This window comes from Homalodisca vitripennis, chromosome 1 (assembly GCF_021130785.1).
Source record: "Homalodisca vitripennis isolate AUS2020 chromosome 1, UT_GWSS_2.1, whole genome shotgun sequence".
Taxonomy (NCBI): Eukaryota; Metazoa; Arthropoda; class Insecta; order Hemiptera; family Cicadellidae; genus Homalodisca; species Homalodisca vitripennis.
Genome location: NC_060207.1, coordinates 14,607,346 through 14,679,434, shown reverse-complemented (window position 1 = coordinate 14,679,434; position 72,089 = coordinate 14,607,346). Strand labels below are relative to the sequence as shown.

The window sequence follows — 72,089 nt, the reverse complement described above, 5'->3', positions numbered from 1 at the left end:
CTCGTGTTTTGCGAACTTACCAAGAACTGGACTCACAAGTCGTACGTAGGTCAGCAGGTTTTACTGAATTTGGGACATTCCGTCGGAGCTGGTTCCGCTGTTTGAAAACACCCTCGTTATCAAACACAACATTGCACATGAGTGCACGGGGCAAAAACTAGATCTGGATTTATTCGCCTTAAAACAGGGTTTCACTCTTTTTCACGATTCGGGACACAATAACGAGGTTTCTGACCTGTCCCTATTCCAAACTGGAGAGCGATTCCAAGTTTTTGTGTGTTGAGCAACCGGTTGACTGGGTGACTTGCGGATGAGTCTGCCTCCTACGTCGCACATTACGGAGGAGTAAAACGAATCAGACCTGTAAAGGTCAGTTCCAATCAGCTCATATTTAGGATCAACGGCTATAATTTTGTTCTCTGTTCTCAATATTAGAGACCTTAGTAACTTGACCGTTCTACAAATGTTATATACTCCAATTACACGAAATGCCTACGCGGCACTGAACTACATACTCGCATACTAGACCACTAAAATAATTGTTATTGAAATATACTTGTTTTAGTAATGAAACACAAGTGCAAGGTGATAAATTAATATTTCTAAATGACTAGTTACTTATTATCCTTAAGCCTTCTATTCATATCTGAAAAAGGTAATTTATTAAGAAGATTAATGTTTTTCTCTTATAATCAATGACACCACTAGGGTCCTTTGTGGTACTTTCTCATTATGAAAAAATGTAAATACAAATTAAAACTTTCTGAGAGTTTCAGGCATTAGTTTTATTTATGCTAAGAATATAAGTTTCGTAATCTTTGTCATTTTTATTCAAACATCTCATAAATAGGATAGGAGCTGTAATCTTAACTTTAAAACTCACTTACCTTTATTCATTCCTACAACCTATACTGTATCATTTACATAAAGGAAGATGTTCTCACTAACCAATACACAGCTAGACCGACTAAAAGATAGATATGTGAAATTTGGTAGAGGCACACTAAGGAAGAATTAGGGCTTCGTCCAACTAGCCCTTAAGGATATAAACATTCATTGTAACAATGAATTGCTCCAAACACATGTTATTACTAGAAGATTTTGTAAGATGTGACCAGCTTTTCGATATAAATCGATTCCAATACACATTAAATGAGTAGCTTGATACACAGTGGTATCGTGGATCGGTAATTTTCGATACTGCGGCTCTTTTCATTCGATTCCAATAACAATATATTAAAAATATTGTTATACTAGCAGTTACCCGCGGCTTCGCACGCACTGTTTAATATTGACGGTCGTAGCCTGCACATTGAAAGCAATTATGATCTAATATGATGGAGCCATATAATATTTTTAAAGTACAAGTAAACATAATAAAAAAACATAAAGCCCCTTGTTTTCCTTAAGCTAAAATACCAGTTTCAAGTTCCGTATGTGGAAATATTAACCGCTTTCTTCATTAATGAAGGTTTTGTAACAACATTTAAATAGTATTTGTAATGCATTCAATCGTTTAAATACATTACCGGTTCAATATAGTAGTAAAAATTAGATATTAACTTAGTCTTTGAGATATGCATTACTCTAATGACCAAGCCCTGAATATTTAATACATTCTAAAATTTATATGTAAACTAGCTGTTTCCCGCGGCTTCGCACGCTTACGTAAGCCTTGGCCATGTATTGCACTTCTGGTTCAAGTGCATTATATTTCTAACACCGATGTAGAGTTTGCCTTGTTGTCACGATCAAGAAAATCTGTGTATGCTTATTATATAGCCATTACACGTACATGTATTTTATTATAAAGCGGTCTAACAGTCAAGCTTTAAGTTCAACCATAAATTTATCTTCAAGACAAACATATATTTCTAACTTAGTGCCTTCAAATAGTCTTTGGCAAATTATTATACGTAACTGTCTCGTAATTGCAGTTTATAATGTGCAGGCACTTTGAAAACGTTTATATTTTGCAGCGCCACCTCGTGGAGAGTTTTATAAATGAGTAGACTATAGCATATAAACCTTATCCGTCGAAAAGTACATATACATTCAAATTTTCATAATGATCGGTCAAATAGTGTACGATTCCATAAATGAATGTAAATATATATATATATTTGTTTTAAATATATATAGATAAATGTTTCTGCCTTTTTGGTTTACTTCAGCTGTTCAGTGCCAGAAGCTGTTTGTGTCCTTTTAACTTTAAATTACATTTCGTAAATATTATAATTATTTTCCCGAATAATTTTTTCTACTCTTTACGATTAAAATATTAATGTTTTATACCTAGGAACCTGCGCTAGTTCATAACGAAGCCGACAGTGTAAACAGTATCTAAATCCGTAAAGTAGTTTAGAAAATATCGATGCACAAACAGACCAACACAAAAAGCGACTTTAATTTATACTATGTGTCGATAGACTCCTAATTATTCCAAATTGTTTTATTGCCTGAGTTCTAGGAAAGACTATCACTCTTGGGGCTGATAAATTTAATTTCTCGAAAATTTACTGACCTATAGACTTGTATAAAATTTTGTATAAAGCTCTATTTAAATATGACGAATACTGCGATTGATGTTACTCCGTGGGGTTTGGCTGAGCGTTAGCGAATATGTTATACATTGGTTTTACCCATTATGACGGCAACAAGAATCGCAGAATAAATACATGTGTAAACAATTTGAGAACACGTGTAGCCTAATAAAATAAGGTAAAGACTTGATATTTTGCGTGCAAGTCAGCGAAGCCTGACGTGCCCCACGTCGTGTGAAGTATCCTATCTTGCATTAATTTAAATCTATTATGGAAACGAGATAATAGCTGAATAGAAATTTGTAAACAAAACTGTGTACAATCATATGATAATGAAATAGGTGGCATTCTATTTATAGAGTAAAAAGAAAATATAATAGACTGCAGAATATGATAAAGTTGGTTAAAGCATTTGATTCAGAGCAATATTTTTTACAGGAACCGTTATTTGAAAACTTCTATAAAAACTTACAGAACAAAAATTTTAATAAAGCATGTGGCAAGGTATCTCGAAAAATATTTTATATATGGACATTGAATTTTGCATACAAGTGCATTTCTACAAGGATGAATTCTATATCGGTTGGTGCATGTCCAACCATTAAATTTGAAATTTGATAAAGTCATATATGCCTATCATTCAGTAGGGTACACAGTTTCTCTTTTGTTTGGCGGGAGGATGTAAACGTTTCTATTCTGAATCCACAGGAAATTTAGATAATGAAATTAGCTACAGATTTGAATTTTTACGTGCGACCTAGCTAAGTCTGTTAAGGGACACGTGGTATAACGTAGTCATACCTTTGTTTTTTCGCATATTTTAGATGATTTATAATACAAACTTGGTTATGAGTTTGAATTATGAAAACATTTCAATAATTACTAAGTTTAACGTATTATTTTTTACTTATTTATTTATGTATTCGTTAATTAATTTATTTTTTTATTTATTTATTTTTTAACTTATTCCCTTTCCTGCCGAGAGGGGAGGAGGGTGTACACATTTCTTAGGATCATTCGCTTTTCAATTGTTAAGAAGAACATATTTATCACGTTTATTTTAGTAATTAATTGAATATTAGCTAAGCTTATCACTGTTGAAGCTGGAAAATTCCATTTATGTCTGCCTGTCTGTCAGTCCACACGATATCTCGAAAAACAGTTGACCAATTGATTTAAAATTGTGAATGAATCTTCATTTACATATTAGCAAAGTTGAGTTCAATTATGGTGCTTGTCACACCATGGAATTTGGCTGAGCGTTAGTGAATATTTTCACATTGAGCTCATGGGTAACTGAAACCCCAAACTGAACCCAATATTCTCAGATTTCAACATGTGAGTAAAAAGAAAAAGAGCCATTTTAAAATCTCGGTGACAAGATACTATTTTAGCGCACTCTTTATGTTGTAGTACCTTCCCTAGCTCAACGGAGGTTTATTGAAACCTAATTTAAAGGACCAAAATGGTAGTGCATTATGTGGCAAATCAGAAGGATGATTTTAAATTTTGCGTGAATTTTAAGTTCTATGACGGTGAATATCCAACCATGGAATTTGGCTGAGCGTCAGTGAAGGTTATGATTCTGTAGGCTGACACAGCTTCTCTTTCCTGCTGAGAGGGGGGGGGGAGGTGTACAAATGTCTTAAGATCATTCGCCTTTCAATTCGCAGGGCATCTCGATAATGAAATGAGCTAAAAATTTGGAAAACTCGTGAAAGGCGTTAAAAGATGTTTTTATACTACACTAAGAATTTCTGACACTTATTACCAGGATAATTGTAATATCAATTCCTTAAAGTAAGCAATTGCTATAATGATAACAAGAAATATTCTTGTTCATGAAAACGTCGAAGAATAAGTTATACTGTACTACATTGGGGTTTACATTAATAAATGAATTTAAATTTTTCAGGGCTGATAATACTATTTTATTATTATACTCTGATGTAAAATACTGACATCTTGCCTCAGACACACATCTCTGAGTCCTAGTGTCCTAAGCTCTGAACACGTCCCTTACATTATCATAAACTTTTCCTATAACTGTTAATATGAAAAATACTTCCCTTTAAATGGACATATAATAGAAGATCATTTATATGAACCCGCCTAAACATAGAAACTTAACATAGAATTACCTGTAAACCGAGACCTTAACTAATACAATAAAAACTGATTCACCAGAAGGTTCAGCACGTACAACTTCTTTACTGGTTTTAATCATTAAATAAAAAATGTAATAACTTATCTACTTTCCTTTGTTAAATTTTGTTATTGATGATGGAAGGTTTGACAGAATAATAGGATTTCGGGCGTTTGCCATCGTTATACACAACAAATAAAAAAGTGTTTTGCTTAAATGTGCTAGAATTATTAATATCCACAAATTTAATACTTACGGATAGAGCTCGCGGAATTTTGCATCGAGGCTGTGACATTCCAATTTAGTATAACTGATATCAACACACTTTACCGGAAGTGGGTGCTGAACTCAGCGTCGCAAAAAACTGGAAGCGTCCGTGGTGGTTCTGGATGTTTTATCGTACTATTAAATATTATTATTTATTATATACTGTATAAAGTCATCTTCATGTTATGTTTAAAAATAAAATGTACTATTACGTAACTGCAGAAAGATTAAGTGGGATAAAAAAATTGCTGTGCAAAGGTTATCTGATAAGTTACAAAATGAGTCACGGCCTGCATTAATAGAAACCATAACGGGATCGCTCAGGTGTTGTCGTGTGGTTTTAATGCTGGACATTACACAGGTCGTGCAGTTTTAAAACACCTGCAGTACGTAACATCTCACGATCTCTGTCTGTCTGTCTGTCTGTCGACAGGAGCTCGCGGCCCATCTGTAGGAATGGCGCAGTGCAAGTGCAGGAATGCATGTGCAGGCGGTGTCGTAGTCAACAACTTTCGCCCGTCGTGTGATGAGAGTAAAAGTGGTCGCTATCGCAGGATCTGGAGTAATTGGAGGCTAGCATATTGATAACTGAGTGAGGAGTTGATGTTACCGGGCATTGACGCCCTTTCCTGCCGGTTGGCAGCAGGACCTTCACAACTGCGTGAGGTCTCTTGAGGTCGTTGAGATCTCTCAGGCAGCTCAGACCACTCCTATTTATCGTATCTTCATGAGAAACGAAATACAGAACTTGTCAGTTTCTAACTAACCTAAGAACAAACCTAAGAAATCCTTCAGATTCTGTCGATTTGTTATGATTAAGCTACAACTATTTTGATTGAACGAAAACGTGTCCATTCCATTTATCTCTTTATATTTACATCCTTGCGTTATTAAGCTCCTATTTTTGTGGAGGTTTCCAATTCTTCATCAAGTCTTAAAATCGTCTAACACTCACAAAATTACAAAAAAAGATCTTTGCCGTTTCTTTACTGTATCCTCCTAGGACTGAGTAAAATATTTAATCAGATGAAATGCATTATATGGTAGTCACATTTATTTAGTTCATTAAATATTTCCTATTCAAACGTTCAATGTGATTTTCTGAATTTTAACTACAATGCAGTAGTATTTTGAAAATAAAGAGCCATTTCCATTTTATTATTAGAAGCCGCCTGTTATGAAACTACGTAGACCTTTACCCTACAAAAACATTTAACTTGAAAGACTTATAACGCCCTTATTTTCAGTCGTAGTACTATGGGAGCTGTGTTATTCAAAGGATATAATTAATACGTATCTAAAATCTTATTAGCTTTTTTTCTAAAGTGGATACTATAATGCTCTTACGATGGAGTAAAAAAAAGGTTTTAGATTATTTTCTAGATAGCAAATAAATATACCAAAACCACAAATAGGTTTTTGGATGCGTAATCATTATACAGGGAAAGTCAGAAATATGGTAAAATATTTTAAGACGCGATTGTAGAGCTAAAAATAAGAAAAAAATTTTATATAAAGGTAGGTCCGGAAACGCTCCATTAGTACGTAATGGCTGGCGAAAGATTTTGCTTTGTTTTCAGTTCACCTGGTGAAATTAAGTGATTCTGAAATGTTTTGTTCTTACTTTTTAACTCAAATAAGGTGGATTTATAAGGAAAATTGCCTGAAAAATCAAATAAAACCACTCTAGAGGTTTTAGTGTGAACAGTTTTTGAGGAAAAAGTATGAAATAAGCCAAAAATCTAATAACAAAAATATTGTCTTAAATGTTTTATGTCCGATAACATTGTTAAATTACCAATAAACAAATTGTTTTTCCTAATACAGATTGTAGAGAATTTAATTCTGAAAACAACCATAATAAGCAAAGTTAACTAAATGAGTAAAAAAGTAATGAAATTGACTCCTCACTTATTAGACTACACAGCAAACATTAGCTGTTTTATAATAAATCCGGACCTACCTTTATATAACATGTTTTTCTTATTTTAGCTCTAAAATCACGTCATAAAATATTTTACCATATTTCTGACTTACCCTGTATATTTAAAACGAGACATTTCCCATAACTACTTGATTGAAAGTAAGAATATGATAATCATCATAGGCTTTACATAAAAATGGCGGCCAGAACAAGAAGAAGATAACAAGCAGAATGAGTGTGAGACACAGTGCATCTAACACTAACCGTACTGAACGATAACATTTCAATTAATCTCAGTTTATCTCTAAACAGTCTTAACATCTAGGATCAAAACAGTAGATACCGTACCTGAGTTTAAAAACCAATTACAAACTAACCAGTAGATCTGCGATAACGGGAACTACTTTTAAATGTAGCTTATCTATCAATACAAAACAATTGTTTACAAAAATAACTTCCAGTATTTATGTTGATAACAGTGAAGAAGGTACCAAACTGCAAATTCGAAATTTCATAACTTGGAAATTTGTAATCGAATTAAGACCAAATTTTCATACAAGATAGGTAAGCCATATTTATACTGTTTTTTTTTTTCAATATAAAATGTACGAATTGTATTCTAATTCAACTTACCATATTAACTACTATTCTTGACCGAATGGTTTAAAACATTATGAATTGATCTCCGTAAATAATTGTGGCCACCAATATTCATTCATATGAATAATTGCACCATTTCGTTCTCTTCTTCATGTGGAATTTAGTGAGTTTTTATTTTTAAATTGATATAAAATTAGTAGGTTAGACATATTTACTTTGAAAATAAAAGTTGCCAAATATTTTACACACTTTAAAACCAATTCTATACACAAATGTATTAGATATAATTAAAAAATATCAGCTCTACCTTGGTTTCTACACTTCTTCATCATCATAATTACCTAGACTTTAAGTAGTAATACTGAAATAGCTTACTACTAACAAATGAGAAATAGGAAGCTCTTTGCGTAACATTTTAACACGGTAGGTGGTTATGGTGTGTTTACATTCACTTCGTTATTACAAACAAGGGGGCAATTAAAATACGGAAGAGCTCATTTGTGGAGTTGGTTTACAGCCAAACATAGAGTATCCTCTGATAATTGCATTGAAGATGTTGGTAGTTTAATCAACAATATCTGGATCTAAAAAAATATATTTATGATAAACAACATGTATTATTAAGAAATTATAAAATGTATTACACGTCATATTAAGCCAGGTGAAATTTCTTGGGGCAGTTATTAAAACATGACAACAGTTTAAGGTGAAAATAGTAAAAAGCAACCCGACAGATCCTACTGTATTAATTTGCCACTATTGTCGAAAAACATACCAATACAATGTTTGCCTATTGGTTGGTAGTTTTAAAGCCACATACTGACTTTGTTTGCCTACAGTCTAGTTGTATATGTATAAGGTTGCTCTGTATTTAAATAATACACAAAAACTAACTCTTATTTATATATTTTAGTTCTACTAGTACTTTGACATTCCTTCCGATCCACCCAAGTCATCATTGGATACATTTATCTTTTTGCAGTCTTTTACTCTGTTAGGGTTACAACCTAATTTAAACCCCTATGGATGGTTGATATTCAAGAAAACTCATTACTTTGTCTGTTGAAAGCATAGGCCATCCGTGTCAAACTTCATCTTTTTAGGACATCGGAAAGTTGAAAAACAAAAATATATTATTTCTAATGGTTGCAACCCTATTTCAATCCCTACGGGAGGATATATCTGAACTGATATTGTGATCAAAAACACTGAATATATAAATATGTGCAAGATCTTAATTTGAAAATTATCCTGATTAAGATCTTACAATAATTGTTTTCATTCCTTTGGATTAATTTCATTGGTCCGTGTTTCCGTAAACGTAAATTCCCAATGGGATGTGGAGAGAATCTGTCATCGAAAGCATGGCTAGATAGCAGGGAAAGGCTCTACCCGCGCTCTAGTTCGATATGGGGAAACTATTTCACGGTATAATAACTCATCTCGGCTGACCTTTGGGTTCTAGAGAGTTGTTTACGTCGTTCGCAACAAGATTGTGGATTGCTTTTCATACCTCGCGTTCTCCTGCTCCAACCCCTTGCCTTACTCGCACTTCCGTAACAGGTAATCGCTTCTCACCTGATCATGCAGTCCACTTCCTGTCCTACTCCTGTTCCGGTCCGCCCTGTCCAGGCGTTGCGCAAGCGCGTCATGGAGCTCAGGTTACAGCGCCCTTCACCTTGCCCAATGGCACCACAGAAGATAAGTTACACCTGTTGTGAAAGGGGAGGAGGGCTCCGACCCTGGCGCTTGTGGTAGTGACCACGAACTTTATGGCATAATGATGTTGTGTCAAAACCGCCAACCACAAACAAACATCTTGGCTCGGGACTGAACTTTTGCGATAAAGTTGAGATACATAAAACAGTTCTAAGTTAAAACATCCTCAGCTGAGTAATATATTCGACGATTAGATATGAATATCGGGACACATGTGTTCAAGACATATCTTAAAATGTAACATCACTGTGTTGATAGCAAGATGCTGGAAAATGTTTGTGTCGCCTTGAAGTAATCAATTGGAGTTGTAATATTGGGTTGTGAGGCAGGTGATATGGTGATATGACTAGTTCAGAGTATGGTACGACCTTAGTGTGTTTTTCAAATGTGTAGCAGGCACAGAAAAAGAATTATTGGAAAATGGTTGGACATTAGTAGGTAAGGGAAATGGGCCGTATGTCAAGCAAGGATTTGAGTTTGAGTTTAATTGAATCGAATCTTTATTCACAAAGTTGAACATTCAGTTGTTTGTGCAAGTCAATACATGTCAGTTTATAATAAGTTAACAATTAGCAATAACAAACTCATGAATATTAAACCTAAAATCCCTAAAACGTAAAATAACATAATCCTACATATAGCATAAATACAAAGAAAAAACAACAAAAATTAGCAATTCTAACTAATAAGCAACCTAAGAATGCGATTGAGCCTGCTGCATCACATTAGGATCTATCCGAGGGCCTCGTGTATACTATAGAAAGCTGTACCGGCGAAGTGGCTCTTTAAATGAATTTTAAATGATTATAAAGTATTTTTATTTCTAATGTACTAAGTAAGGAATAAAATTAAGTAATATTTTGAACCAAAGTAAAACAGAAAGTTTTTGAATAAGGATAGTCTGAATTTATTAATTACAAGGTTCTGTGTCTTGTATTGTCTTGTATATTTTAGTGATCTAAAACATCAAAATTACTTCTGTTTTCAAAAAAGTATATCATGGAAAGGTAAATTAAAAGGATTGCCAATGTTAGAGTACCACTTGATAGGATGAACTCCCTAAAACTTTCCCGTTGCTCCAATCCCCAAACTATTCTCAGAGTCCTCTTTTGGAGACAGAAGACTCTATTAAACAAATTGGCAATACAAAACCCCCTAAACATTATGCCGTATCTAATTTTGGACTCGAATAAGTCACCGTAACCCAGTTTAAGAATTTCCTGGGAGGCAAATGAAGATAAGCACATAAGAAGTTTAGCACGGTTCAATTCTGGAACAGACAAAGATAAGATGTTTTACTATAGCTGGACATGAAGTAGAAAAGGATGGATTGAATGGTAATTGGTTGTAAGACTAACAAGGGTAAAGAGATTGTACCAAGCTTTTAATATTGGATCAGACAAAGACAAGGTATTATATTTTGGTTCTATGGCTGGACTAAATAATGGATCAAAGGAAAGATTGTACTTGGATTGTAAACCTAGCAAGTATGAAGAGATTTTACCACGATTTAACCTTGGGACCGGTAAAGACAATAAATTTGTTCCACACAATATCCTGACACGCCGTTGTCAGAGAAAGTATCTTGTTTACATTCATTTACAGGATTATTGTTTAGGCAAAGATAAGTACATAAACAATATCTGTAGTCATCAAGGAATTACTATTCTTTTATATATCATCATTTTTTACAGCGTTCAACTTTAATTTTATTTATTTATTTTCCTTATTGTACGTAATTAAACTACACTTTCAACTAATTAATGGTATGTATCGACATTAGGTACAGCTTGTTAACCACTTAACTTTCATTTCGCTTGGCTAATTAATGTAATGTAAATAGCAAAGATGGAAATCATCTTTGATTCTTGCACAGGTATTAACTATTAGAGAGAGAAAGGACGAGGCAAGTTTTTCAGAGAGACTTGCAAGAGATATTGGCAGAGATAAGCAGGCCAATATTCCTACATATCCGGGTGAGTTTTTTTATTTTAAAGTATCCTGTTCAGGAAAAGTCATTGAAGTCTATCGTGAATAAGACAATCTTTTTCTGGAAGATATTCAAATGTAACAGACCAATATATTCTATTGTGGGTGGAGGAGGAGACACCAGGCAAACACACTGTGTTTGTAGAACACATAAACATAAAAAAACTTTAAAATTGTACTATTGAAAATTGATTTTAAAAATGTCCTAACCCTAATAATCTAATTTTCTTGTGTGCGTGTGTATGTCACTGAACTCCTCCTAAACGAATGGACCGATTTTGACGAAAATGTTTGTGTGTGTTGAAGGGGATTTGAGAATGGTTTAGATTCACAATTTGGTGCACTGGAATTTTTCTTTAATTACTTTTTAATTTTTAAGTAGTTGTTGATTTTTTAATGTTTTACATTGGATCCGGCAGATTGCGCTACAACACGTAATACAAAGGGAACTCATACTTAATAGCCTGCTGTTAATACTTTCAGCTGAATTTCGTCAAAGAGGCAGAAGCATTTAAATTCGAGACAATATTACATTATTGTAAAGTGCTTGATCAGTAGTGTAATGCAGATTGCAACGACGAAGTTATCGAATTTTAATTTAGATTGCACCAATGATCAATAGACCATCTAATGCACCGGGATTATTATTTAAACGCTGTTATAAAAACTACCTTATTGTAAAAAACCTATGTATGTTTACACATAAGGTAATTGAACCTGGTTACACTGAAAGTAATTAACAGCTGTTATTACTTTCAGCTGAATTTCGTCAAAGAGGCAGAAACATTTAAATTTGAGAAAATATTACATTATTGTAAAATGCTTGATCAGTTGTGTAATGCAGATTGCAACGACGAAGTTATTTAGATTGCACCAATGATCAATAACACAGCATAACAAATCATCTAATGCACTGGGAATACTATTTAAATGCTGTTATAAAAACTACCTTATTGTAAAAAGCTATGAATGTTTGCACATAAGGTAATCGAACCTGGTTAGATCGAAAGTAAATAAAACAGCCGAAAGAAAACGCTTTATGATCGAAGTCGGCAAGAGGTTTGCTAAATAAAAGTTCGCTGGTCTGTTATTTTGAAATAATGTACCAAAATAGCACTAATGTACCAGCTCTAAACGTACTAAAATATTTTTCAATTTATAAAGAAACAAACTTGTAGTGTCATTGTTAATCTAGTTTTAACTGTACATTTTTATCAAACATGAAGTATTAGATCTAAACGACAAAGTTACTATGTAACGTTTAGTATACATTTAAAGGCTGATATAAAACCTACCTTAGTTCACTTTTGACAGAAATAGACTGCACTGATTTGTGATATATATTGTCTTAATATAAAAACAAGGCAAAATCAAGTATAGAAAAAAACATACTACGAAAAAAGTAAATAATAATGGCCATAAATATAAACTTTTGGCGTTTTTTCTTAATTGTGGCAACAATGCAACTCAACATTAGCGGCTGAAATATAATTCACTCGATCCAGAAGTGGTCATATACGTGCAACGCCTACTAACTTGCGTGCAAAGCAGCGTGATAGCAGTGCTGATATAAGAGACAATGTAGTCTAACTTTTACATTTCAAGACTGTTCTGAAACCTATCTTAGTCGTCTTTTGACAAAAGTAGGCTTTTCAGAGCTGTATATATTTTCATGATCGGAGAAATGGCAAACGTCTCTCCGGGCTTCGCCCCACTGGTCTCTAAAGCAACAAAAAACCCCATCTTGTTCTATAAAGTTGTGCAATATTAATTGAAAGTGCTTGTTAAAGTGAATCAACTGTTCTGTGTAAACATCGTATTATGAAAGCACGACGATATTTTTAATTAATTTAACCACTATTTTCTTTCTATTTGTTTCATTTACAGAATGAAAGCATAACAAAAGTAACAAAACTTCTTATTTTAATATCGTAGAAACAAGGCAAAGCAATTAATTTATTCTGGATTTTACTAAATGAACTAAATTAAGAATGTGTACATACGAGGTATTGAATTTATATCTCACTGATATTGTGGTACGGCATATTTTATAGTAGTTTTGTAGCTTGCTATAAAGCAAGTGGAATCCAAAGCAATGCACGAGACGCAAAAAAGTAACTTTTATGACAGAAAAACGTAGAGGAGACGTTTTTATTTCTCACTGATGATGTATTCGATACTGATTAGTTGTATGAATACTGATACAATTCCTAGACTGGACCGAGGAAATAGTATGATGCGAACAAGGATTGGGAAGCAAGAGTATGCACTTTACTGTATCATGCATACTGTCGTCATCTTTACATATGGATGACAACTGTTATAATGTATTTAAATTTAAGTATTTAAATTTGTTAGTATAATAGATGTTGATTTTAGGCACATTGAGTTCTGCTCGGATTACGTTATGAGGATTTACATCCGACCAGTACACGCAGTTATGTCGATTACGCATCCTTTTAGTTTGAAACATGCCTCATCATACTACAAACTTAATCGCAAGAAATTTCGATCAGCCTCTGTGCAGATAATTATTGTCTCACAGAATTCCAATCGCCCATTGGAATAATCCTCGTGAAGCGTTTGGAGTAAAGATGGACGGTACGGCTTAAATTTATTTGCTTTAAAATTCTTTGCAAGCTTCTTCTTGATATTTCTAGTTCAGCAGATGCCTTACGAGTCGATTTACCGAGACTAGCTACAAAAACCTAAGCAACATTCTGCAGGTTTTATTCGACGCAAATTGATCGTGGACGACCACACTTCGGGACATTTAACGCTTCCTGAGTTCTCAAATTTCTTATTTAACTTCCGCGTAGACTGTCGAGTGGGTATCGCTACACCTGAATATTTATCACTAAATTTTTCAGTTATTATAGCTGTATTTTTATTATGCTTCCACCACAACTGAAGTATGTAAACTCATTGTTAGGTTGTGAACAGATTAACACGCACAAACAAATAACACATGCAAAGAGCGTCAATTTACACTAGGCACTGGAACAGGCAACAATGAACTTACTCCGTGTTTCTGCTAACTTAACATTGTTAGGTTGTGAACATATTAACACGCACAAACAAATAACACATGCAAAGAGCGTCAATTTACACTAGGCACTGGAACAGGCAACAATGAACTTACTCCGTGTTTCTGCCAACTTAACATTGTTAGGTTGTATCAAAATCGAAACAAAATATCCCAATCTATGGGGAACCTGATGTATGCGCCACCCTGTATAATCATCTGTTTTTTGTAAACATTGTTTTATTTCACAACCACATGTTTAAATTAATTAACCTCTATATTCAATTTGTTTACATTTCTAATGATTAAACACAATAGTAACAATAGTAAGCTTAATAGTAACAACATTTATTATTTCTGCTACCGTTGTTGAAAACAGAGTAAGAAAATATTCTGATGAGAAAATTATAAATTTTAGTAAAAATATTCTTTTAACAGTACATTTCATCACATATTAAGTATATAAGACGAAGTCACTATCTAACTTTTACTATAAATTGAAAGACTGTAATCAAATCCATCTTTTTTGTTTATTGACAGAAGTAGGCTTCTCATACCTGCGTATGTATTATATATGTTAACTCTGATACAAGTTAAATGATTTTGTAGGGCTTCCTTTTAACTACTTTTTAAATAAGGACACATGATATGAGAGCTAGTATCAGATTGTATTGCTGAAAAAGACGTAGATAGGCTTGATTAAACCTTTTACATTTTCCAATCAATAATTACAATAAATAAGCTAGAATAAATGATCTTTTGATTTTATCTCATGTTGAAGTTGGTGGGGCAGTCTAAGTGTTAACGGCTGTGGCTAGATATAAGGGCGTCTCATCCCTGCCTGCTTTGACAGGAGAAGCTGGTACAGAGCTAGCTTCCCCTTCTTCCGAGGAGACATGACTGAGAATAATGCCCAAAGTCCTTCCTCGTAGATCTTGACAGGAGGTGGCCTCACCCATCTAGAATATCTTGTCATTCCGGAAGCAGTGTAAAGGTCCTTTTAGGAATAAAAGCAATTTCTAAGCTTTTTGTCCTAAGAGCACAAAAAAACCTTAACTAACAGAACTCAAACTATTTATGAATTGTTTTATACATTACTTCAGGAGGAAAACTATGATGTCTGAATACAAAAAGTCTTTCGTGACTGTTACGCCAGTGACCGTTTGGTGGGTGGTGGTAGAAGCCAGACCGTAGCGATGTTACCGTACACGCGCGGGGTAATATCACGTTTTAATAATTAAATGTGTGTAATTTTGTGAGCTTTCCTACATGACAAAGCCAGACTTGGAGTTGTATACCGGATGTTCCACGAAGAGATTTTATATTACTTGCCCATTTATGCACCGAACATTTTCAAACTCTACACAATTCATTAAATTCCATAACTATTCGAACTGTAATCCATCCACAGCGACACACTAAATACCTGCGTTTAAAAAATGAATCAAAGAAATTCTGCGGTGTTCCGAGAAATTCTTCTTCAATTGATTGTTTTAATTCCACATCATTATTGAAGCTACTTATTCCTTTAAGTAACCCCATAGAAAGAAATCACACACAGTTTAATCTGGGGATCGGGGTGGCCAATCTAAAAAATCACTTCCACAACCAATCCAACGGCCATGAAGGTAGTCATTAAGTAATCGCTTACAGGAATTGCGAAATGAGGAGGAGTACAATCTTGTTAGAAGATTGCTGGATCCACTTCAGGAACCATAAAATGAGGCAAGACTTGTTCATTTAAAACCTCTTCATACCTATTCCCAGTCATAGTACTATGTCGTAAGATAGCACCTCATTACAACTGACATCTGCCCAAACAGTAATTCCCAAATGAGTAGAGTCTGTTCATGAATGTGTGGATTGCCGGTGTTGTAATAATAACAATTGCCTATTTACAGCACCATTGCGGTAGAAAGTGGACCCGTGTTTAAACAGCTGTTCTTTAAAACTGCAACGCAGTAATCAAATCAGGTAATTCAAGAAATGGTAAAGTTAATGGTAAAATTATCAGTACGTTACCATTATATTTCTACAATTATTGTTGGGGAGCTTTAATTTTCATCGAATATTTTTAAAACCTGCTTTATTAATTGTGTAGAGTTTGAAAATGTTCGGTGCAAAAATGGGCAAGTAATATAAAATCAAACGTTTAAACCTCTTCGTTGGACACTCTGTATAATGTTTTGCTACTAGCTTGTATTCCGTTAGGAATTACATTACATTGTAAGTCCATAATAGCGAATGCCGACCCTCGCTAAGGATCCCACGTTTGTGTACGATGCCGCTGCTCAGATTTACGTTTCAGTACTGACTGCAAGTCTTTAACTGTAGTTCACATTATCTGAAATTTTGATTGACCAGAATAGACTTTGTACCATGAACTTCAGATAATTGCATCTCTAGTATGTATATACATAACTAATATTTATACAAAGGTGTTAATAATCTAATTGCTGTATATAAGTGGCGTTATAGAAAACTATTTGGGGGGGGGGGAACCACTCACTGGTTTGTTTAGGAAGTATAAAATACCCTGAAAAATAGAGATAGGAAAGCTTATGAATCTACTCACTGGAAAACTTTGATATTTAAGTCACCATAAATATGTTATAGCTTAAAACAAACTAATGGGTGCAACTTTAATGTCTTTAAAAAATTCGGGGGGAGGGGATGGAGCTTGAGCCTCCAGAGAACCTTAGCGCTGTTTCTGGATTAACAGGATATTCAGGATGGGTAAGGTTAGGGGGTAGGGACTGCCTCCTATCGAGATCCATGAGGGAGAATTAGGGCACTAATCTCAAAGTCATGTCCCCCCGGAAGAAGGGGAGGCCAGCTCTAAAACAGCTCCTCCAATCAAAGCAGGCAGGGGGTAGGACACCCTTGTTGAGAATAGCAGGAACCCCTGATAGTTAAGGAACGAACCCCACCTACTCCAACAGTCATCTCCCGCAGTAGACTAGACCTATCGAATTACCCTTGCACCCCAGAATCTCGACATTTCCGGTTAGTGATGTGTCGCTCCTGGACATCCTTAAGGTTGCCCAGATTTAAGTGACAGCCAGAAGTGATCCTTGCTGTGTATTTATCCCCCTTATACGCCCATGTTTATATAATAAAATGTAAATGCAAGAATATTTAAAATATTTTTAATACAAAGTAAGGTTATTGAAAAGTCTTGTAAAAGATTACAATATACACAAATTTTTGTCAAAGGGACAGATTACAAGTACGCCTTCGGACCAGTTGTAAACGTATGCCTGCAAAAGTTTCGTACACATTCGTCGTTCCTCGCTCAAAGATCTCGATATAAAATAAAACATAATTATCGGAATGTATAATCTTAAAACAGAGGAGTACATCTCACCAAGGGTCTAGTAACAGGCTTCTGTAAGGTTGCTTACAAAATGTTAAATCTATAACTGATTTCACTCTAGAGATGTCCTGCAGACAGATAGGTAGACGGACAGTCATGCGGAAAGGTTTCTACATCCGTCTGGCAGACAGAATATAAATTATGTCATCCTATTGAGTGATGGTTCTTATATGCAATTTTCCATAAGACCTATACTGGTTGCTATCTAGTTTCAGCCCCATAAGAAGAATGTTAAACTTAAAATATTGTTATGTCCTTGTAATATTTTGTCGCAGAATCATGGGGGTAGTTTTATTATAAAAATATGATTAAACCGCATCAATATACGTTTTTTGTTGGTTATTCAGAAAACCTTCAACTTTTAAATATAGAAAATATACATTTTACAACAAAAAATTAAAAAGTTTTTATGTACATATTAATTATATCTGTACAATTTAACATCTCACAAATGTTCTATGACAAATAATAAGGAGGTTAACATTACTCTTATGTAGTGAAACCCAAGGTCATTTGTCTAAAGCTAGAAAATTAATATTTTTATAAACAAAAGCACTTCATTTCACTCAGTTATCTCTATCTTCAATAGTTATTTTGACCTGATTTCATACACGTAAATTCTGTTGCAAATGAATTATCAGGTTTTGTTGTAATTTATCTGTCAGCTGAAAAGATATCTAAAAGGCTAGGACCAAAAGTTTGTTGTAAAACAAAATTAATTCAAACTAAAAACAGAATGCAGCTCCTTAACATCAACAGACATTACGTTATAAGAATTGTATAACCTTCTCATTTTTCGTTACTGTGATAGTTGTCAAGTATCAATTAATCGAATCGTTAACTAACCCTAGTTTATAGACGTATTGCCGCACTAGCGTAAGGTAATTAAGGAAGTTGATAGGGAGAGCGCAGATTTTTAAGTTAAGACTGTGTGGGACATAGTGAACGAGCATAGAGGTAAGGCAAGAGTTTTGGCAGATATCCCTCGAACCATCAAGGATAGTAAAGGAGTCATTATTAGGGATCCGAAGGACGTTTCTAACTTGTTCAATGATTTCTTCATTAATGTGTCGAATGCAAGTTCATCTTCCATATCGTTGTCTCTTCTTCAACAACAATCATGTGCAGGGGTGTCTTCATTTTTCTTTTCACCTGTTTCTGAAGTGGAAGTATCTGACATCATCAGATCTATAAAAGCAAAGGCTTCTTCTGGCTTCGACAATATATCATCGAAGCTTCTTAAATCATGTACGGAGTATTTTGTTAGGCCACTTGCTCATTTGATAAATTTTTCGTTTGAAAATGGCCTGTTTCCTGACATTTTAAAGTTGTCTATAGTGAAGCCGTTACATAAAAGGGGACTGGTTGAGGAACTTGATAATTTCAGGCCTATTTCGATTGGATCGACATTTTCTAAGGTGTTTGAGAAGGCAGTTTTGATAAGGTTAACGGCTTTCCTGGAGAGTAATAAAGTTATGTTTGACAAACAGTTTGGCTTTGTCAAGGGAGGCTCAACTGTGAAGGCAATGTTTGCTCTCTTGGATAAAGTTGTTAAAGCTCTTGATGAAGGACAGTTTTCTACTGGTATCTTTTTTGATTTGAGAAAAGCATTTGACATGGTTTCGCATGAACTTCTTTTGCAAAAGCTTGACAGAGTGGGTGTGCGTGGCTTGGCAAATCAATGGCTGTCATCTTTCTTGAGTCAGCGTAGACAAGTTGTGAAAATTCCATACGTTGACGTAAATACTAGGAAAAGATGCTTTTCTGACGAGCAGATTGCCAAGACGGGTGTGCCACAGGGCTCCATACTTGGACCCTTCCTCTTTATTTTGTATGTGAATGACCTCAGCAGTTGTGTTTCGAGGGGCTTGTTGTGTTTGTTTGCTGACGACACATCACTTGTAATTGATGAGTCTTGTCGTTTCAATATGGAGATAAATACGTTTGTTCAGTGTAATTCAATAGTCCAGTGGTTTCAGAGTAATGGTTTGGCCGTGAATACTGATAAAACTACATTGCTAGATTTTTCAATTTCATCAAGACGCAATGACTCTTTGAGTGTTTGGGTTGGCGATACAGAGGTTTGTTCTGAGCAAATTGTCAAGTTTTTAGGCCTAATTGTCGATAGGAATCTTAGCTTCTCCTTTCATGTAAATCATGTCGCACGTAAAGTCTGTGCTGGTATTTTTGTTCTTCGTAGACTTTCATCTTTCACGGGCACCGATGTGCTTCTAACTTCATATTTTGCATTAGTTTATCCCTACCTTTCATACGCTGTTGAAATTTGGGGTTTTGAAAATTGCAGAACAAACCATGTCTTTCTTTTGCAGAAGAAAGCGGTGAGAGCTATTGCTGGCATCCGTCAATCAGAATCCTGCAAATCACACTTTAAGAACTTCAATCTGCTTACTTTTCCAAGTATATATATTTACCACACATTGGTCTTTTTTAAGCAAAACCAGGGCATTTTCGAGTCACTAATTCCGCAGTCCGGACACTGTCTCAGGAATAGCAACAAATTAAATATTCCCCCCATGCAACCTCTTTTTTCAAACATCACTGTTTTTATAATGCCGTAATTTTTTATAATTCTCTTCCTGTGGACCTAAAGAATGTAAATGATATAATGGTCTTTAAGAGAACACTGAAGGCTTTTTTAATAGAAAAATGTTTCTACACCCTCAGTGATTTTATTGGAAATAAATAGTCTGTATGATGTAAAATTAATTAGTTTTAATAATTGATTAATTATAATATATAAATATTAATAATTGATTAATAATAATTTTATAGATACAAAACTGTACATGTGTTTTTTTTTTTTTTTAATATTTATGACGCAATCCAATGCATGTTACATGTCTGATGGAAATAAAGGATATTTGATTTGATTTGATTTGATTTAAGACATTTTTAGAAAGTGATCTTTATATCAATGTTACAGATTCCCGCCAAAACAGATAATCGTTGGCGAATATTTTTCGCCGGAACCCGCTGACTCAGAGCTTTCACTGTTCCTACCGAATGTAGTGGGCGCCCACAATGCTCACTGCTCTGGCAAAAACGATGTCGAAGAAAGTAAGAGCGTAATTAAATTACGCGCGTGTGCGTGTAAAATGCGCAGCGGCCGGAACAGACGCAAAAACAGTCGTAGGCCAGTCGCGCCACAGTCGTACTTGGCCGCAACTGTGGTCGAGTCCATGCGACTACAGTTGCCGCGATACTTAGCTGTACCATTGGAGGAACCAGTTGTAAAGGCGTTCACTATAAAACGACACCTCTCTGTTTTTATAGGGTACGCACACACGTGAACCGGTTGTTATTTTTGACTGTTGTGTAGTAAACCTAGTTATGTAACAGCAGTGAAGGTACCAGTTTTATGTTGTTACAGGCAGACAGGTTTATGCCCCATTATTGTCGCGAGCTTATTATTGTCTTTTGAACTTTGCTTACTAAAGATTTGTTGTGACTAGTCCCCGCTAAATGTCAAGTAGTTTATGTATCATAACCTACAAAAGTAATCTCATGCTCAAGTATTGAACTATGATGAGACTTCCGTCTTAATTATTCAAGTATTACTACCCTTAACTGTTACATATTCACAATTTAAGCTCCCTAAACTCTATATAGTCATTAAAATAGTCACAGGTATAGTTTATTAACTGTTCTTTTCTTATGTAATTTTTCATATAAGGACCATAAGACACAAGTTAGAGATGAATTTATTGGTTGTCATTTGCAATAGTAAATTAGGTAATTAAAAAAATTTTTTAATTTTAATTTTTTAAATTTTACCACCACAAGAAATTTAAGAGTAGCACAAACCGTATTATATTTATTTATTACTAGTTAATTACTCTCTACTTCATTGAAGGAGGAGCTTTTCTTATTGGAGAAATTATTTTCTGTAAAAAAACACACAATATGTCACTGGAAAATACTGATTTTAATTTCTTTTGCGCGAGGCCTTTCGACATTTAAGATACCATCGGTGTGTACCATCAGGTGTGAATCCACGATATGAAACTGTTGAAAATAAAAATTATTGGTAACAATTGTATTGGTAATATAGGTAAATTACTCTTTACTTATTTAATCTTTACTTGAATACCATGAAAAATAACTCACTAAAACGAACCTTTCTCAGCTTTCGCTTAAGGGATTCCCATGTAATAAATAATTGGGCTAAAACGTAAAAGTAAATATTGATATAGTTGAATATCATTATTGATTGGTCCGATGTCCAATCTTTTTCACAAACAGTTTCGCATTTTATTCCTAAATGATAACATAATTATAAGTTAAAACTGTGGCAAAGTCTTTTCTAACCATTTATCGGGTAACACTTGAAATAACAGCTTACAATTCTTACAGTTCAACAGCTAGGTCTACATCGAACCCTTTGAGTATGTGGAATGAAGTCCATGGATTAACCAGCTATTGGTGTAAGCAAGGCGCACAGTACGATAAGCTACCAGTTCGGACTACCAGATATTGCTTTACTCTAATTCATTATGCATTTTGAATCACATCTTGGGTATAGATTTTACTTCATAGAACCATTTATAACTTAAACAACTAGCCAGTCTTCAGTAGTGTGCATGTTTAGTTAATACACTTTATTTATTATATTTATCTCTATAAATCGATTTTAATAAGATGTTGAAAAAGAAAAACCAAAGACTGGTAAACCCTGTATAATCTTTAATAATGTAAAATACAGGCAGCATAGGACTTTGAGAAGTGGAGAGATATCTTGGTGCTGCCTTGGAAAAAGTTGTGGCGTATCAAATTAAAACCTATGAAAAAAATATTACAACAGTGACAGTTTGTAATAGCAAATATAGCGGCGAACATCCTGTTACGATGCGTTATCTCTCGTCGCCACTTTGCAACACTCGAGCTGTAGCGACCACTCCGTCGACCGCCAAGTGTAAAGATTGAAAACGTTACTGAGTCAAGAACGAGAGAACAGTTTGGCAACGTAGCATACATGTAGGATTTGGGTAGTTGGCGTTCCGTAATAAGATCCATGCCCTGAAGTTTGGTCTTTCCTGCACTCTTTTACAATGTTGATTATAGTTAAATTGCACGCAATTAAAGTGATTGGTGGCCATCACATAGCTATTCTTTGGAGTTGTTCGTAGTTGTCTTGGAGCAAACTATATATTATATTTAGATAAGGCAACGATTACTTGAAGAGATGTAAATGTCAAACTATACATAAATAATTTATACCTTCATTGACGACCTGTAATCTCAACGTCAACAGTGATAAATCGTTCTATCCACTTTTCTCTTTTACACATCTCCAAGTAACTGATGTTTTCTTGTCAGGGCCATTCAGGATATAATGTTTCTGTTCCCTCTTTAAAAGAAACATTAACAGTAGAAAGCCAACGACTGAAATGTACCTTCGTAATAATTAAAGAAGATGTGTTTGTCGTAATTGTGTTTTCATAGTATTGAATATAACGTCACGCATAAAACGTGTGTTATGTAAGAAATAAGAATATGTATACTTACTTCTGAAGGAAACAGGATTTTTTCCGGATATTTGCCATCGTTCAGTGATACAAAAGAAAATCAGTAACACTACGTTTCGAGATCTGCAATGTGATGTCTTCTTCAGGTCAAACTAGATTAAAATAAACAAATCATACCACAGTTTGTGACACGCGTAAGTCAAGAATCACAACCACCATGTTGTGTGTCAAGTTCGCTAACTCTAAAACATGCAATTAATAAAAAACTAAACACAACACTAATATTACAACTGAACTACAGAATATAGGTCACAATAGGTCTGCATCCGCCGACCAACCACCTACGACTGACCATAGGCCAATAGCAAATGGCGATCGTCAAGACATAAACAAGATGGCGGCAAAAAAGAGGGAACAGGAGTGGGCTTTTAAATGAATAAAAAGTAAATATACTTACTTACCAATCAAAACCTAGTCATCATAATCACTATTATCATATATAATATGTTTTCGGCAAATATTTAGTAGATATTTATTACTGTTATACCACTGCTGGTCAGTGAACCGTCACCAGGAGTATACACAAAGTATGTACTGATAGAGGAAGTTAAAAGACCGGAAAGCAAGATTCATAGACCGGTTGAGTAACAGACATACAGGAACAGCCGGAACTGGCTTCTTATGCTGGTCCATCAGAGATGTTTACTGCCAGACACACGCCCAGCCCCTTTCTAAACGCTGCCAATTATGATGGGATTATGATTGCCATTACGATAATTCATAGGGAATTTTATGTAATTTAGTGTTGCTCTGTTGGCAACGTCATTTATATGATGTGAGTTCCGTAACTACACATCTTGGTAGCGTCCAACTTTATTTTTAAAATGATGAAAAATTATTATTATTTCGGCACGGTCTGTTATTTCACTGGTAGCGCGGTTCTCAGTAACTACACGAATATTAAGGAAACTGTGAAAAAGGTTTTGCAAATGAAAGCATTGGCTAGGTTAGATTCGCAGGACTATCAGTTATAATGTGCATATACAGGGTATAACAAAACTGTCTACACAAATTTTAGCATATTGTTCCATGGACCTTGCGAAGCTAAAAACTAAATGAAACCAATGATCTGTTTCTTTTAGTTTACTGTTTGTTTGTCTATATGAGTTTTTAATGTTTTTAATTGTATATACATTTTGATGATCCAGGTTTAAAAATGTTGGTTTTAGGTTTGAAAGCCTAGTTTATAAAAATCGGTTAGTATTAATTAAGATACAGGCTTTAACGGTTGTAATGCAAGGTTAATAATGGCGAAAAAATGTAAATTATGAAAGTTTCTCTTTGCAATAAACCGTTAAATAGCTTACACCTACACTATTTCGTGGCCGACTTTTATGGTTATGTGGCAAAATGTACTCAAATGTAATCATCCGCCATCTTGAAACGTGATATGATAATACAATATTTAGTCTTCTCTTAATTTGGGACTGCAAGAAAAATAATTATACCTAATTGTTTCATATATTTCCTGGTTTTTGGAATAAAAATAACAACTAAAAGACATACAGACAGACACAAAGTAAAGGAAAAGAGATAGATCATTATTGATTGGATTTAATGTTAGCTTATCTTAGTCCATAGAAGAATATCTAAAATTGTGTGGAAAGAGTTGTGTTTCACCGTGTGTATATTAACTTTTTGTCAACCTTATAATAACATACGATTTTCTTTCATTGGTTAAAACTGTCAAATAAAAGTAGTAAAAGCTATTATTTTATAAAAATTGTTTAACTGTTATTCTCTTACCAAATAAGTTTTCTCGTAGATGGGACTCTTTTTAATAAGTTTATTATATCTCTGTTATATTTTAGTCAGTTACGAACGGAGTATAAAACCTCATAACGGCTGTTTTACGGAATGAATTTATTAATCACTCCGGAGGGATTGAACTAGGGATTCGGGTCGTAAACAAATTTCACATAGAAATTTCGAAAGTTGTAAATGATTTCAATTTATTTTTTATTATTCAATTCAAATTTCATGTTTGTTGTAAAGTATGTTCCGTCAAAGCCGCCAATTGGAGAAGTCGATAATAAAGGCCATAAATTTAGTTTATAAATAAATAAAAATTAAACAATTTTGTTCCTTAACAAACTTTGCTACAACGCCTGACGGTACGGAGCGCTCTCCATTTCAACTTGAAGAATAAATTTTTGATGGCCTTCCTTTCTGGGAACAATTCCTTATTTTATGCGTTTCCATATAAGTTTATTCAAAAATAAATTTAACTGTTTTGAACATACTAGGTACATACAAAATGAACATTTGTATTAATGTAACCGTTTTGACATTTGATATCGAACAATTTTTTAACGTTTTTTTTTTCAAATTAAAAAAAGATTTACAATTGCATACATCCGACAGTTACACCCATGCACAATGCTTGGATGATATGTGTTTTACCTGATGTCCCGAAAAAGTTATTTTTAAAACATATAATTAAAAAATACTAAGTTTAAATTCTAGCTTCCGTTGCAAGACAGTGGATTGTAAGAATAGATTTTCTTCGCACGTTTTTTGATTTCTGGCATATGAAGGGAGACACCCTTCTAGTAAAATTTTCACATGATGACACCCACCAGAAGGAAAACCATAATTTTTGCACAACTCAAGGACTTATCGTCATTGTTACGTGTTAATTCAACTTGATACATCAAAAGATTTGTCCTATTTAATCATTTAGGAAGGACAAAATAAAAAATGCATTGTAAACATTTTGAGATAAAATTCCGCGATATTTTTCAAAGAACGACATAATTTTTTTGTCAAACAGGTTTTACAAAATATTAATGAATCATACATTTAAGAATTAAAATCAATAATATGACACAATAACAAAGATAATAGAATGTAATTAATTACAAATTATACTTTTATTACTAAATTAAATTAAATCTCATTAATGTAGAAATGTTCCTCGAGTTTTTCTCTCTTTCTTCACGGATTTCTTTGAATAAACAGGTTAAGGTAGACTGCTGAAAGATTAATTAATGGATTAATCGCCAAATTAAAAACCAAGACCCCCGGGAGGCAATGATGCGCGGGCATATTTCTGGCCTCTAATGGATGCCAGCCAGCCAGCTAGCCAGCTAGCCACAAGGCCAATGTCGGCTGAGTCAAGGCCTGATAATAGTTGTATTACAGATGAGCTGTGCGCGCGGTCAGAGCAGGCCAAATTTGTACACTCATGCGTAAAAACATCGGTCTGTGTATAATTACTAACAAGCGGGAGAAAGATAAGCTGGGACAGTGCGTTGTCTATGTTTGCAGAAACGCTCTACCCCACAAAATGCCCTGCCACCATCCTCACTGGCCAAGATTGCGGACACAGCTATATGCCTCTCTCTATACCAGATTAATTAGGTAGCATAGTTTAGCCTTGCCCAGTTCGGTTATCTTAGGCGTAACCCGGATTACCAGGTTATCTTGCTTCTGAGTTGTCAAGAAGCCGCTAAACCCCCAAAATGACCCTTCTCTCAAAAGTTCTAGATACGTAGTATAGAGGGCTTTCTATGATTCTAGTTATTATAAACTTTGAGGGTCATTAATTACAAATTTTAAATCATAATCCTCGCCACCAAAAACTGAAAAATAAAAAAACGCTCATGTTCTTCACAAGCCTAGGCCATATCGGTGAATGTCTTTTAAAATGGTTTGTTCATTATTATTATTGTAAGAAAAGTATTCATGACACAGCAAACATTAATATTGAACAACAACAAACAACAAACATTAACATTATATTTATAAGGTATCTCGCTAAGTAAAATGTTGTCCTCACTAATTTACTCAATCATTAACTGATCTCAAATTCGTGTATTCTTGTACCTTTGGAGGTGACGTAGCATACAAATTGATAGAGTATTAAATTACGTGACGCTAAGTAAAATGCAAAGTCCAGATTTATTTACTTTAATCAGTAACTGATCTCAAATTCGTGTATACTTGTACTTGTGGAAGTGATGTAGCATACAAATAAATATGGTATTAAATAGAAAAGGTGACGCAAATTAAAATGCTCAGTCAATAACTGATCCTAAATTCGTTTATTCTTGTACCTTTGGAGGTGATGTAGAATCTAAATTAATTGGATATTAAATAGAAAATGTGACGAGTAAAGATTACCATGTATTACATGTAATTAATCTACCACTCTGTAGCTAACATTATCCAGCATTAGCCTTTTGTACATTAGCCACAGTGTGCAATTACAAGAAAGCGTGAAATGGCATATGTAAATGACACATTCTGAAGGAAACGAGACGTCTCGTTTCCTGGGATTATAACATACAGTGTTATATAACATAAAACGTCATGCTAGTACAATTATAAGGCTTATAGTCCCTTGCAATAGTCAGATACTCGTTAGATATCACTCAAGAGTTAGAATGCGGGCGACTGCACATGGCGAGTATTGAGTAATGCGAGTATTCGCCCAGTGGAGGAAAGTGATGTCCGCCTGTACAACCATTACGTCACACCCTGCATATTAATGTGTAAGCTTTTAAACACTCTCGAGAAAACTGGTAGAACTCCCCATCTTTCTGTTACATGTCGCAATACATGTGCAAATGGAGTGATGCTTTGCATATGGATGAGTGAGCTTGTCCTTCTTTTGCATTTGCAACATCTCATCTCTTCACGAAGATGTCCATAGTCCAGGAGTCAATTTGGACTGTATGACCACACAGCCTGGCTTTTCATGAGATCGATAAAGAAATGTCCCCTAGCAAAGAAATCGATTGATGTGATAATTTTGCTCGAAGATGAATTGCAAACTGTCGGGCATGCAAATACACGTTATCAGCGTCCGTCGGTTTAATTAATAATTAACATACAGGGTGTAAATTGAGTCCTAATACGCCTGGATATATTCCAAATGGATTGAGATATTAATATGCAACCTTCACCAGACATATTAAATTAATTTTTTGGATTTGTTTTAGGGTAACAAAAATTTCACTCCTCTTTTCAAAAGGGGATAGAAGGGGGTAACTTTAAAATCTCAAATTTCAACCCCTATCTTGTGACATGTCATTTCGAAGGTTTATTCAATTGAAACACAATGACACTAAGATAAAAGTAATTTAATAGTCTGATGAAGGTTGTAGATTAATATATCAATCCGTTTGGAATATATCCAAGCGTATCAAAACTTAATAGATACTTAAACAGTACAGATACTTAAAGCTTCCAGTCCCTTTTCTAGTTGTTTTGGCTCCTAGACTATCCCTCTCCTTTGAAAGTGGACTTCAGCAGAATTTGTATGCAAGGAAACAGCTTATAAAGTACGTCTCTAGGGATTTAGGTCAGATTCCGTTGTATGCCCCCAACGCTTAAACTTTTTTCAATGAACTTAGAACGTTATAAAACAATGTAGTTGAGTAACAGAACTAACATTCCATCAATCAACAAGCATTTCCAGGTATTGCGATCGGTATTGTTGTCGCTGTTATCTTATCTTTCTCGAGAATCCCGATTACGGCAGGCCGCGTGGCATCACATGATTACGTATTTAAGTTTTTTGCACGGTACATAATTGTCTTTCCATTACAATTCAATTTATATTTCTGATCGGCCCCTCTAGAATTTGATATTTTACTGATAGGTACTATCTCGAGGGACGTTTTTCTTTCGTTTCCTTCCGTGCTGCCCCGCGCTGATGGCCGGAGGCACTCGCATTTTGGGTGGCAGAGTGCCTCCCAACGCCTAAAAACAAGTTTTAGGGGTTTTTTTTCAATAAAGAGTTTAGTTTTTGTTTGATAATGTTTGTTTTTGTTGAATTTTTGTGTTTGGAGAAATGTAGGGGTGTGGTCGATATAATACGAACGTACCCTTTTTTTTCTTAGCTAGTAACCAATTGCAATTCATTATAATCATCCGTAAATGAAAAATTAGCATTGGGGGCATAATGTTAGTTCTGTTATTCAACTACATCGTTTTATAACTTCTAAGTTCTTTGAAAAAGTTTAAGCGTTGGGGGCTTAATCTCTGCGTTGGAAAAACGATTAAGCTTTGGAATCTGACCGGGATTTATTTATTCTGTAATTTATGCATTAAAGCGAAACTACGGAACACTTTTCTTTTATTGTCCTGTTTGTAGGCAAGGGCCGTTATACCATTTTTAGCAGTGTAAATGAGGATATTAAATTTCCTATGAATTATTTCGTCTGTTTTCAGCTGTTTCTAAGAGTGCTCCAACTGGAACTGCTATAGGATTAGAAATCCAGGCGATCCCTGGAAGATCAAGAAAATAATACTATATGTATTGTAAGTGTATGACTTTTATGCACTAAAAGATGGGTGTGTTTTATAATAATACACATGCATTTGGATTGTTCATGTTTAATAATCCAATTAATTTTTCAAAAAATTATATATTTTAATTAATTTACATAAAAGTTAATAAAGAAATGGGTAATTTATATTTATAGTAAAGTTTAATTATTTTTATTAATGTAACTTACAGGGAAATCTTCCTTACTGCTTGTCTATTAACTCAGATTCTTTAACTTTGATAACATAATAATGTAACTAAAATTGAAATCGTCGTAAAATTGAACAAAATAGAATGAACTATGATTTCATAAAGTGATTTACAATATGTTTCTAAAAAATATATTATATTTTAAACAGTATTATTATTGTTCGATTATAAAGTGTTTATTGTGTAAAATATAAATCCTTCATTGCTTTTCCCACGCCAAAATTGAATTTAAACTTTTGATAAGGTTGAAAAAAATAGTTCGATATTTATTATTCCCAACATTTTATGATTTAACCAAAGAACAAATCAGGTTTCCATACAATAACAGTTAATGCAGATAGATGGTCCCCGGAGCTATCTTATCACGTAGACAAAAGACAAATAAATACAAGATAAGGAGACTGTATCATCCATCACTTTCGGCCACAAACAGTCGGTGTTTACAGGGTTGACTGACCTTATTTAACATTTATTGTCTAACAGTTTCTTTATTGTTTGCCAAGGCCGCAGGTGAAAATATTCGATCTGTAAAAAATAGTATTTAATTTCCTTTTGCGATACCAACCGTTTTTACCCTTACCAAACTAACTTTGATTACGATAGATACATGGATTTTTCTTAGTGGAGATCCTATATTTCAAGACTAGATTGTGTCCTTACCCTATCCTATGAAAATTTAAAAATGCGATACAAAAAAATAATCGTATATACATAAAAAATGAATTTCACGGTCGTTAGTCTCTCTCAAAATCTAAGTGAACGGTGAACGATTTGGCTAATTTTGGTCTTGAAATGTTCGTGGCCGACCAGGGAAGGTTTAACGATGAGAAAATATAACACAACATTGCAAGGAAAATACTAAAATATACGACAATTTGAGTTTGACATACTATACAAACTGTTCTTACTGTCAAAAGTTGGATTGAATGTTTAGTATCGATATTAGTTTAAAGCTGTAACAAATACAAATGACGAAGATGTCTAGTATCATATGTTTATCTCTATGATCAATTTTGGGTAAAACGCTGTCGCCATTATAGGTTAACTATATTAGTGCAGAAAACATTAATATCAGTTATGCTTCAATGCCGAGAAGAAAACGACCAACAAGAGGTCGTCGAAGTAGATCGAATGTGCGGCGAGGCTACTCACGCTAATCGCACTGATGACCCAGAAGAGACTGCATAATGATAGCAGTCGTATTGGTATGGCAATTGGCGTTCTACAGTAAAATCGAATGAACGTGGACAATAGAACAAAGAATGCAACGAGTTTGGGCACATCGATACAACATTAGCGAGCACGGGAAAGGAAATTGACCGTTTTCCGCAAACGCATGACTCCTGTGCACCTGGAACGAGCAACATTTCCTTCGATCCAGAATCCGATTATAGTGCGACACATACCAGCAACATCAAATAACGCTCTGATTGATATTATCTTAGATTGTTATTGGTGAAGGTTCGTGGTCTCGAATCGTTTCACAATTGAGATTAGGTTGATGGAATCTGTGTGACTACTTATCGTGAGGCGTGTAACCTATCTACAGTAATCGTAGGATGATTTACATTGTGGATAATACGCTCAAGGATTCCATCTATATATTCACCACATCAAATTCGAACATTGTTTGCTATTATGATTATCACATGTTTCCTTCGAATCCGGAGATTTGTGGATGAAATAACAGGGATGACATGTCTGAGGATGTGCTTACCCGTGTTGCGATGTTAAACTTCGAAAACCTTCATACTAATTAATGCGGATATTTACAATTAGACATTGATCATGACTAGATATATGTGTGTATTGATGGAAAAATTAAGTACTGCTCGTGTTTGGGTGACAGCACACAATATTTTAATGATTCGAAGTCTTTTGTGTTTATCATTTCTGATTCCAGTGGGCTGATAAACCTAACAAAAAAGTCTGCTCTATGAATTTTTTATTCATTACAGATTCGTGATGTTATTATATGCCGTTGCAAAATGCAGAAAAAAATGTGGGTAAAAAATTTACCCACTTTGGACGGCCACCTTACATTGGAAGCCGCGCCACATGCACGATATTCGCGCAAGTTGCGATGTCGTATGTTAGAAATATTTGGCCGCTCCGAGCTTTTGGATTACAGTCACCTATATCCCACATGGTGGGAATTGTTGTAAAGATAATGGCGTACAACGGGCAAATACTCCATTGTGATTTGCTTTGGTCAGCTCTGCCTGAGGGTTTTAGCTAAACTGTAATTCTGGTAATGATTAGGGTCATTTGAATAAGCTGCGTGTGGATGGCCTTTGGTCGGTGGAGTGGTGTGGTCGGGTGTGGGGCAAATTTTGCGTGGAGTCGTGGCATGAGGAGGTACTGTGGTGGAGACTTGTGGGCAGCAGGAGGCTCGGTCGATGGTAGGGGGTTGTCTAGTTTGTGGAAGAGGAGCGTAGGCTGGGTGTGGTTTGGGGTAGAGTCGTTGTGTCGGGAATGTGAGGCGGAGCGCGGGGGGAGGCGTTAGGGGCTGGATGTAGGGGATCATGAATGGAAAGGGAGAGATCGGACGGGCGGCGGGAGGATGGCTGGGGGCAAGGTTACTGAGTTTGGTGGAGCTATGGCCTCGTTGGGGGTGGGAGACGTCCGGGGGGAGCCGCGCCACTCTGCGGTTGTGGTGCGTTACTGATGCTTTTGGACGGGGCGTGTGGCTTTGTGATGGGTGGGGTGGCGTGTTCAGAATGAGTGCATGAGTCTGTCCTCGGGCTTTTTACTCGTCTTACAACTGCCAAACTGCTGTCCTCGACGGTTTCTCGTGTCGGTTCGACGCTTCAGCTTCGTAATCGATCCGGGCGGATCTCTTAAGTCGCGGCCAACAGGCCCCTCTTTGTTGGGGTCGGGGCACGTGCGTGTCGGGCCAGGAGACTCCTCGAGACGGGTATGCGATCCTGGGTTGCAGCGGGCGGGCGGGGAGGATTGGAGGTAGAGGAAAAGGTTCGGCGGTTCGTACCAGGTTATATTTCCATCCTCTTCTGTTCTCTCTATTAATCTGTCTTTCTCTCGAGTGGATTCTTTTCCTCTGTCTTCTTAGCATTGCTTCTGTTGGTCTGTGGTTGCTCTGGTCTTGTTTTCTTTTGACGTCCCTATATCTCTTCCTTTTCGGGTTTTTGTGTCCCTTTGCCTGTCCTCGGTTCCCTCACATTCTGGTCTCCTTGGACTTTTTCTGTGTCTGTCATTTTCGTGGTTCTGTCTTCTCTCCTTCTCTCCATCCCTTGTCAGGGTCGTGCCTTTCCTCTAGTTTCTATTCATTTTTCTGCTTCTGGCCACATGCGCAATTGGTTTGGTTTAGTTGATAAATTCAAGGCCAGACAAGACATTGATTCCATAATTTCAGGCCGAAGATTTCCGATGAATAACTTGACCAAAATTGCATGCAGTAGTAAGTAAACTATATGATAATGGACTTGCGGATGTTTTCAACAACAACTACCACTGTATGGTCGACCGGCAAATGTTCTAAGGATATCCTAGAGCATTGATTGCTGAAACATCGGGAATGATGGTTACGGTTTGTATCGTCGGCCCACTCGTTGAGGACGGTGGGCGATCGCTGTATTGTGAAGATAAAGGAGCAAAATTTTGATGTAGATATCGTTGGATTGTGCCGGTACTCGCCAATTTCTCTAAAACTTTGAACTACATCAAGGTGGAATTTTGTAACTCTGTCAAATTGATAATGTACATATGTAAATATGTTAAAACAAGGTTGGCGACATGGCCAAGTGGTAAGTGAAAACGAAGTTCACCGGTGTCAGCTAGTATAATATATTTTTGCTCTTGTTTCTTTAGATAAACTCTGAATTATATTTAATCCTGCTGCTATGTGGCGTGATTGGATTGATTTATTATAATTTCCAACAAACGTTACATCATAAAAACCAATGTTTTAGGAAGTGAATTAATTTATAGAGTAACGTATATTAACGGGTTTTTGTTATGCATTCTTTCTTATTTTTTGTCTTTTTGTCACAATTCTTGATACCTTCAGGGATCCAATTTGAAGCCCTTTTTCTACAATACTATTGTTGTTTTAATACTACAAAACAACATTTGTACTGGATTTCTACTTGAAGAATTTTTCTAATTACGTCTCATTCTCCTCACATATCACCGGCCTTGCAAACAAATTTAACACATAGTAAGATGTTACAATGGGATAAAAGTTATGTCTTAATGGTTTTGTATACATTTATACAGTTTATACTAAACCGTAGATTTTGTATAAATGGTTTACTAATAAGAGAATAATATTTATGAAAGTGCAAGCATTATACCATAACCAAGAACAGTTTGCACAAGGTATCAAAGTAGGTCAAATAAAGAATCGAGTGACTATCAACATTAGTCCAAACATCGCTTTAAATGAAAATTGTAATGTTAAGAAAAACCTATTAACGCGTATGTGAGTTCCAGGTATGACGTCATACAGTGCATGTGACGTCACACGGTAGATTGATGTAGCGAGCAATAACCCCAAGAGAATGCAGTAATCTCAGTTGTGTAACGGCTATGAAGTAAATGACCGGAATTTAGAATGCAATTGTACCAGCGAGCTCTTCGTTCAATAATAGAGCATAGATTCAGTATTAATGTACCTGTAAAGATTGTGTACTTTGGGCATTTTAACATATTTTTATTTTGACCATATATCTTAATCATATTGGATCGATTTAACCACTTTGGATTGATTAAATACTGAAAACATTATCATTATAAAGATTTTACTATCACTGGTAAATAAATTAAAAGAAAAGCAAGAAAATATGGAACAACATTAATATCCCTTCAAGACATAACGCAAGAATTAATTTGTACAACATACAGTAATATTTCACATCAATTAGAGAAAAATTTTAAAAAGCATACAAGAAACAACTTGTTACTTACAAAACAACCAACAAATTATAACAAATATTATAAAATCCCAATTACAAAAATACATTAAAAAACAAATCGGGAATTTATTAAATTAAATACAGCGACTGTGATAAATTGAGCATTGGCCAAACAAAAAGGAACATCAAGAAACGATTCAAGGAACACTTTTCACATTTAATTTATGGAAGAAATTAAAAATCTATTTATGCGAATCACTGTATTGAATCTGGACACACCATCTCTAATAGAAATTTACGATTGTTGAAAGAAGTTACTAACACAATACACTTAAATACTTGGGAAACAATTTACATTAACACAAATCAAGAAAAACTTATCAATAATGAAGACAGATCTATTCCAAATAGAATTCTATCTCATCTCGATTTATAAGAAATTAAAATGTGATTCCATATAAATATTTTATACTGGCTAATCATATTTTCAAATTCTTTACCACATGTTATTTTAATATCTATTATTTAGAAAATTGTACATATTTATTCATTTGTGAAGTGCCTGATGATGGAATAATTGATTCCGAAAGGCCTTGCAATAAAGAAATAAATATTGGAAAATTTATACTTATTTACCAGTGATAGTAAAACTTTTTTCCAATGCTTCAAGATTGGTAAAATCTTTCATTATAAAGATTGGTATTATAACCTGGATTGATTTAATAGACTGGTCTTATGATTGAAGAATTAAAAAATTAAATTGTAGGACATTAAAGATTAGTTCCAACTCCAAACAAAATAATGTTTTCGCTTGTAAAATTTACAGCTAACAATTTATAAGGAACTCAAAGTATAATTGTCACCATAAAAATACAAGATATGAATACACCACACCACAACGCGTAACTGGCATCGCTGTAGTATCATATTAAATTTCAAGTCTTTAGCTCATTTAAAATGTCATATTATTTTACGCAGCTTGTTTAGAAATGTATGTTTTCTGTGATTTTTCCTTTTTCATTGTTAACCAAAAGACAGATTTAATACACTATTTGCAGAAGCCCAGCAATATTCTATGGAATGACATTCACCATAATAGAATTTGATGCTGCCTATAATAGAAATGCAATATTTATGCAATATTTCAAATCTAAAGGTTAGTTCGTTTTCGATACATCGTGCGGACAGACAGTTAAAAAAAATTAAATGTAATTTTTCAGCCCCTCCAGTGTTGACTTCGCTAACGCTCAGCATACACAAATAGTGGATGTGAAGTCGTTGATGAGAGAAAGCAGTCAGGATACAAGAAGTTTTTTATAGTCTAATATTCCAAGAATGTATTCGAGACCTCTAATAATCTACTTTCTTGTCTTCTAGTCTTTGTCTCTCGTGAGTAGGAATTTAAGTGTATCATACGAGCATTCTTGAGACCAGCTGGCGTGAAGCGTCGGCCTCACGTGATCGTTGTCATTAGTAGATCCTTGTATGTTCTATCCACACTAATTTGATTTACAATGTAGCTACATACTGGACAGTAAATTGGAACCGACAACGATTTGAACCCACTGATAAATAACGAAAGCGTGATTTCTGATGTAATCGTGACGTTTTAATGGAGCGTAATTGCGTATACAACTAATTGACGACAGTCCATGCATTAATTTACTATTGCTGTTAATTAATGCTAGAATTATATCAGATGTTTTTCTGTTCATATATGTCTCGTGTGCCTGAAGGTTTCAAAATTATATTACCTGCCGGATTTTCGTTTTCCAAGAGAAACATTTTAAAACTTAATTTTGGTTTCTCAAAGCCCTAAATGACAATAAAGAGGCTCTTCCTAGTTTCAGGAACTTTCGTGGTATACACATATTACAAATTGTACATGCATTTACTTTTTTTACTTTATTTTAATTTTATTTTAAAGCTTTTACAAATTCATTTCTTTCCTTCCTCTTAGAACATTAATGTATTGATTTAAAGAAATATATAGGTTTTTTACTTTAATGGTAAAGACTTTTATTTTTAATTATTTTAGAATGAACGTACAATAAGATAAGTTTTACGATAGTTTAGTTCTTGTGCTCACCTAAAAATTCCTGTATACTAAGCTTGTCATAAAATTTCAGTTGTGTTTAACAATTTTAAAACTTACGTTATGGTTTAACTCCATTCAATATTCTGTAAAAGTGAAAAAAGTGATTAATTTAAATGTTAGAAATGGGATTAGGTCGATAGTATGAATCGACCATATTAAGCATACTACGTTAAAGAAGTGAACACATACATAATTACACTTAGATATAGATATGCCGTAAGAGTTAAAAACTATTTGACCGAATTTAACTGAATTATAATGTAAGCTAATATGCATAATTGTTGGAATATTACGTCACTTGCAGTCACCAAATAGGGTAATTATATAATTAAGCAGCATTTTTAAACAAAGTTTAGATACATAATAGTCGATTATGTTTTATAAATAAATGAAGACTAATATTTTAAGGTGTATTTGTGAAGACCGTTACATATTGGGCAAAAAAAGGTGTAAAGAAAGGGCAAAAAGGATGAGGGCTCGAAGGAATGACACAAACAACATACACAAAATATATAAAGCTGTGAAGGTTTATATGAGTTCACCTTCACAGCAGATAATATACTAAGTTATCTGGTGGGGGGGGGGGGGGGGCGATGGCTGAGCGGACTTGGTGTCAGAGTTTAGAGATAGCGCTGCTTCAAATACTGTACTGTCTGTGACCGAAGTACTTTGTATCAGTAACATAGACCTTGTACTGTACAAACTCCCCTTTATTCTGTTTGATAAGATCCTCATACAGGCCAGTGGCCCATGAGAGCGGGCAGAATAAGTATTAAACGGGGATCGTCCTCTCCTTAAAAAATCTTAAAAAATTAAAATATTAAGATAATATTAGCAGCTATGTATAGGTTTTAGCTACGGATAAGTGTGTCGAATATTTTTAATTCTTCATTTCAATACACTAATTGTACTCAAGTACACAACTAGCATTTATAAATTTCTAGAGGCTTATAAACCATATCAAATATTTTAAAATTATACCAGGTCATTTTTTATCTTTTTTAAAGCTTCGGCATTACTGTTTTTAGAAAAAATAATAAGTTCCTATTAAAAATATAATTTTTAGTAGTAATAGTCTTTGAGCTATTCACAAATTCTGATAGGACTGGACTATCATAGAGAGTAACATTTTTATTTTCCAATCCTTTTATTCTGGATTTAACAAGAAAATTCTTAAATCTTGCTTTGAGCCTTCACCCGATGCAGTTGTAGGCGGATAATTAAAACTACATGCACCTCGGAACAATGAGATAATATTGAGTAGTGGAGAGAAACTGAATTTGAGAAGACATGCACTGTGTGTTATTCATGAGCTGGCGATAACAAGATCAGATAGTAGCAGCTCACAACATGCAGCTCAGCCCGACGTAACACACTGTCGAAACTGCAACAAGCAGGTGTAGACTTTTCCCTTACTTAGTTAGTGTCAGGGTTCAGTCATAGAGTTAGTAGATATTAGACAAGAAGCACTAAAAGTGTCTAGAGCAGCCAGAACCAAAATAGTCCAATCGTTGAAGCGGTGTTGCCACACCTTAGCTGACTCTACGATGAGCTACGACCACTACTGTCTGTTACATTTCCACGTTGTCTGTAAAACATACAATGAAAACAATTTCCCCTTACTTTGTTAGTTCAGGGTACAGTCATAAAGTTAGTAGATATTAGTTACTTTACTTCACTGAAGAAGTACTAAACGTATCTTAACTAGAGCAGCCAGCACCAAAATAGTCCAATGATAGTTGAAGCGGTGTTGCCACATCTCTGCTGATCAGCTGACTGTACCATGAGCTACGACCACTACTGTCTGTTACATTTCCACGTTGTCTGTAAAACATATAAATGAAAACACTTTTCCCTTACGTTATTAGTTTAGTCATAAAGTTAATAGATATTAGTTACTTTGCTTCATTAAAGAAGTACTAAACGTATCTTAACTATAGCAGCCAGCATCTAAATAGTCCAATGATAGCTGAAGCGGTGTTGCCACATCTCTGCTGATCAGCTGACTACCATGAGCTATGGCAACTACCGTCTGTTACATTTCCACGTTGTCTGTAAAACATATAAATGAAAACACTTTTCCCTTACTTTATTAGTTCAGTCATAAAGTTAATAGATATTAGTTACTTTGCTTCATTGAAGAAGTACTAAACGTATCTTAACTAGAGCAGCCGGCACTAAAATAGTCCAAAGATAGTTGAAGCGGTGTTGCCACATCGCTGCTGATCAGCTGACTCTACTATGAGCTACGACCACTACTGTCTATTACATTTCCATGTTGTCTGTAAAACATATAAATGAGAACAAAAGTACATGTTTTTAGTAACGGTAACAACTTACTGATTTTTGGTCTGATCAGTGGTAATTTTTCGTACACGTACAACTGGCAACCATGCTGGGCGCGGATTGGAGGGAGGGATTCAGAAGCACCATCCTCAAGTGGAATATTTTGGAGTGGCCTCCTCTAGTGAGTTCTAGTACTGGTACCAGTGCTTCTGCAACACCTTTCTCAAGTAATTCTGTTCTCAAAACATGTTCGATGAGACAATATATTGGTAATTAAATAAATCTACCGCAAATTCCAACCACAAGTTATATGATGGTTGTAGCTCTTAATTATATGATTGAGTCGTAAGCCACATTTAATAAATAAGCTTTAATAGAGGGCAGCCATTACATTTGTGAACTATTTTTTCTAGGTTAGTTCACAATATAGAAAAATAAAGTGTTCCAGAAAAAGCACTATAAATCAAGTGTTGATTTTACGTTACTATTTATTATAAGGTGGCAGCCCTTTAAATTTTTTAAATGTACTTTACAGTTGTTCCATTTCCAACGTTTCTTGTCAATACTAAATAGTGGTCGTTTAAAAGATAGAAAAGAATGGAGAATACGATATCTACCATCTTATTAGGTCGACACCGATAGAGTCTTAATATAGAGAGAAGGTAAACATTATTATGATTAATAATTTATAGAACCGAATTAATAATCATAACTATCTTTTATAAGATTAGTACTCCTAGTTAATTGGATCCGTGAATATTTTGCTTGTATGCGATTTTTTCAATTTTAGACATGTTATTGTGAATTGTTTACTCGCAAAAGCGTAGTAGATTCTTATTTATGAACCCTTGTGCCTTTCTTTGTTAGAAACATAGTTACACAGTTCACTGAACTTGATACCTGCAATAAAGACATAATGAACATTGAGCCATACTTTCCAGTTGAGAGGACTTACGCCACAACAAAGTAAAACTGGTGTAGTATAAATCATGGCAGCTCCTTTTCATTCTCTTAGCGTCAAGAATGCCTAACACTGTATTCGATCCTCTGTTACAATTTGTTAGAAGTTTTTATGTGTTTATTGGTGTGAATTTGCGAACATGTTATCCAAAATGGTTACGAGTTACGACGATAACTCGTACACCATCGTAAAACATATCAGCATAGTATATCGTAATTATATACAAATACTATCAGATTTAAAAGTACTAAAATAGTTGCTGCTTGATCTCTTAGAACACTCCCCACGGTATTACATATGAGTGGTAAAAAATATCAGATTGGTATATCGTAATCAGATAAAAACACTATCAGATTGAAAAGTACTTAAAATAGTTGCTGCTTGATCGCTTAGAACACTCCTCATAGTATTATAGATGAGTGGTAATAGATACTAAATCAAACATTTAAGAAATATTTTATGAGCCCAATATCTCTGATACCCAAGTTATATGAAATTGCCAATGCCAATGGCATGCACATTAAAACAATCATATAGTGATAAAGTTTTTTGAATGTGTTTTACTGTTGTTGTACCATTTACAATGTTTGTTGTAAATACTAGGTAGTTGTCGTTTATAAGAATGACGATTACGATACTTACCGTCTTAACAGTTAAGGTATTCTTAATATAGAGGGAAAGTAAACATTATTTTAATTAATAATTTATAGAGCTAAATTAATAACCATAACCACGTTTTATAACCTTAGTGTACTATAACCTATTATTGGTAAGTTTCATTTTGTAATATAATTTTATATTTCGAACAAGTATCATAACGAATGAATATTGTCATGGCTACTTATGTAGGTACGAATAATTAGGAATAGGCTTTAGAAAAACGGGTTTTCCTGTCAGAAGGAACTTTTATTATTTGAGCACTGCTGTGAAACATGACATGAATGAACAATAACGTCAAAATGTAAACGTATTACGTGGCGAGATACCGCAATAAAGTTCACCTGCAGGCTATAAATTTTGCATGAAACCTTTTTTTACATAGATTATAATGAGGTCTACGACAGTGTTTGTCCAACTATGGAATTTGGCTGAGCGTCATTGAAGGGTAGGGTACGATAAGCGGACCCGGTTTTTTATATCGAAGAATGTAATCATCGATACCTAATATTCGAATCTCAAATCCTAGACTATCAATCGATATAAAAGTAACCATAGTCCTCAATAACAATCATATGTTTTAAATTAATAAACGAATCTAATATTTACAGTGATCAAACAAATTATTATAACCAAAATTAGGAAAACTGAAGACGACCATTTTTGCTCCTCTCGCAGATAAAGTTGTTTCTTTCCCACAAATTTCACATAATGGATTTTTCGGTACGAGTCCAAAAAAGGACACGAAAAAAGTGTCTTATCATCTGTCAAAAAGCAATGTCGTGTAGTTTTTCTGCCATTTTTAATAATCAAATGTTACTTATGTAAAATTGGAATATCACCCTACTTGTACTATTTGAAAGTGTTTACAGCTGTTGATATAGATTATTTAGTTTAATTGTACAAAATAGTTAATCTGTATCGATTGATTATATCGATGGTTATGATTAAGTAATATCGTTTGCCAATTTCGATATAAAAAACCGGGTCCGCTTATCGTACCCTACCCGTAGGCTGACACAATTTATTTTTTGACTGCCAGGTGGATGTACTAATTTCCTTTCTTTACAATCTAACCACAGGAGATATTGATATGAAATTTTGCTTCTAACTTCAGCAAAGTCTGTTACATGCCTTGTTGGAATACAGGAAGAGAAAAAGAATACTTGTCGAGGTACATGTTAAATAATTAAGCCTCTAAGATATTACCATGTGCCATCTCTTGAATCAGGTATGTCTGCAATTTATCTTCCAGGACCGTGAGCAACTTTCTTGAGCTTGCTCCTCACGTCTTCAGCCTACTCCTGGGTGTCAGGTCCCCAGTCCTCCTCCTCCTCACCCCACGGTAACCCACCTTTGCCTGGAGACGAATCTCAGGAAGGTTGACCGGTGAAAGCAAAGGATCTATTACGTCCAGTTTTTTATGGTCTCTTCCGGTCGGCCATAAATTGCGGACAGGGTGGACGTTACTTCAGGTCATCTGCTGACACGTAGCAGATATCGTTTCATAACACTCTCACTCATAGCTACTGCGACCTCGGCTGGCCTCATAATGAGTCCGTAAATCTCTCTGATGTGTTCTAAGTTACCGCCGATTGTTTATTTGATCCAGGAGCAAGTTCCTTTGACGTTGACGATAATGAAGTACCTCTACCGAGACAGATGGTATGCCTATTAATTTGTCTTTATTTATGACTACTATTTCAGCGAAATGCGTTATATTAGGCGTTATTTTCTTTGCAATTCAAACATAAAAGGAGAGTCTCATATTAATTACTTAAAAGCATTCAACTGGGAATTGGATAAGCTACTGTATTTAATTAAATTTATTATTAAAATAATAACATTTTAGGCAAATCCATGCATAAAATTAAATATGCAAATTAAAATATATCAGATACCGCCTTTTTGGTTTATTTAAGTTATTGAAGGAATTAGCTTCACATAGTTTATTCATATGTACTTAAATACATGTTCCAAACTATAGGAAGCAAATTAATACAAACATATTATAACTGTAGTGTTACGGTTATAACTATTTGCCTATATTATTAATAATCTAAATTATGGATCAACTTCTAAAATATAAAAAACAATTACTTTTATGCAATAAAATATCCAGCCAATAACACAATCCGTCATCGAAATGTCCCTGTTATGAACTTAGATATCCCTCAGCCAAAGCCCATTGATCATCGAATTTGCTCTTGCCCATGTAAAACTAAAAGTTCATGGAAAATCTCATGAACAAGTCTGATTAGTTTTAGAGATCTCCTTTGGAAAGACAGACAGATAGACAAAAGGTTAATTATACCGCCCCCATGAGTAACGCTAACGCTCAGCCAATAATTGAATAATAATAGTTTACATAATTAATTTAAAAATTCTTCGGACAGATTAAAGTAAAGTAAATTTGTGTAAGTTAAATGGTGGAAATGATTTGTTTTATGTTTATGTTTAACTTTGATTTTTATTGTAGTTTTCATTATATTCGTCCTGCCAGGTTATTTATTCTAACACTGAAACTAGTAACTGATTCGGGTAGTTGTTAAGATTTCCAATTAATTGATTAGTACCTTAAGAGATTAATGTTGAATCCTCCTCCTCCATATGTAACGACGATTCAAATATACTTCGGTTTTTATGTAAAACACCTTGTGTTACTTAAGATTCTATCTCCGATAGTTGTATTTCGTCAACAAAGTATCAACCTGATTGCAAAGCATTTCAAACTGAAATTATGGCTCGTTGTTCTCTTCCATATATTACATGAATTAAGGTTTGAACAGATTACATGAATAGTTTTAAGGTTTGAACAACTTGACAAAATTTACTGGCACATTACTGACAACATTAGTGGAGACACTCTTCCTCGTGTTGTCAAAGAAATACCACAGCATTGTACAGAACCAAATTTAATTTATTCCAGTTCCAAAAAAAGAGTGTATTCAATTGAATGAAATTTTTTCGCAAGAAAATACGTCATGTGTCATGAGAAGTATAAAAACATAGGTTTGACCTTTTTCTACACTGTAGGATAATCCTTGGAGCCGGTTTTACATTAGTCTACCCGTATCTAAAAGACAAAAATGGATACATAATTTAAGTGCGGACATCTAATGCTTTAGGGATTTCCGATAGTTTTATAGTATTTTTTATTGTTTTAAATATGCAAAAGAACAATTGTATGAATTAAGGTAGGTACCGAGAATTTAAGCGCTGTGACTAACATATGTGGAAGGTAGAAAATATTTGAACGGTAACAACCGTTGTTCGTGGCGTAGCCCTTGCGCCGGACATCAGAACACCTCATCCGTATGAATGATTGATTTATCTCCTGTGTAACTAATATAATGAAAGATACTACCTACGGGTATTTAACCTAACATTATTGATGTATCCATTTGTCAAGTTCTATTGAAGTTTTAGTTGTGTATACATGCTTAGGTAACTGTGTAAATATCATGTAGTAAAGAGAAAATAGATAAAAGGTCCTAAAGATATTTATAAAAGTGATAAAGAGTTCAAGTATAACAGTTTTATGAATTTTTTATATTTTTTATAGTTTTATATTTCTATTTTTAGTCCCTCCAAAAATTACACTGTATTAGCTAGAAAAATAGAAAAACTTTATCTTTGGCCAAAACTCCTCCTTACTACCTCGTTTTAAAGAAAATGGTATATTAACTTACATAGTTAGTATATATATATATACCATTTTCCTAATGGTATATATATATACTATGGTATATTCCTATGTAAGTTAATATACCATTTTCTTTAAAACGAGGTAGTAAGGAGGAGTTTTGGCCAAAGATAAAGTTTATATATATATATATATATATATATATATATATATATATATATATATATATCGTATGGGGGACAAAGGCAGCTATCCATAAATGAATAAATTAAAAATTACAATTATTAAAAAGTACGTAAGAACAAAGTTCTTGAGTCATATATTATGACTTACATAGTTAGCAATTTACAGAAATGGTTATATACACTTATAAAATGTCATTATATTAGTAAAACCCCATTTATCTAAAGTGGCGAAGTGTGAATCTGCAAGTACAAAACTTACCTTAGTGATTGCCACGGAAGACATACGACAATACTGTTGTAGAATTTGGCAAATTGAACACCTTAAGTAACGCTGAGAAACCATTGATACAACGATAGTCATTGTATCATTGATCTGATAATGAAACAAAGTCAAGACATTGCTTTCCAAGTTCCCGTAGTTCATACATGCAGCTATGTAACATGAGCCAACTTATGTAAGTGACAGCTGCACACATGACATGTGACGTTGGCCATCAGTTTGATCGTTATGATCAGAAACCGAGGATCAGTGAAGGGCTGTGAAATACTGAGTGTGTGATAACTATCAGCAAAAAACGGTGAAAGTGTTTGAAACTGGTAAATCACATAGTATCACCAATCGGCAAGCGATGGCAAGATCGTATCTGGAAATTGTCGACCAATAAGCTTAGTGCAGGCAGATCCACAAGTTTTCAAAATCCTTGTTTTCAAGTTGGATTATGCCCTGCTATTGGACATCATTTCTTTATTGTGTTTAATTTATTATTGTGTTATTTATTATTTATTGTGTTTAATAATTACGTCTGAAACTAGGGTTAGAGAAATATTAACCGTTATATCCCTTTGCCAATAAAATTAATTTCGTCCAAAAAGAATAACATGTTTATAGTTCATTAAAAATAATATTTTATCAAAAAAGGTTAATTAAACTTGTATTACCGGTTACAATTTCTACTCACTGAGGATGCATATTATGATAAAGTTAACTTGTTCCGTGGAGGTGACAGTTTTATAATTATATTATGCTTGTGTGTAATTCTTAACTATAGACATGCTATTGTGAAATTATAACTCGCAAAAGCGTAGTAGTGAGTGATTTATGAACCATTATATTTTACTTTATTAAACACATAGTTACACAGTTCACTGAACTCGATACCTGCAATAAAGACATAATAAAGTAGATTGAGCCATACTTTCCAGTTGAGAGCACTTACGACAAAACATGGTAAAACTGCCTCATAACTATGGCAGCTCCTCTTCATTCACTTACTGTTAATAATAATAATATTCCTTTATTGCATAAAAACAATTTACAACAATTGCATTGCAAGCGTCAGTAATGGTACAAAAAATACATCAGTTATTTGATGATTTGTCAACTAAAATTATTATTTAATGAAAGGCAATAATCAGAACCAGGGATTTTTCTCGTTGCTCTTAATTTTCAAAATTTTCATCCCAGCGGCCCATCATGAACTCATCAACAGAATAAAATGCCTTTGATACCAGGAGGTGTTTTAGACGAGCTTTGAATTTTTTTGGATCATCGAGTTGTTTGATAACTTCAGGGAGCCTATTGATTATTCTGACACCAACTTGTGACGGCAAGTGTTCAAAAGCAATTGTTCTGTGTTGGTCGATTCTAAAGTTGTCCCTGCCTCTAGTCTCGTACTGATGGACATCCCTACCCTGCAGCAACTCACATTTGAGTCTACAGTACAGGGCGACATCGAGAATATAGAGGCAGGGTAAAGTCAGCAATCCAAGCTCCCTAAAGGAATCTTTACACGACTCTCTGGGGTTCAATTTTGAAAGAATTCTGACAGCTTTCTTTTGAGTTCTAAATGCTCTTTAAGAATACCTAGCATAGTTTTTTCTATAGTGTTTTTATTTTTATAGAAAAAGATTAACTCGGAAACCTCTCTTAATTTTTAACGTAGGAAAACTTTGTACACTTCATATTTTAGATAAGATTATATTATTTACATTAATTTATCTTAAGAATGTGTAATGGACCCATCTCATCTTGTAAAATCTGAATGTTATATTTAGTTATGTGTTTTCTACAGGCTTTGTTTTACCAATAAGACAGCCAAATGCTCCACATTATTAAATTATTATAAGTGTGTTCCTACATATCAGTTAATATTGCTTTTTGTGTTGATAAAATTATGTTCTCTTGAAGATGGTCCCAAACCATAATCGTTTATCACATTACGGCTAATTTATCCAAGATTTACTAGGATACTTACTTGCTAGTCAGTATCACTGAGGAATTTGCTCTAGTAACATGAGTAAAACTTTGCTATAGTACACGTCTCAAACCATAACCTCACATTACGGCTACATTTTCCAAGATTCGCTGGGATTTTGATTTTTAAGTTTGCTTATTTGCAATTCAGTATCATTACGAACCACTGACAACGACAAGTATCACTCTGCTATAATACACGTGCCGAACAAAGAAAACGATAAACCAGCAATGTGTGGCGGATTGTGTAGCAGAGGAAGAGAGAGGTTTAATGCCTGACAGCCGTGAACTTGAGCCAGGGGCATAGATCACATCTCCGGTGTAACAGACTATCATTACAGGAGGTACTGTTGTGAGCTGGAAAGTAAGAGTGTTGTGCTGACTAGGCTGAGCCTCCGACCTTGCAAGGCCGCTGAGTCACGATCAACAGGAGTCGTTCGTTGACTCCAAGGAACAAGGCGAAGGTGAAGGTTACGCTGCGATTTACGCAGTCATTCGGAGATGGCTTCTGCTGGCGATAGATAAAGTGGTCTTTAAAAAGGTTTGCTATTAAATTTGTATTAAATTCGTTTAAAACTATCACTTTAGACTTCCTGTTCGTTGTTTTTACTAATAGCTCTTTTCTGATACGGGAGAGTCATAATATACGAGACTTTCAGGATAACTTCATATAGAATTTCAGAGAATTCTGTTTTCTCAGGAGAAGAAAGCACAAAATATTTTATCTCTACACTCTACGCTACTATCAGGCTCTGTACAAGCCTCTCCATTCAAAGTAGGCAAGAAGTTGCACACCCTTATGTCTAGACTATCAGCAGCCCTAACACTTAGAGAGCTACACCAACTCCAAAAGTCATCTCCCGCGATAGAAGAGACCTATCGATCTACCCCTGCACCCCAATATCTCGACATTGTGGCTAGTGATGTGCAGCTCCTGGACATCCATAAGGTTGCCCAGATTTGAGTGATAGGTTTTTGCTGCACCTAGTATAAACCAGCTAGAATTGAATCCTCTTGGAATGTGAAAAACACGTTAACTGAAATGATGGTTACATGAAACAACTAACCGGGCATATATTTGATTAAAACTACTACAAAATAAAAGAAACGGCAATAAATAATATAAAGACAATTTCAAATTATAAAATTAAATCTAACTTTTCTGTAGAATTTACGTTAAATATTATTTCTAAACTTCTAGACTCGTCTCGTCAAAAGCTTGTCTTGGTCCATATTTTGCATGAAAATTCTATCGTTCCCAAGTTCATAAGACAGTGTGATTTACTTTCAGATGTAGTGTTTTAGACCCCTGGTAAACATTTAATGTACGTAGATGTTCCTTATAAGATCTTCTCGGTAAAACCCTACATGGCATAAACGTGTAAAAAGAAATGTTTCTTGTTTCCTATTAAAATTTGGTAAACAATATATTTGTACGCAGTCTTCAGTTTGGATTGTACAAAGTTCTCTCCATATGTGATCTTTTCGGTTAGTGCTAGTTACCAATACATGTTAACAAGAAATATTTAACAATATACCAACTCGCAGAAGAGATCAAACAGGTTTTTGTACAAAGACTTTTTTTTATTTTACTATTTCCTTAATTAATTGAAACCATTTTAAATATACCTAACAATAAAAAAAACTCTAATTTCGTTATTTTATACCAAATAATTTTCAAAACAAGCATGTACATATATTTACTAATAATTAAAATTATTGGTACTAACGGATCTATCACGAAAATAAAATATTATATGGTATACATTATTTAAAATAAATAGTGTAATAATCTGGGTTTCAATGAATAGAATAACAGATACAAACGTCTTAGGTAATTAGGTAAATTTATAAATAACTTTGGAAATAAATATATATCACATTCTTATTTTAACGCCTCGTAGAAAATGTAATATTATATTCTGTATGCGTTTATGAGTAAAGACGATTTAACACCTACAACTACGTGTATTATATGACACTGTAAAGTCTGTATCTCAGCCTTGGAATAAGTCCATAAAAAATGTTTAGCTAATTAATTTTAATAACTTAATTTTATTGACTTTTGTTAATTACTTTAGCATGGTGATTGAAGTATAAGGAAATAGATTCAATGCATATTACGTGTGCATGGAATGCATGGATGTATGGGGATATACGTATTATCTTTAAATTGAAAATAAATAAACCAAAATCGCAAATATCTCTTATGAAATTGATGTATTTATTATCTGATATATAATTACAAACAATTATTTTCAATTAAATATGTGACGTAAACGTAAATAGTTTTATTTTAATAACATTGCCTTCGTAAGTTAAAAATTATAATAGCTTTCAAAATTGAAAATAGCCTGTGTTATTAGCGCTAAGAACTACTGCAACCCATGGGTATTTTATTGTCGAATTAATAATTTCCGTGTAATAAAACTTTATCAGATGCTGCGCTATCGAAATTTACAAAACTACATTTCTGCTATAACTTCAGTGAAACCAAAATAAAATTTAATCGAAATTAATTCAAAACAGATTTTAATAATTAAAATAAAACATAATATTTTTTAACCATATGAAAACTAATAATTTATCTGATATCATTGTTAGATGCTATATTAACAACAAGCACACATAATAAAGAATCGATTTTAATAAATAGTTTCTTAGACATATATCTCAAGGATGAAGTTCAACATACCTCTCAGTAATTAGATATTGGTCGAGGAGGCATATACTGTACGTGATACTTTAGATTAGCACTCAAAAAATAATTTTGTTTAAATATATAAACCTACTGTATTCATAAAGCTTTACTTATTGGAAAACAAATTTTAAAACATGATTTAAAATAGAAATTATTGTTCATAGTAAATATTATAAAATCATTTAATTATTAAAAATATGTAATTAATCGTTTAAAAAACTCGAAACTGAAAAAATGTAAGCTTACTGTAGTAATTATTTAAATTAGTTTGACCGATTTGAGTTACGGTTATCTTAAATCAAAGCTATTCTTATACATGTTTAGTTTATGTGACTTATATTGCTGTTCTTAGAAAAAAAAAAAAAAAAAAAAAAAAAAAAAAAAAACATAGTTCTGAGAATCCATCATTGTAACAGGTTCAATTATCGATTACGTAACGGTAAACACAGCCACTGATAAGAGCCTGGAGGGACGTCCAGTTGCAACGCACCAGTTACATGAAAGTATGGAGTCTCCCCTCCCCAGCGCGCTTCCTTCCGCACGCCTCAACTCTACCCTTGGTCTATATAAGGTGAAGGACACCACACGTCCGTACAGTGTTAGCGCCGTCACCCGCCATGGATGCGACAAAACTGCTTGTGAGTGTTATCAACATGTGATTGTGGTTTTATCTGTTTATTACAGTTCGAACAATATAAATTTATCAGTTGTGTAATAAATTAAATTTATTCCGATCACGTAACTTGTTTCAAGTGTGTTTTGGATTTTCATATTCAAAAAGTGCTGATAGAAATTTTTGAAAATAATGTGATGGTTAATATTTATATTAAAAATGTCTTCTAAAACTTTTTCACTGTAATTTTGGGCATCATGATATTTTAAATAATGATGTACTAATGAGAAATCGATATTGATTTTTATCTATAGGTCTTATCTATATTTAAATGTAAACTTACAATAAAACAGCATTATTAAAATTAATATTCAAATGATTCGAATTATTCAAATTACTAAATCTTAAAAATTTAGTTTAAAATTAAATATTGGAAATTTGAACATTTCATTCACAAAGTTACAACATTTACTGTACATTAACAAATTCTATATTTGCATTTGATAAAATAATTATATAAATTATTAGATAGTAGATTAGTAGCAGATAGATTAGTGGTAGATTATTATTATTATTATTAGATTAGATAGATATTATTAGTAGTAGATAGTAATTATTTTTATAGCGTTATCTTTACGGTTAATCTCGTTCACAGATTGTGATGTTGGCGCTCCTGGGCCTTCTATCTGCTGCCCCTGCCCCTGACGGGGGCCATCACAAAAAGTAAGTATATAAGTATGTAAGAAAACAAAGAATCTGTAATATTATGTGTTAATTTGTGGATCAACCCATTTCAGTATTAGAAACACAAAATTAACTTTTTTCTTCATCTTCAGTGAAACCAAAATAAACTTTAATCGAAATCAATTCAAAACTGTTTTTTAAACCGTAAAAAATTCAACAGGTTTCAAAAAGTAAAAATAATACTTTTTTAACCATGTGAATTCAAATGATGTGTCTGTTATCATTGTTAGATTAGAGCTATTAACAAACACACATAACAAAAAAATGAGTTTGCTTAATATTTTCTTAGAAATAAATCTCAAGAAGGAAGTTTTTTAATATATTCTCAGTAATTAGATAAAGATCAAGAAAGCATATATGAGATTCCTTTAGATTAGCACTCTAAAAGTAGTTTTGTTTAAAGAAATAAACATACTGTATTCATAAAGCTTGATTAATCGGAAAAATCGTATAAAACATGATTTAAAATACAAATCATAGTTCATTGTAAATATTGTAATATAATTTCAATATTAAAAATATGTAATTAATAGTTTAAAATCCCCAAAACTGTAAAATGTACAGTAGTAATTGTTTACATTAGTGAAGAGGTTAATTTTATTTAGGGTTGTCTTAAATCAGAGCTATTCTTAAATTTAGTTTATGTGACTTCTATTGCTGTTCTTGCAATAGAACATTGATATATGTATATCTCTTTTGTACAGTTGTTTCGCTACATATATATGAAAAATCAAGTTTATAAAATAGGTTAGAATGATTAAAGAAACAAAATTAATGTATTATATCTCAAAAGTTTGAAATATTTACGTGGATAACTGTTTATAGCTAGACATGTTCCAATATTAAATATTTACTGTGTAATCCAGTATATATTTTCATTTTTGTTTTATTTTAACCAAAATAAACACAAATATGTGACTCACTTCCTGTGGTGTACTTGTATTTAGTACTAATTATACTCATAAACATTCCATTTTTAAGTCAAATTGATAGCATAAGGTAATTTTGCCCTTGAGATGGCACACTGTCCTTGTGAAAAATTCAAATTCTCACAATTTGATAAACAAACAATTATTATAAATTAGGCTTCAACGGCCGGAAGTGTAAATCAGTTAAGATTTCAAATTTAACATAATTCCCTGTTTGCATGTTTAGGTAAATATGTTTAAATAACTAGGCTTCAGAAAACGCGGCCTTAATTCCACTATCACAGCTGTATAATTTCATCCTCAAATTATTAATTAGTGTACTCGTTCTTAAGCTAACGTGGCTATTGTCACGACTTACAGTTAAGTTTTCCGGTTCATGTACCCCGGTACATGTATCGGTTTAACATATAATGACCGAAGATGGCGTCTAAGAATTGAATTCCGTCATTAGTGTTTCCAAGCGTTCTGAACAGGAAACTGAGATGTTGTGATTAGTTCGTATTTCAACACTAAAAGGCATAATTGAAAACTGACTATTCTAACATATCACACAATTTTTCGTTTATGCACACACAGTACCTTCAGATTTAATGTAAAATTATAGAACAAGGCTAAAATAATTATTACACATCAAATTTGGACTGATTAATAATATCAATTTAGTTTTCGATGAAGAATATTGTTAAAGGAATACTGTAGTTCATAATGTATTACAGCGAGGAATTTAGAAAGCAAAAATAACATAAGTATTATGTAACAATAACAGTGTTCTAAGTATGATAACTGTGTCTGTTTAGAAGAATTTCGTATTCTTTGACATATCCTCAGGTAACGAAAAGAAAGAAACACGACTAGCTCCAACACAATTTCTAAAGATATCTGAAAAGTTGTATGTCTGTTATATTTTACCTTAACTTTCTTGTTTGCCGAGCTTTAGCGAAGCCTATCGCTGTAAAAATTGTATTTCCATTTTTTCTACCCGTCTGTCCGTCCATTCGATATCTCGAAAACGAACTTCGCTATAGACTTGAAATTCTTCATGAAGCTACATTTGTGTATACTCCATATGGAGTCCAATGATGGTGCATGTCACTCCACAGGATTTGCCTGAGGGTTAGTGCATATTTTTACATTGGTATTAGAGTACCCGTGATAACAACTAGGAAATCGCTAAATAAATAAATTTCTAAATTAAACGAGTACAATCATATTACATTGTAACATGTGACATATTAACATATATAGCGTAATGGAATTTAGTTACATACTTGAAATTTTGTATACAACCTCAGCGAAGCCGTGTAGTGCTTGAATTTTACTATAAAGCATTATTATATAAAATAAAATATACAATCTTGACTACTACCCGCACAAGAACATTTTCAAAATCTGAGTAGGGTTGGAAATCGTACCGGTGACTAACACAATCGTGTCTGTTATTCAGCTATTTACGTCTTTGATTAATATGTTGAGAACCATTCTTAAAATTTAATTTTGTTTGAACGTTAGAACGGGTTTCGTGTGGTTTCTTCTCCGACGAGAAATGCACATTTACAAAATTGTCTGTTGATCTAGATTAGGAGAGAACATGTACTTTCATCCTATTACAGTGTAAAGCAATACGAAATGACGTAGCCTATAAACTGTTCTTTTGTTTGTACCCAACTGAACAGTAATGTGTGTTTCTAGAACGTGGCACGTACTTGAAAGCTTTAGTTTAGTTATAATTTCTTCTTTATAAACATAACTACATTTGTTTTAATATTTTTATTCCTTCAAAGTTCTTGATGATGATTTCATTAATTTAAAGGACGAAGTATAACTGTAAAGCACAAGGTTTTACGTCTTTACGAGTTTGAATGTTTCCAGGAATTACTTCAATCAACCTTTAAACTAGCCACCTCCACAAAAAGTACTGTAGTGTACTTGTAGTTCGTGTACACATGCCAATCGATAGTAGAATTAATGACCACCAAGCATAGCAGGCTTCTAAGATATGTCGGTTGAGAACGATTAGTCATTTAGAGAAGGTAGCATGGCGTTGCCTCTGAGATAATAATTATAATCGGTTACGGACAGAGAAGGTATATTCTCGGTATGAGACTGTTTATAGGCGGCAATGTGTTGCCAATCGCCTATAAATATCACTCTAGATTTTAAAATCCTAAAAATTGCATTTGAAAAGTTGTAATGAATAGTTTAAATCAATACAAACGGTATACAACTCTAGTAACTATTCACCGACTATTTTTGTTTTGATGTTATAGTGTTGGTATTAATTTTTCTAGTTTAAATCGGCTATTTTTATATGAAATTCATATATAATATTTTGAGTATTCTTGGATGTATTCTTTGCAATACTATTTCTAAATATAACGAGAGCTTTTCAAAACTCTATACCCTTTATCTCAGATGTTACCATCAGTCTACTTTTGATTTGCAAATTTCTGAAATAATAAAATTAGAAACATTGTTAATCACATATTGATGACAATTAGTTTAAAAATTAAGTTTAAAATATTTTAGCGGTCTATCTAAACAGGCAATTCCTGTATTATGCGCGTGTTTACTTCTTCCGCCTACCAAATTTACAAAATTTGTATACCTGTTACTAGAACTAAGAGGAATAATTATTTTTCTATACAGGTATGTAGGCTAATCCAACTAAACCCCTTTTGGTTTTAATGCATTATCAGCTTATGGATCATATTCTCCAAAAGGAAACATTTCCGTATTTCATATTTTTAATTAATTTTTGGAGTTCATACAAAAATAATAGTAAATATACGTTACTCCGGAAGTTTTGACGAAGCTATTGTTACGAAATCTTATGTTATTGGCAATGAGCAAAAAAATATAAAGGACACTGGCTCTATCATCGTTTGAACAAACTTTATTTTTAGACCCAGAGAAAATTAATTTAGCTTGATTTTGTTTGATTGTAATTTATTTTGTTTTTATTCAGTTTCTGGGGCAGACACTGATATTATGTGCACTTGCCTTTTCTGATTCTGAAGCGTCCACGCAATCTCCCTTCTATATTTACGTTAAGGCTAAACATTTTACAAAACTTATCCAATGGATGGCAGCACCTAGGTGGCCAAATTTATTTTTCAGTTTTTCCTTTAATTTTTAACCGATTGTAATTTAAAAACCCGAATGTAAGCTAGACATTCATGGAATTGGATGTATAGAAGCAGAAAATTTAAATTTTATTTATACTAACAAAATAATTATGTGTAATTTCTATTTAAAATTTGAAAATGAAAATTTGCTGGTAGCCATTTTGTGGACAATTATTTTTTATGAATTTTAAAATATTTACTTTAAAAAACTGTTGAATAGTTTGACCAGAATCCTTTATTTTGTTATTTACGTTATTTATCTCTTACCAATATTATTGGAGAAATAGGCAGATCACAGGTCTCTTCTGAATCAAGAAAGTCGAGTGACCGCAGTTAAAGCGCCAGGCTGACCAGTCCGTTATCTTTGTCTAGTGATAAGAGGTTTAACTCAGATAATAATACTGATAAAGCTTTAAAACTGTCAGTTATCAGTTACACGTTAGTTTTCTAAAATAGATTATGAAATTGGTTCAGGTATAAAACATCGTATATTAAAAGTTTGTTTCATCGGCATTTACGTAATAAAACAAAGAGAAACACAAACATTCCATGTGTTGGTAGCCACCTTATGTTTAGATCAAATGAAAGATTGTTTCAGATGGTGTGTTAATTATTAAATGCTGAATAGTTTTAAAGGTTAATGACCTTTATACAATTCTTGCTTGAGAGAATTGATTAAATATTTATTTTAGTTTAGCGGAATTTCTAATTAGAATGTCAGGTCAGATTCCATTATAGGCCCCCAACGCTTGAACTTTTTTCAATGAACTTAGAACGTTATAAAACGATGTAGTTGAGTAACTGAACTAACATTCCATCAATCAACAAGCATTTCCAGGTATTGCAATCGGTATTGTTGTCGCTGTTATCTTATCTTTCTCGAGAATCCCGATTACGGCAGGCCGCGCGGCATCACATGATTATTTAAGTTTTTTTGCACGGTACATAATTAATTATTGCCTTTCCATTACAATTCTATTTATATTTCTGATCAGCCCCTCTAGAATTTGGTATTTTACTGATAGGTACTATACCGAAGGTGCTTCCGAAGCTCGCGCTGATGGCCGGAGGCACTCGCATTTTGAGTGGCGGAGTGTGATCAAGAATATAAACAAGTTTTGTGTATTTTTTCAATAAAGAGTTAAGTCTTTGTTTAGTAGTGTTTGTTTTTGTTGAATTTTTTGTGTTTGGAGAAATGTAGGGGTGTGGTAATACATAAGTACCCTTTTTTTCTTAGTTAGTAACCAATTGTAATTCATTATAGTCATCCGTAAATGAAAAATTAACGTTGGGGGCATAATGTTAGTTCTGTTATTCAACTACATCGTTTTATAACGTTCTACGTTCATTGAAAAAGTTCAAGCGTTGGAGGCATATAACGGAATCTGACTGAATGTCATAATGATGTATGGTAAAACGTGGATTTAAAATCAAACAAAACGTTGCTATTGTGTATATTATACCCGTAAACGCTGAGGCTATTCGAAAACAGAAATGTTTTATATAGACTATTATATTTATAGGAAGACAGTCTTATTTTTATCTCATGATTCTAACTCTGTGGTATTGATGTGTAATTATTTTGGTACTGTGTTAAGTCAAAGTCTTTAAATTATAGCTAGGTTGGTTAATTCGTAGACATATAAAATATACGCTTGGCTTCTTCCTAATTTTTTAGTCTTGAATTGTTATAAGACTAATAAAATATATGGACGCTATTAGTAGTTTTAACATAAATCACCATTAATTTGTTCTGTTCCAGGTTCATAATCCACGTTCCATTCAAAATTCACACGATCCATCATCACCACGTCAAGAAAATCCCGATATTCCACCACTACGAGCACTATGACCACCACCACCACCACCATCACGTCCACGATCACCACGAGGAGCTGCACCACGACTACCACGAGGACTACCATGACGACCACTATTGATCACGATTACCTAGTCACAACGGTAAGTGTTTAATACTGCTCAGACTTGAGATATAAGAACATTAGTTCAAATTTGAAGTTTGACGATGAAAGGATTTTGATGAAAACTGAATATTTCCGAACACGTTTGCCATCGTTCAGTGGTACTATACAATCGCTGAACAATTGTATTGTATCACTGAACGATGGCAAACGTTCCGGTTTCCTTGGATGTATAGTTTTACCGTGGTGATGATGGAAATTTCGGACATCGCGTAACAAGATATCTGTCTAAATACCACAAGCCACGGGCACAAAAATACCCCAACACCATCTAAGCGTCCAGTTTTCGAAAGAAATCACTGTGCGCTTTAGTCGAAAATCACACGCTTTCACACTTATAACACAATCATCTGAACATTGTTATAAGTTAACATTTACAATGTTTAGTAAACTAAAAAAAATGCTTATAAAGATGTCCGAACAATCTGAAATAATCGTGTTATTTCATCACAGATCATACCCCAACATAACATAAATGTTCTCGCAAGCATATCTACCAAAGGACGTACCCTGAAAAGATAAAAAGAAACTAAAACAAAAATAATGGCTCATAAAAATTTACTACATAAAACCTGTATACTGAGACAGTTAGTTCGTAAGATTGCGAACACAAAGCCACTGATAACCCAGAAAGGTAATTATACCATATTTCATATGTTAATAGTTTAGAATATTAATATGATAAATTATAATTTTTTTTTTTTTAGTATATGACGATGGCTTTACTCTTTCACAAATAATACTCATTCTTTCTTAACGTACATATTATATATATATATATATATATATATATATATATATATATATATATGACAAGAAATTATTTTTAAACCGTAAAAACTCATATTACGTTTTAAAATGTTCTACACTAATTTGTCTTTGCTGGTCTGTATGGCAATTAATCTCAATCTCTTTAAATGTAAAATTCATTATTACAAAGAAAGTTTTATATTCGGAGCCAAATTTTACGTGCTTTAGAAAGTAATTTATGTTTACTGGGCTGCGAGTTTTTTGTACGAGTGTTTTATATCTCTCACTACTGATGAAGAGGGACACCAATACGGTTTTAGTATGCCACCTACATAGACTACTGTAGAAATATGAGAAGTAGATCAGTTCCTGTAACAGAGACCTGCGCGGTAAAAGTGTCGCGAGATCGTTCGATCACGACCGTCTCCCCTAGATCGTGATACAGACTAGTACGTACACAGGTTCTCTACTGTTTTACAGAAGTCTACCAGTCTTCATAGTTAATTCATGAAACTAATGTTGCTTCTTCTACTAACGATTGCTTTTGTTAACAAAACCGTCAATATTAAAAATATACATTGTGAAAGACCAACCGGACTTCAAGGCTTTCTCTTCATTATAGTCCAACAAAACTGACAAAGTACGTTTCAATAATGGGTATCTAACCTCTTCTTCAAGAGCTAAAAATTAAAAATTAAACGAAAGATGTATGTTTGACAAACTAACAAAAACATGGTGATTAACACGCCAAAGTCATACTTGATAGTAGAAATGTTTAACGCTAACTTATTTAGTTTTGAACACCTGAAGAAGTGTGAAGATACCAGTTTTAGAAATGTAGTGGTCAAATTATAACTATAGCATATGTCCGGAAATATTATTTTTAACAAAGAATATGCCCAACATTGAAAGTTATAAACTACAGTCATCTTTTTATCCATATCGATTGACAAATACGTTCATAAGTAATATAAGTTCATACGTTTTCCAGAAATCTCCAAACAAATCTTAAATACCATGTTGTGATTTGGTATGATGTTAGAAACTCTGAATTCGCAAACTCTATTCAAAAATACACAATGTAGGGGTACGCCATACCACGTGTCGCGTAACAGGCTTCACTGATGTTGTATGGAGAATCCCAACATTCTAGCCCGTACCACAATGTGTGAAACGTGTTACTATATCTCATGTTGTTTGACTACAATCATTTTGTTTACAAAATTATCTATTCTAAGATTTTCTCGTTACCATCACGATTACCAATATAAAAGTGTTCGCTCATAACGCTCATCGGAAGTCCTTGGAGTCCAACGGAAGTCTGGAGTCCAACGGAAGTCTTTGGAGTCCAACGGAAGTCCTTGGAGTCCAACGGAAGTCACATACGCCACCATGGAACTCGATGATTCCGTTTTAGAAATGAAACCATGCAAAATGTCAAGTCGTTGGATCAGTTCGTTCTCTAGATACCGTGCGGAAGACAGACAGACAGAAATGAAATTTCCAGCATCTCGAGCGAGAGCCTTCGCTTAATTTTGTCCAACATTCGACTAAATACTTTCTATGGCTCAATCTTCAAACAAAGTGACAACAGTATTCCCTTTTATTATAGATTTGGATCAAATATGCCCTAGATGATGAGCAATGAGTTTAATATTTTGAGAAAGTTATAAAAATATAAATTTTTCAAAAAGTCAAACATTCCTCTTTTTAATTAAGATCAGGCACGTTGGCACGCTATAAAACTGAGTTTTTATCAAATTCCCGCATACCCACGCCTGTGGTCCCCATTTCATAAATACCAATACACATCTTATAACAGCAAAATTATCTGGAACGGCATTTAAATTTATTCTTAACTGATTAATCATAAATACCTAACCCGTGTATAGTTTACTCAGTGATTACATTTAACATTAAAAGGTGATTGGCATTGTTTTCCCACAAACGGTAATTTTCCCACTTAATTTCTAGTTAACACCTATATTCTGTGGAATAACAAGTAGCATCATATCTAGGAACTGAAAATACATGACATCAGTAAGGTAATGAATTACGTAAAAAATCCAGGGGCAAAAGTTGCGTAAAAATGAGTAATTTACGTAACTGTACTGTTGTTGAAGTCCATCGTTGAGAGGCCACGCGATTCGTTGTATTCTGCTGAATGGAAAGCAGGTCCCCGGCAGTGGACAGGCGCGTGCTCTAGTGGGGAGGGGCGGAGTAGCTAACAATATGTGATTATTGCAGGGAGCGCGCGGAGGGATGAACTGGTGAATCACGCAGGCAGTAATTGTCGAGGACGCTGGATGCTACAGGAAGTGTTATTACTGTGACGACTGGTTCGGAACCCTGCTACGCTGCAGCCTCATGCCGTACGCGCAAGTTTCTCCTAATTACACGAACCTTTGTCCGGCGAAGAACAAGGAATTCGCGTGATCTGATACGTCTGTTCGTACCGGAAGTTGTGACAACAACAAGGAATCTGCGGTACTTGGGCACCACTTTGTGGAGAAACGGCGTCGGAAACAAATTCCAGAAGTTGGTCACAGTTCTAGATCCAAATCTAACAGTTGTTGCCATGGATGTTTATCTTATAATCTCATTATGTTTTTGAACAAAATTAAACTAAAACTTGTGACGTACCAATATTTAAAAACATTACACGCATACATTGTGAAATACACCTTTACATACATAAAACATCTAAGTACATGAAATCGAAGGACACCTATCTAAAAAAAGTCTCAATTAACCCATAGTATGACCTAATTCGAACTTTTCTTTTAAATGTATTCTTTCGAAATAATTTAGGTACACACTTCTTGGTCAAAATGATTAGAAATAATACATTGTTTATGTTTAATTATAAGAGTTAAATGTTGTTGGCATTAATTCAGAAAAATGTTTTCCGTTATTTAAAAAAAAAATTATTCAAATTTGGGTAGCTCTATTCTTTGCCTTCAAGCAATGAAAGCCGGTCTTATGTGTGTAAATATACTTTTTTGAATATTGGACAATATGGGTCATTGTCACAAATCTTTCTCTTCACTTCCTGGAGAATCTGCTCTTCCATGTGCTATGATAATTATTATAATCTCGTATTCTGTACTCTTGACTCCACAAGTCCGCAGAGTATTTATTAGCCAATCCATCATACTGTACCAGGAAATTTGTTCTTTAAATTTCAAGGAATCTAATCTCATTTTCAATCTCAATTTCTATGTGATAAATATAAGATAAAATTTATGTCTATCAACTCATGAATGTCACTTCTTGAAACGCCCTGAAGATAAGGCAGTGGCTTTGATTTTAGATAATTCATATTTCCTATAACCATTCAACCAAGATGTGTTTCGATAGTGAAAAGAGTAGGCCTACATGTCAAAAATAGAAACCGCACCGTCTAGTCAATTATCTTGCGGTAGATTCAGCCTTTATTGGGTTATCCGTATAATAAGAAAAGTTTATACACTCACTTTTCAACCATCCATCCATTTGCCCGCTTACCTTGCCAACAAAGTCTACAATATTATGGGCAGAAGATTACTTATGTATTATTAAGGTTTGCAAATGTAATTTTGCAAACTTTATGGATAATGGTTAGTGAAATCCTACCAAGCCTTGAAAATCTCTCCATCTCTTGTTAAAGTACGTTTTTTGAAGTAGATTCCTTTGTCCCTAAATTATGACCCCAATGAAAGCGAGGTCTATAACAACTCACACTTCCCGAAATCTATCGGTATCTAAAGTAACAAAATTTCACCAAAGGTATTTACAAATTTGTATTTTGTGTATTAGAAAATTAATAGACATATAATTACCAACAGTAATAGTTTTGATGCGCTTATCTCTGTCTCTATCAGCTCATTTATTGTTTGTAGTAGGTGGAACTTTTTGCTATCACGCATTAGTTCTGCTTTCCTCAACGAATGATACACAAGAGTGGTGCTCTCCATTATGTACCAATATTCCTAATTTTAAACGAAGAAAACGACGATGAATGTAGCAAAGATCTCGTTTTTTTGTCTTGCATACAGTCACGTTTGACTGCAGTGCAAGTTTATACAAAATAATAAAGCTTACTGTGGGCCTTAACTAATTAAACTATGGGAAATGTCCTATGCTTGTATTGTACTTTAGCTTTTTTAATAAACAACTCTTTGTATAGCTTCTGAATTCATTAGGCCTATTTTATTAATTAAATTTTTGTATGGCAAAACCGATCCGTTCATAATTTTCCCCTCCACATCTGACAAAACTCATTAATTTTTGCAGGCTTGCACTTGTTTATCTAAACAGTTTTATTTATTAGTATTAGTTCAACATCTTTGCCGAAGTATAAAAACTTCCTCTGAGAGACATATCTCCAGTAGCAGATAAATTATTGCGTGTATACGTAAGTGTTTTTTTTTTTTTATCATAAGACTTTTTTGAGATTTGACTATATTGAGTTCAATTCATTGCTAGCCTAACTTTAAAAATCTAACATTATTACCTATTACACCCAAATCTTGCATTCAAATGAAATTAGAAACTTGGATTTTTTTACCTTATTTTGTAATTCATCCCAGTCAATATGTACATAAACATAGATACATCTGTATAGATAAAGATTGCACGATAGTAGTAAACGCGCATTCCGTTATTTATCTTTCGTTCATAAAAAAATATGATTTTTGTTTTGTTTTTTCAGGTTATATGTTATGTGCCTAAACAATGTTTTCTCTTCTTGTTTTCATAAAGAATACATGACGTTAAGTTAGTCATTTATGTTATTTTGTTTTTTTAATATTCTCAAAAGAAATGCAAAATAAATATTATAATAGTACAATTTTTTTACGTTTGGTCTCAAAAGATAGTGTAATTGGATGTTATGTGACAAATTGAGACTAAATAAATATGACGAATATATATTGCTGAAAATAAAAATACATAATACACGTATCTTTGTTCCTGTAGAATATTTTTAGAGACCTTATAAGAAATATACGAATTCAAAACAATTTATTTACATATTCAACCGTTAATAAAATAAGAATAAAGTATGTTTCAAAGCTTTACAGAGCGTATTTTGAATGTTCTATAAATGTTTCAAATAAAGTAATAAAACTAATAAACAATACGATTTGATGACATAAACAGACAGGCACTATTTACCAACAACTATACTGAAATATAGCACGGCATTTAATCTCACTTATCACAACACAAACACGAAAACAAAACACCGGTTACAGATAGTCTTATAGATAACGGCTGTGCAGAATGCCGGAAGCAAGCTGTCTATAAGTCAGCTGTTAGAACTCTTGAACCCAGACGTAGATTGCCAGACAGTAAACGAGTTCTTCTGCTGCTATTTGAAGTAAACAGTGTCCTCTGTAATGAAGGAGGTTAGGTTATGTTTGTATAATACAAGCAATATTCTTTAATTAAACAGCTGTTTTCAACAATGAGCGTTATTAACCATCTGCTTTAAAACTACAACGCAGTAATCAAATCAGGTAACTCAAGACATGAATTTCTATAGGAAGCGAAATGGTAAAATGTTTAATATGTCACAATTTTTCCTACAATTGTTAGTGATCTTTAATTCTTACAGAATAATTTTAAAACCTACTTTATTAATTGTGTAGAGTTTGAAAATGTTCGGTGCATAAATGAGGAAGTACTATCAAATCAAACGTTTAACCCTCTTCGTGGGATACCCGGTATATGAAAGGAAACGGTGTTTACAGTGAATAATTATCTGTTTACGCAGGTTCAATATTCCAAATAAAAATATTACTGAGACTAGTTTTATCTGAATAAATTATTCTACCATATATTTACATACATTTTTAATTAAAATTGTATGAATTATTTTACAAAGAATATTCTTTACAACAATACAAATCGAATCTGCTTATGAATGATACTTCCCGAACAACAACTTGGCGAACTTGGGACTTGGCATGATTGCCGCCTTGATGGCTGCTTTTTGTAAAATATTTACAAACTTTAAATAACTGTTACAGTATATTTAAGATTGCACACATTAGAAAACTTTATTTTAAATTAATACCTACATATTGGTATGCAATTTATAAGTTTAACATAGTTTTAATACATTAAATTTTATTTGCAAGAAAAGTGGCGTTAGGTCGGAATTATCCGACTTTTTCCACTAGTAATTAACTGTTTTAGGTAAGAAAATCTTGAGTTTGCCACTCGGAGGGCTAAAGATTTTGAAGGCCGACACTTTATTATTAACGATACATTTGTTTCTTTTAGCAGAAAATAACATCCCAATTAGACATAACGATGCAAAATCCAATGCCGTAACAAACTGTTTCTGGGTTATGATTTTTTTTATTCAAAGCACTAAACGAAACGAAAGAGACCATATTTGTAGAGGAACGTTTTTGTGTATTTCTTCATATTGAACAAAATCCAAAAATATTTCTTCACAATCTTTAAAACACCCTGAATGAATGAAGTAATGAAAAAACACTCAAAAAGTGTAGTTTCCCGACGTGATTTCCCGGAATCGCTAATATCTTACTTACCGTTCCCCTACTCCTGGAGGTTAAGAAGCAACTGATGGATTACGAATATTCAGTAATAAATTGACTCCATCTGTTCACCCCGCAGTTAAATAACAGAGTTAACCACCAGTTGCGGCAAAGATAATTAACCGTTACGGACACACTGGAGGGCACGAGCCCACTTCCTAGCGTCAGATGCAGATGCATGCAACGTTCTTAGTGATTACTGCCGCGTTGCATAATACGTGGCGTAATGTCATAACCTCAGTTTAACTGCAATTGCTTAGGTTCTTCACCCGTACACCGTTTATTATCTTGATGTTGTATAGTGGAGGTTTTGAAGCATAAGCATATCTTCAATGTTGAACTTGAACCACCAGATTCAATCCTTAAGAAGAATCCATGGCTGTTGCTACATCTTGGGGCATGCCTTTTTTATGTAAAATATTAGCATCGGAAAGGTCAGACTGGTGAGGTCAGAGAGCCAGTGGACTATAAATGGACGGTGACAGTATTACCAACCTTGCTAATTTTTTCAAACTTCAATACTTAATAATTTGATTTTTCATAACTTTTTAAAACTTGAATTGCCCTTTTCTAAGGAGAACCGTCGCGTCGTGTAGTTTAATACGTTGGGCTGGGCCTGAGTCAGATATAGCGCAGGTTCAAATCCTGTCTATGACCTTTGCACTTTTTTCACTACCATAGATAGACTTTGCACTTATTTCACTACCATAGATAGACTTTGCAATGTATAAACTCTCTTCTTTATTATGTTTGATAAGTTCCTCGCACAGGACAGTAGCCCATGAGGACCGGTAGAAAAAGACTTACAAAGGGATTTTTAATTAATTTTAGGAAAAAAAAACATTATTTGTAAAACATGGAACTTTTAATTCATCTCTCAGTATGAATGATTTGTTTAGTTTTAATGACACAGAATGGATTGAGTTGTGAGTTCAGTGGTTTTACAGCCCTTGTAAATAAATAAATAAAAATGTCTTTATTGGTCCATAGTTCATCAAAGTACAAACTCCATAACAACTCCTGTCAAAGTATACAAAATTCATTATACGTAGATCACACAATAATTCCATTACGAGTAACATTTATCACGTAAATATTCCTGCAACACTTTTCTTAAATTTTAAGAGGCTGCGGTTTTTTATTGCAGTGAGCAGAGCATTATATTCTTTTGGTCCAAAGTGTCTAAATGCCTTTTTCCCTGTCTCTAAACTTGTCCTTGGTAGGTGTAATAGACCATCCTGTCGGGTAGAGCGCTGACTCACCTCATGCCTAAAACCAGTTTTCTTCTAAGATATTCTGGCCTTCCCGTCCGAAGAACCTTATGAATCAGCCTAACGGTTTGAAGATGGGAGCAACCCTCCACTGACATCACACCAGCACTTAATCGGTACTCGCTTATGTGATAAAATTCCTCAAACCGTAAACAAATTTCAATGCCCTATTCTGTAAACGGGTGAGAACCATCACGTTTTCCAGTGATAAACAGAAAGCAAAGATTGGAAGAGCATAGGTTGGTTATTAAAGGGAAAATTGTTGATCTTATAATCTCTAATTTAGAAGAGACTGGGAGAATTGTGCTTAGCTTAGATATAAATTTTAACTTGGTTCTAACATTTTTACATATGGATTTCATGTGGTAAGAAAAGTCGAGTTGGCAATCAAATGTGACGTCAAGAACCTTCAAAGTATTGCATGAAGTCAAAGGCTTGTCGTCTAGGTTGATACAGCCTTCAGCACTGCACTTTCCCGATTGGTCATTCAAAGATGAGCCATTTACTATCAAAACAGAACATTTATCGGAGTTTAGCCGAAGATCATGGTCATCTGACCACCTCTTTACTCTCTCCAAGTCAATTGTTGACTTTAAATGCAGCTTCAGCAGACTCAAAGGTTCGATAATACAACAACAGCTGTGAATCATCAGCATAAGAACTTAGCGAGCAGTATATCAACTGATCCTTCAAATCTGCGGTACATATGAGGAAGAGAATGGGTCCCAGGCAACTGCCTTGAGGAACACTAATAGATCTAGGAATTGCCGATGACAATTTCCCGTTACCCTTTGTGTTCTGCGTTCGTCCAGATAAATACGATGAGAACCATCTAACCGAAGTTTCATCAAATCGATAAAGGCCAGCTTTTCCAGCATCAACTCAAAGTTTACCGAATCAAAGGCCTGTGAGAAATCTAATGCAGTTATCAAACTATCCAAACTACCATCCTTAGCTGAAAGCATGTCATGTACTAGATTGAGGAGTGCCGAGCATGTACTAAAATCCTTCAGAAATCCCGACTGAGACTCCTGTAACAGTCCCTCAAATTCCAAAAATAAAACTAATTGCTCTGAAACAACTTTTTCCAATATTTTGGGCAGAGCTGGGAGAATTGATGTAATATATGGTGGAGTAGTTTGAAATAATTACTTTCTACCCACTATTAGAGACCCACTGCAGTTGCGTAGCGTGCGTAGACAGAGAGCCAACCTTGCAACGCACGGTCCCGCCCCTATTACAACTATCTAGTTACTGCGCACGGCAGATACGGTCGAGAGCGTTTCCCTGTTCCCTCATGCGCATGCGTGATGCATATGTGTACATCGGCGTTGTTATTTTGGACTCAATGACTACAACAATGTTTAATTTGGTAGAGGAACCCTACAATCCTGCCAAGAGTACTTTCTCTAACATGCAAGTTACGCTTGGTCCACGCTTCCGGCTTCTCGGTATGGCAAAGAAATATTTTAGCGTTCTTTAAATGAGTTCATTGAGTATGGAACAATCCCTCTTTTCCCCGAATTTACAATACATCCTGCGCGAGCCGAAGGCGAGTTTTTTGTAAGAGTATTAAAAATAAGACATTTAATATGTTTTAATTAAAAATACAACCTGATGAAATTTAAATGTTATTATCTGAAAAAAAAATCAATATTACAACAAGAACTTACTGATTCCGGTGTAAACTGACCTTGCAGTGGAGACCATATACTTTGATAGAATTGCGCATTATAAAGAAGAGCCATGTTTTCGATCTCCTTTTTACATTCCATCATGTTAAGACATGTTAAGTTGTTTTATTAAGACACTCGAAAATATGCATGCATAGATTTCCCAGTGAGAGCATTCGTTACCTTTTTATACTCGCCGAACTTAAAAAATATAAAACTCATCTAAAACCATTTTATTCTAATTGCAAAGGAAACAATTCTGCTTAGAGATGTAATGGATAAATGCCAATGATTTTTTTGCGTCGCCATTAAAAACTATAAACGAATGTGATTAAAATTCCCATATAATATAATAAATACTTTAAATAGATATGACTCCTCATGGTGCGTTCACCCTTTTTATCTTTTTATATATATATATATATATATATATATATATATATATATAAAACAGCTCTTAAACATATATATATATATGTTTAAGAGCTGTTATTTTTAAATTAGCTCAACCAAACATTGATTGCACCATTATAATGACGATTTGCATAACATGATCACAAGAGACGAGACAGAAAGCACATTTTGCTAATAAATTCAAACGCCCTTGCAATAATTATTACCCAATATAGTAACAAATAATTCACACGTACCCCGTTGGCTTTAGCAGCACTACAATTAAGAAATATCTCATTTTCGCCGAAACAAAGCAATAATTCAGTATTCGTCATAGAAATTAAGAAATTACATTATGAAAATCACTTTCATGCCAATTTTACTTCTTTACTGCCTCACGAACGACGCATTTCATGGGCATGGTAACGACTCAAGGTCATTACCATCAATCTTGACCTCGACTTCTCTCTGAAGTCAATGCCGCTAATTCTTTGCCCGTGCTACCTAATTGGCTCCCCGTAACAACACCTCTATAATTGCTCGTGAAAGTCACCATTTCCCTATTTACATGCGTGTTATACACTGCAGCTGCCCACGTGTCACTTCCTTCCCCCCCCCTCCTACACCCCACTTGGCTGTCAAACGGCTGGAAACTTCGTGCGTCCTTGTTTTATCACCAGTATTACAGCGGTTAGCCGCGCAGCTCATTATTATCTCCACGTTGCAATCATATCATTTAGAAAGCGTGCTTGCAATTGATCCTGATTAAAAAGAGAGGTCCATTATAAATATATCAGTCATTAAACAAGGAAGATTTATTTATTTTTATACGTTTTGTGAAGTTACACCACATCTAATACTTTTTTGGACTGATGTGAATATTGAATAGAAGCTTTAATATGTTTCTATTGCACATACTAATATAAATATATATATTCGCCATTTGATGAAATCACGAATATCTAACAACTATCACCTAGAATGCATTGTCAGTTCGGTACGGATCTTATCAAAAAATTATCATAAGTTCTGTTCTGTGGAACAAATATTAATTTCAGGTTTTAGGATCTGATATTGATGGTTATTGAAACGTGGGTTCCCACGTTTATCCATATCAACCTTTTGTAATTTGCGTACAGTTTGATTCAATTTAGTATTAGTTACAATTGTCAATTACTTTATTGTGATGTGTTCGTTTACCGTTTTTTTTTTTTTTTTTTTTTTTTTTTTTTTTTTTTTTTTTTTTTTTTTTTTTTTGTACTCTTTAAGGTGTTACAGTTGTTATTGTAATTCATATTGGTAATATAGTTGCACTAATATCATGTCACAGTCCAGTAGATTTATAGTTATATAATTTTATTAATCTCTAGTTTTCGTTTTCGTTTGGTATTTGTTGCTGATGAGATGTTTTAATATTGGTGTAGATATTTTAATATTATTATTATTTGTTTTACTGGTATTATTGTTTTGGACAATTTTGAATTTGCTATTAAAATTTTTATTATTTATAGATTGTTATACTGTTAAATTGATACAACTCATTGTTAGGACTGTCACATGATTAGTAACAATTACTGTGCTGAAAAGGATGTATTGTTGCACCCTATAACAAATAATTAGTAAATAAATACGCAAATAATAATAATATAATAAGAAATATCTTTTGTTTACAGGGCTTTTCAACGGCTATAAGTCACCGGCGTGTAACAAACATCACTGGTCGCAGGCAGAGTCCTTGTGTCGTCTCGGGATTCGTGCTGAACTCCAAATTTGACAGAATGAACTCCCCTCTTCCTGCGCGAAATCAAAACACTCGAAAATACTAAACAAGTACAGTAATTTATCAAAATATACTGCCTGATTATGGATTGTTTTAAAATATTACTCATTGTTACAGATTTTAGACCAAAATATCGCTTAAGTATTTTCCTCAAACTTTTCTACCTGAGAAAGGAAGCAGATACTTACTATCGAAAGTTCGTGTTCTATTTTGTTTTCTCTATAACAATCTTGAAATCTTTTCTCATATAGTTAAATAACGTTTTACATCCTCAAAGTAAAACTGAAAATCTACTTTTTGTGACACATTATTAAACTCCCATGTTTTCCAATTTACACGTTTGTTATAATATATTATAACGCAATTGCATAGTAAGGAAAAGAATGGAAAGGTTTAAAAAAGACTTATTTTCTCTCGAGATCTAAATTGGAGATGAACGGAACAAATTTTATTTCTTGTACATATTTAGTGTGTAAATATTACGTAGATACATGTACAGTTTAGACTAAGAGCTGTTTTCGTTTTAAACTGATGTAGTCCAGCGTAGTTTTTAACACTGAAAATCAAACGTGCTCCCTTACCAAGCGTGCTACTACTTTTCTCCACATAAGACTGGATACTTGTTATGTTGATTTTGTAATAAAGATATTGCCTTCAAACATGTGTAATTTTTAATCCCCAACCCTGTTATCAACCCTCTGGTGTGTATGCTTATTTCAGTAGATGTTTAAGGTATTTATGCTGTTTTAGTTTGCTTATATCATTTATCGCATTTGACAGTGAGAAAAGACTGTAAGACATCAACACCATTCGAATAATTTATTTTAATTTTTTATACTACATGCTACTTTAAAAATAAGATAATTTTTATACAAGCGTGATATAGATGTCGGTACTATTTTAAGAAATGGCTACTGCGTAAAATATTTTACGGTTAAATTCATTAATAGAATATTGAATTTATTTCTACTTTTGAAACCATACAAAAAAATCAAATATAGACTTAGAAAAACTAAACTGCCACAATAACCAGCTGAGTAGCAGCTACTATAATCACTGTGTAAATTATAACAATTTTACAACATAAGAGTTCATGCGAATCTCCTTCTGGAAGAATAAAAATAAGAATAATTTATTCACAGAATAGAACTCAAAGTTTTCTGTGCAAGTAAAAACATCAGTATCAAAAGTAATTATAAAAAAGCAACGGAACATCTGTTTACAATAGAGCCTACTATTTAAAGGTAGAACACAATAAATTCTTGTAAAATCTTTAAGTTATTCCTACTACAAAAAAGTCGGTCTAATCAAGACATCTCGAGAGCCTCGTGGAGACTGTAGAAAACCTTCCCGAACAAGTAAGCCTTTAAATAATTTTTGAAACTGTTTACATTTCTTTGAATTTTGATTACATTTGGAAGTAAATTGTAGAGTTTAGGACCAAAATAAAAAATTCGAGTTTTTGAAAAGGTTGAGTCTGAAACGGTTTGAAATGAAGTAATTTTTGTGCCATGTGTTATGATAATGATTTAAATGTGGAAAAAGATTTTTTTTTTTAAAAGAAACATTGTCGAATGAAAAATGAAACGCTCTCTGGAATATGATACTGTCAAAGACTTGACACCTGAAATTTGCAGTCCAGGCCTGAAGAGATGCAATAGTCGACGAAGAAGTTCAATACAAACTATTTGTATCGATTTGACATCAAAGACGCCCAGACCAGAAGAGAAGACTGTCCAGATTCCAGGAGCCAAGTCTGTGACTGTGTCAGGCTTCAGACGCTGCACTAAGCTGAAGGTGAAGTGGAGGTAAACTCAACATTCACATTAAAAAGCGTATTTGATACCTACAATTAATTGGTTCATAGTTTGGTTCTTTCAAAGTACTGAGGTTTTGTGGCTGAAGTATCGGCAGTTACTGGGAATCCAATAGGGTTCTCTTAGGAAGCTAAATGAACAACGGTTCACGTGGAACCTGAGCTGAGGTATATTCGCAGAATTTTTGGTCTTCCCATATTCCAAGTATAGGAGTTGTCGAATTTAAAATGGTCACCACCAGTGCCCTCATCAATATTCTTTTCCTCCTCTATCGTTATTCATTCTCCAATTTGTTATAGTTTATCCTGATGGCTGTGATCAAAAAATAGCACTGAGCTGTGCGCAGACTCTAGATCTTTATCGGCAGCTTTCTATTTCCGTAGTACACTTCTAGTCACACCGGTTGCATGACGGCATATTATTAGATACCATCTTAATCAGTCAGAAGCTGTCTGTCTCGCTAACTGAAATATGGTAATACTCATTTACCAGTCATTACCAGATATCAGAGCACGCCACATTTGGTGTGTATCAGTCACAAAGTGTGGTATTAGACACGTACCAGTTAGGCAGCCACGCCGCCGGTTGCAAAAAAGGAAAAGACGAAAAATACTAGTTTTGCCAGAAATGAATAACGTCATTTGCATAGCGGCACTGTGGTGTATAACATCCTTTACCGGCAGCTTCCTGTATACCCTTCATAGAGACAGGTTTGATATGCCTAAATGCCAGAAGTTGTGAGGCATACAACTTTCAGAACAGCTAATGAATTATTCTGCTTGCTATAGCAATGGTTTGACCAACAATCTAATATAGATTTTGTCCACAGTGTACTTTTGACAGGATGGTAAACCTTTGTGTTCAAAGCCTTCTTCTGACTAATAAAATATTAAAGTATATTTATAACTAAATATGTTATATTAACTCGTACTTTTGTGGAAGCTACAATTTAGGCAGATGCTATTATAAAAGTACATGTTGATTATAGTATTTTAATGCATAATATCTCAGTCCTCTTTTTCCAAATTCTCCCATAAGTTTTACAGTTCAATAGTTTTACACAATATAAAATTTTAGAAATAGAATATTGGTACCTTAATTGCATTATTTTATCAATCATTAGGCAACTAAATACACAATTTTGGTGGCTTTGCACGTGTATGAGCAGTTCTGGTTC

At 33.9% G+C, this 72,089-nt stretch overlaps 1 protein-coding gene across 1 annotated transcript; it reads left to right on the top strand.

Moving 5' to 3' along the window:
• Nucleotides 1–49,776: 49,776 nt before the first annotated feature.
• Nucleotides 49,777–69,754, top strand: LOC124361620 (uncharacterized histidine-rich protein DDB_G0274557-like). The gene is made up of 4 exons (XM_046815975.1): nucleotides 49,777–49,922; nucleotides 50,553–50,620; nucleotides 56,458–56,657; nucleotides 68,989–69,754. Exons 1-3 carry the CDS (start codon nucleotides 49,902–49,904, stop codon nucleotides 56,633–56,635), a joined length of 267 nt encoding a protein of 88 aa, XP_046671931.1. The 5' UTR covers nucleotides 49,777–49,901; the 3' UTR covers nucleotides 56,636–56,657; nucleotides 68,989–69,754.
• Nucleotides 69,755–72,089: the final 2,335 nt, after the last annotated feature.

Coding starts and splice junctions, on each gene's coding strand:
- LOC124361620 (XM_046815975.1), top strand. CDS start 49,902: ATGGATGCGACAAAACTGCTT. Junction 49,923..50,552: donor TGGATGCGACAAAACTGCTT/GTGAGTGTTATC, acceptor TCTCGTTCACAG/ATTGTGATGTTGGCGCTCCT. Junction 50,621..56,457: donor GACGGGGGCCATCACAAAAA/GTAAGTATATAA, acceptor GTTCTGTTCCAG/GTTCATAATCCACGTTCCAT.